This window comes from Silene latifolia, chromosome X (assembly GCF_048544455.1).
Source record: "Silene latifolia isolate original U9 population chromosome X, ASM4854445v1, whole genome shotgun sequence".
NCBI lineage: Eukaryota > Viridiplantae > Streptophyta > Magnoliopsida > Caryophyllales > Caryophyllaceae > Silene > Silene latifolia.
The window spans coordinates 40,082,147-40,154,235 of record NC_133537.1 but is presented as its reverse complement, the minus strand read 5'-3'; the positions used below and the strand labels follow the sequence as shown (position 1 = coordinate 40,154,235).

The 72,089-nt window shown below is 37.4% G+C and overlaps 4 protein-coding genes across 5 annotated transcripts; 3 read left to right on the top strand and 1 right to left on the bottom strand.

Moving 5' to 3' along the window:
• The first annotated feature begins 49,552 nt into the window (after nt 1-49,552).
• LOC141617230 (uncharacterized) lies at nt 49,553-50,494 on the top strand. The gene has a single exon (XM_074434413.1). The coding sequence runs from the start codon at nt 49,553-49,555 to the stop codon at nt 50,492-50,494; it is 942 nt and encodes a 313-aa protein (XP_074290514.1).
• Nucleotides 50,495-50,546: 52 nt separating this feature from the next.
• LOC141617229 (uncharacterized) lies at nt 50,547-51,089 on the top strand. The gene has a single exon (XM_074434411.1). The coding sequence runs from the start codon at nt 50,547-50,549 to the stop codon at nt 51,087-51,089; it is 543 nt and encodes a 180-aa protein (XP_074290512.1).
• A 546-nt stretch (nt 51,090-51,635) lies between these two features.
• LOC141623254 (inositol-3-phosphate synthase) lies at nt 51,636-56,586 on the top strand. 2 transcript variants are annotated; one of them, XM_074439341.1, is made up of 9 exons: nt 51,636-52,034; nt 52,374-52,442; nt 52,734-52,869; nt 53,690-53,937; nt 54,403-54,745; nt 54,831-55,007; nt 55,125-55,313; nt 55,424-55,486; nt 56,186-56,586. In XM_074439341.1, exons 1-9 carry the CDS (start codon nt 51,844-51,846, stop codon nt 56,303-56,305), a joined length of 1,536 nt encoding a protein of 511 aa, XP_074295442.1. In that variant the 5' UTR covers nt 51,636-51,843; the 3' UTR covers nt 56,306-56,586. The 2 variants fall into 2 exon arrangements, with proteins under 2 accessions (XP_074295442.1, XP_074295443.1); XM_074439342.1 differs by having other exon boundaries at nt 51,639-52,034; nt 55,125-55,320; nt 55,430-55,486; nt 56,186-56,551.
• Nucleotides 56,587-58,532: 1,946 nt separating this feature from the next.
• On the bottom strand, nt 58,533-64,540 carry LOC141623252 (acyl-coenzyme A oxidase 2, peroxisomal). Its single transcript, XM_074439340.1, has 7 exons — nt 63,888-64,540; nt 63,103-63,218; nt 61,484-62,364; nt 60,838-61,017; nt 60,430-60,596; nt 60,202-60,325; nt 58,533-59,266 (listed from the first exon to the last, which is right to left on the bottom strand). Exons 1-7 carry the CDS (start codon nt 64,334-64,336, stop codon nt 59,105-59,107), a joined length of 2,079 nt encoding a protein of 692 aa, XP_074295441.1. The 5' UTR covers nt 64,337-64,540; the 3' UTR covers nt 58,533-59,104.
• Between the last annotated feature and the right edge of the window lie 7,549 nt (nt 64,541-72,089).

Here is a 72,089-nt window from a genome sequence, read left to right as displayed (position 1 = left end):
ATTTGACCACAAATCATTTGAGATCAGAAGGTATACATGCAAAATATTTCATGCAAAAATCCTCACTTTAGCACCATTTTTATTTTAAAATTATCTCATAATTAGATTAAAATGCTTAAAATTAACATGCATAATACAAGCCAAAGCTCATGATACCACTTGAAAGACCATAACCCCAAATTAGACCTCTCTAATTAGGTTATTAAAAATCCTCAATTTATCAAGGGACTAATTTAAACTGTATCTCATACAATTAATTAGCTTTCGTGTTGGGGCTCGTTCCTTTAGGTGTGACCGAAAGGGATCAGCTGAACACCGCCGTCTCACGACAGTAATGTCAAACCGTAGTTGGCCAACTGTTACTGATATACGTTGATCAGTAGACTAGTATTGCCAATGAATATTCCATGCATATTCCTTAATGAGATTTAATAATATTATCATGCACTATTGTTGAGGACAAATACTCTAACTGTCCCAACTCTCATCTTCCCACGATACCCCATCCAACCCCACATTCAAACTAAAAGGATCCTATGCTTTCCCTATCAACCGGTCACCAGAAACCGTTCATGAACCACAACCCTTACAAATAATTCCAAACCCGACTCCAACCTCCTCCTTGACGAGGAAACGGACCAGATATGGGTCAAAGAAAACATCCTCTGCGGGAAAAGAGGAGTTTTTATCTGCTAAGGATGTCATCACCTTGTCCGGCAAATGGGATCCGATTGTTGTCAAACAACAAATTGATGATAACCCCTTACTCACTCCTGAGATTAAGAAGAAATATGGGAAACTGATACATAAGGAAGCCCTTCACACTCCACGGGTTTACCCGTCGTCTTGGCTTACATCCAACTCGGCTTTCTCGGGTTTTAAGGAAGCTATTGTGGCTCAAAGTTGAAAAGATCTCATTCAATTAGAGGAACCCGTCTTTGCAAGTGAAGAGATCCAATTATTTTCCACGGTCCATGTTCTCTAAAGTCTGAAAACTTTGACCGCTAAAATTAATGGTAAGTCCTTCACCCTTTCGCAAATTCAATTTGCCAAAATCCTCAACATTGACCATCACGGGTACGACCTTACTCCTGCCGGAAAAACATGGCCTGCTCTCGAGTATGCCTCTCCCTATATCATTACCAAAACCGTGACCCCCTTTCATCCCAAATGTAACCCAGTTAACCCAAATGAACTCCCTGCCCTACCCAAAGTTCTCTTCAACTTACTTTGTCGCACAATTTACCCGTCAAATGATCGTACAAAGTTAACCGTTGCTCAATATTACCTCATCTATCACTTAATGACCCACCGAAAAATCAATCTCCCTAGCCTATTTTTTAAACGAATTGCAATGATTGAATCAAAAATCCAAGACCCTAACTATACCACTCCGATTCGCTTACCATATGCAATGTGGATTTCCGTGATTCTTCGGTCCAAAGGGCTACTCGTAAAGGGTAGTGTAGGCTCTCAAGGGATGTTTGATACTATGTCGGTTAGAAATTTGGGTAAAATGTTGTTGAAAACAGAGAAGGGTCAATTGGAGGTTATCAAATCGAAAAAGGGAAAGGAGGCTGCCGGTAAGTCCTCGGGAAAAGGTAGGGACGTGACGGGTATTGTGGATAACCCTACGGTTCTTGATACATTGGCTCGGCTTAAGGAGGACGCACGTGGCATGTCTTCTGGGTTTGAAAGAGGATGTGGACCTTATCAAGACTACTCTTGATTACCTCAAAGGTGAGGTAGCCATCATTTCCGCCTTGCTTCAAGAGAAACCCGACAATGGTGATGCGGAGAATGTCGATGCCTTGGATGATGATAATGATGACTTGGATGGCATCCAAGATTCGACTCCCTAGACCCGTTCCCTCTCCTAAAAAATTTGCCTAACCTTTTGCTTGTCACCCTGATATGGGTGATGTCGTCACTCATCCAATCAAACACATTTATAATACTCAACATACAACTAGCTAGTGGTAAGTCTTGGTCGATCCATGGGACGGTGGTTACTCAAATTATTCAATCTAATTATGGTTATGCTTGGGGTTGTCACAATTATAATGGGTTGATGATTCTAATCTAATAAAGGCAATAAACAAGCAACAAAAGGAAAGATGTAAACAATTGATTAAAAAGCACTAGGATATCATGGGGTCATAGGGGAAGCATGGGAATTGATCATACAAACATGTTCTCAAATTATAAGCAAGCAATTATTGTTGTGATGGATTGAGTTGGGTTATATCTTACAATCCTAGGAAAGTTTGGGTCCCGGAGCTGAATCGATTAGATTGTACAACACCTACAAGTCGACTTAATCTTCCCTACTCAACAACATGCATGGTCTAATGAGACTCGAGTTGGTTTATGTCTTACAAGTCTCATTGAAAAGATAAGAGATGGTAGTAAATGCAAGGATTCATAGGCTTAGCATTTCATCAAACATAACATGTGCATGAGTTGAGATCAAAACAAGCAAGCAAATAAACCATGAAAGCATATTAATTTAAGCATGAATCATTCCCCATGTTGGTTTCCCCTAATTACCCATTAATCCTAGCTAAGAGACTACTCACTCATGATCAAGTTTAACATGTTAATAAGGTTGTCAATCATACTAACAAAGCTAAACATGATGAACAAGTAAGAAATATTAACAATAATTAAAACAAGGATTAAGAGAATTATACCTATGGAGATTCCAAAATAATAATGCAAAGAATAATAGAAGAACTTGATGATTGATGGAAGGTTGTCAATCTCCCAATAAACCCAATAATCTTCTAATTACCCAATAATAAACTTGAATTACTCAATAATAAACTTGAACAATGATTAAAGGAAAGATTAATGTATAATTTGTGGAAAGATTAAATGATAATCTATTCTAATCTACTACTAATCTAATCTAAGGAAGGATTGATTTAACCTAATGAAAACTTGATTCTAATCTAATAAAACTTGATGGTTTGATTATTACAAATGGGGTATTTATAGTGGAAATTAGGTGGATGCATTAGGGTTAACTAAGGGCTAAACTAGTAATTACACTTTTGAGTTTAGAGCAGGGAGGAGCCGGTATTTTTCGGAGGAAGGGAGTCTTTCTTGAAAGCTTGAAGAACGAATTTGCGCTGGACTGGAATCCGGGCGGATTGGTGTCGGGACGGGCGGATTGTAGCAAGGGAATCCGAGCGGATTTGGAGCAAGACGCTCGGATTGTAGCAAGGGAGGAATCCGAGCGGATTTGGAGCAATCCGAACGGATTTGGGACAATCCGAGCGTCTTCAGCGCGGGACGCGCGGATTCCTGTACAGCTTCATTGTTTGAGCTCGGATTGTAAAACGGACGTCATTTTCTCATCCGGACTCCTATTGGAGTGATTCAAAAGCCTAGATCACTTGTTTTTTCGACGCCGTTCCATCTAGCATATTTTCAGAGCCAAAGGAGCAGCCCTTGATTTGCGTTCGAGCAATTTTCTTCATGAATGGCTTCCTTGCTTTTCCTCCTTGCTTTAAACCTTATGACCCTTCTATATAATCTTTATTCTTACGTCATTGGTCATCATTCTTGCCTCCTCTTCATACTAGTCCATCTAATATCATCAATAAGCTTCCAAATATGCACGAAAGACGGGAATTTCCGCCTTATTATCTCCTTTTCTACAAAACATATGAAATTCGATAGGAAAGCAAATAGGAAGGTTTTGACGGATAAAATGGCCATGAAATGCTATAATAGTATGCAAAATAGGCTCAATTAGGGGACTAAATGTGCGCAAATAATGTTCACATCAAATATCCTCAAACCGAACCTTTACTCGTCCCGAGTAAAGAGGTGACAAAAACTAGTCCTTTATTTAAACTATCCTACTAATATAACCGATGTGAGACAATTAGCGGGTCTCACTCCGCCCCTTCAACTCACAACAAGACAACCATGAGGTAGGATGCCTTCTTGCAAGGCAAGGTGGGGCTTGCCAAAATGGCGATACATCCAAACATTAAAGCACACAAAACAAGTAATGAATGCATCTACAAAAGAATAGCCACTTTCCTCATCTAAGTGGCGGAAATTACCTACAAGGGAAGCAATTCAAGGGTACACAATCCTTCATAGATACAATTTGTTCAAACTACTAAGCCTAGAAGGATACCAATAAATCACCTCCAAAATGTGTCAAGCTAGGGTACCTTTGTCCTCAATCGTTAAATGCTTTTGTCAAGAGTAGACTCCCTATGGTGTTAGAAACACTGGAGGATCGCGGAATTCCCCCTCTTGCCTAGACAAGAAGAAGGGTCGTCCCCTCTCTACCATGCACAAAAATGGATACGGTGGATAAAGGGATCGATAGAATTTGAGTTTCATTTTGGGAGTTTGCTTTTGTTTTTTTTGTTTTCCCCCCAATTTCTTGTGGCATATAACATTTGAGAACACTTTCTTTGCCATTTCTTTTGTTTTTTGGCATTTTCAACACTTGACAACTTTTTGCATTTTCTTTTGAACATTTTCAAAGTCACCCCAATTAGTAATGAGGGTGCCTTGTATTTGAAGCTTAGGAGTTCTATTTTTGCTCCTCTTTTCTTTTGATGCATTTTGCAAACTTTCTTTCACTTTTCATTTCATTGAACTCAAATTGATTTCTTTTTGTGCCCATTCCCTTTGATGACAAAATGTGGTAGAACATGGATGGATGAATGGATGAATGCATGGTTTCAAGGGTCACCTTGGAATAAATGGTAGCCAAGGAGTTATCACACCACAAGGTACTCTTGACTAGGCCTTAATCCATGGGTCAAAGGATACTAGCATGGCACATCTTAGGGTGTTTTACAAGTATTCTAACAAGCAAAGTCTTGAGAAGAAAAAGCATCTACTAGGGCCTATATACACTTGTCAAGCTTCCCAAGTAGACGGTTTCGCAAAATTTTTCTAACATGCAAACTACATGCCATGATGCAACTACCATATAAACATCCTAATGCATATGATTCTACCAACTAATATGACAAACAATCTAAATGCAAGTCCTAGGTTCACATTGTTATACCGCATCAATCAAAATAAAGCCACATAGTCATTAACATAAAGAGGAAAAAGGAGATTGGAAAGATCATACCATGCGGTCTTCAATATCCTCATGTCTCGGATGTGGCGTAGTCAATCAATGTGAAAAAGGATGGACAAACACAATATATACATGACTATACTACAAAGGAAATGAACAAGTTTTTGATTTTTTCAATTTTTCAAATTTTTATGGTTTTTGATTTTATGAAATAAGAAAACATATTTTTGGGATTTTTCGAAATTTTTCAATTTTTATGCATTTTTGAATATAAATTCCCATCCCCCACTTTATTTTGGACATTGTCCTCAATGTACATGTAGGATGTTTTTGGATTTTTGAATAAATGCAATGATATGATATGAATGAATGCATGCTCTAACTAAATGCAATTCTATATGACATATGTAACAAATGAATGCAATCTAAACTATACTATATGATGCATGATTTCTAGTAAATTATGGTCACCTATGATCAAACCTCCCCAAACCGATTTAAACACTATTCCTAGTGTAGAAAAGAATAGAATTGGTCATTAGTGATTATGCATGAATTCTAGTCTATATGCAACTAACTACATGAATCATGTGAGATATAATACAATGCAAACTACACTAAATGCATATATACAAATTAATGGTTATTAAGGAACTCCATCAAACCAAGGATTATCTTTAAACAATTTCATGGAAGATTATCATTAGCACTCAAAGCACGTAGAAGTCGGTCAAATTCTTGGGAGTGGGACATGAATAGGCATGCATAGCAATACAAGATTATGCAATTTAAGAATGCCCAAGTAAAAGACCGAACAAGCATGTCAAGAATATTATGACAAAAATCATAAGAGAAATGATGGATGGAAGGAACATGAAATGGGTAGTTGGTTGGCGATTCTCTCAACTCGTCCTCCAAATAGTCAAAATCACCACATTCAATGCAAGTACTCTCATTATCATCCAAGGTGATTTTAAGGGTGTCTATTTGGGGTTCCCAAATGTCCTCATCATATTCCTCATCCCAACAAGGTTCATTATCAAAGGGGTTGTCGTAACAAGGCTCACCAAGTTCAACACAATTGTCTCCCTCAAATATGTCATCCTCAAAGGGTGAGTTTTCTCTCAAGCTCTCATCCATATCATTCTCACTTTGCCCATTAACATCAAATTCCATGGAGGTTGATTTCATTGAATCACAAGAAAAGTAGGATGACGGCATCCGAGCATTAGTTTCACAATCAAGAATGTACTCCTCCTCATCATCACTCTCCTCATCTAGCACTCCATCTTCCCAAGGTGGGGTAATTTTGTGGACAAAGTGGGTTGACTCAAGGTTATAGGAAGGTTTCTCATCCTCACAAATCTCATTTTCATCATAGTTTTCCTCAATGAATTTTTGAAATGTGGCCTTTATCACTTTCATACCTTCCTTGGCACTCTCAAAGATGTCATGTATAATTTGCTTAAGACAATGAATGGTCATGAACTCAACAAATTCCCAAAATTCCTCACAACTCATCTCACATATCCTACCACCACTCAAGTGAAATGCCAAGTTGCGGGTTTCAAGGTTCATGCCATTATAAACAACACAACATGCTTCATAATTTGAAATAGTAAAACCATGATGCCAAGCATGAGTCATATAATCTTCAAATCTTGCAACATATTTATCAAATGACTCATTTTCATATTGCCAAAAATTCAATGTAGACATGTTGAGCATGTGAAATAGAACAAGTACAATAAAACTCAAGAAAAAGAAGCACAACTAAAACTAGACAAAAGAACAATTCAAATAAACAACACCGTCCCTGGCAACGGCGCCATTTTGATGTGGGTGATGTCGTCACTCATCCAATCAAACACATTTATAATACTCAACATACAACTAGCTAGTGGTAAGTCGAGGTCGATCCATGGGACGGTGGTTACTCAAATTATTCAATCTAATTATGGTTATGCTTGGGGTTGTCACAATTATAATGGGTTGATGATTCTAATCTAATAAAGGCAATAAACAAGCAACAAAAGGAAAGATGTAAACAATTGATTAAAAAGCACTAGGATATCATGGGGTCATAGGGGAAGCATGGGAATTGATCATACAAACATGTTCTCAAATTATAAGCAAGCAATTATTGTTGTGATGGATTGAGTTGGGTTATATCTTACAATCCTAGGAAAGTTTGGGTCCTAGAGCTGAATCGATTAGATTGTACAACACCTACAAGTCGACTTAATCTTCCCTACTCAACAACATGCATGGTCTAATGAGACTCGAGTTGGTTTATGTCTTACAAGTCTCATTGAAAAGATAAGAGATGGTAGTAAATGCAAGGATTCATAGGCTTAGCATTTCATCAAACATAACATGTGCATGAGTTGAGATCAAAACAAGCAAGCAAATAAACCATGAAAGCATATTAATTTAAGCATGAATCATTCCCCATGTTGGTTTCCCCTAATTACCCATTAATCCTAGCTAAGAGACTACTCACTCATGATCAAGTTTAACATGTTAATAAGGTTGTCAATCATACTAACAAAGCTAAACATGATGAACAAGTAAGAAATATTAACAATAATTAAAACAAGGATTAAGAGAATTATACCTATGGAGATTCCAAAATAATAATGCAAAGAATAATAGAAGAACTTGATGATTGATGGAAGGTTGTCAATCTCCCAATAAACCCAATAATCTTCTAATTACCCAATAATAAACTTGAATTACTCAATAATAAACTTGAACAATGATTAAAGGAAAGATTAATGTATAATTTGTGGAAAGATTAAATGATAATCTATTCTAATCTACTACTAATCTAATCTAAGGAAGGATTGATTTAACCTAATGAAAACTTGATTCTAATCTAATAAAACTTGATGGTTTGATTATTACAAATGGGGTATTTATAGTGGAAATTAGGTGGATGCATTAGGGTTAACTAAGGGCTAAACTAGTAATTACACTTTTGAGTTTAGAGCAGGGAGGAGCCGGTATTTTTCGGAGGAAGGGAGTCTTTCTTGAAAGCTTGAAGAACGAATTTGCGCTGGACTGGAATCCGGGCGGATTGGTGTCGGGACGGGCGGATTGTAGCAAGGGAATCCGAGCGGATTTGGAGCAAGACGCTCGGATTGTAGCAAGGGAGGAATCCGAGCGGATTTGGAGCAATCCGAACGGATTTGGGACAATCCGAGCGTCTTCAGCGCGGGACGCGCGGATTCCTGTACAGCTTCTTTGTTTGAGCTCGGATTGTAAAACGGACGTCATTTTCTCATCCGGACTCCTATTGGAGTGATTCAAAAGCCTAGATCACTTGTTTTTTCGACGCCGTTCCATCTAGCATATTTTCAGAGCCAAAGGAGCAACTCTTGGTTTGCGTTCCGAGCAATTTTCTTCATGAATGGCTTCCTTGCTTTTCCTCCTTGCTTTAAACCTTATGACCCTTCTATATAATCTTTATTCTTACGTCATTGGTCATCATTCTTGCCTCCTCTTCATACTAGTCCATCTAATATCATCAATAAGCTTCCAAATATGCACGAAAGACGGGAATTTCCGCCTTATTATCTCCTTTTCTACAAAACATATGAAATTCGATAGGAAAGCAAATAGGAAGGTTTTGACGGATAAAATGGCCATGAAATGCTATAATAGTATGCAAAATAGGCTCAATTAGGGGACTAAATGTGCGCAAATAATGTTCACATCAAATATCCTCAAACCGAACCTTTACTCGTCCCGAGTAAAGAGGTGACAAAAACTAGTCCTTTATTTAAACTATCCTACTAATATAACCGATGTGAGACAATTAGCGGGTCTCACTCCGCCCTTCAACTCACAACAAGACAACCATGAGGTAGGATGCCTTCTTGCAAGGCAAGGTGGGGCTTGCCAAAATGGCGATACATCCAAACATTAAAGCACACAAAACAAGTAATGAATGCATCTACAAAAGAATAGCCACTTTCCTCATCTAAGTGGCGGAAATTACCTACAAGGGAAGCAATTCAAGGGTACACAATCCTTCATAGATACAATTTGTTCAAACTACTAAGCCTAGAAGGATACCAATAAATCACCTCCAAAATGTGTCAAGCTAGGGTACCTTTGTCCTCAATCGTTAAATGCTTTTGTCAAGAGTAGACTCCCTATGGTGTTAGAAACACTGGAGGATCGCGGAATTCCCCCTCTTGCCTAGACAAGAAGAAGGGTCGTCCCCTCTCTACCATGCACAAAAATGGATACGGTGGATAAAGGGATCGATAGAATTTGAGTTTCATTTTGGGAGTTTGCTTTTGTTTTTTTTGTTTTCCCCCCAATTTCTTGTGGCATATAACATTTGAGAACACTTTCTTTGCCATTTCTTTTGTTTTTTGGCATTTTCAACACTTGACAACTTTTTGCATTTTCTTTTGAACATTTTCAAAGTCACCCCAATTAGTAATGAGGGTGCCTTGTATTTGAAGCTTAGGAGTTCTATTTTTGCTCCTCTTTTCTTTTGATGCATTTTGCAAACTTTCTTTCACTTTTCATTTCATTGAACTCAAATTGATTTCTTTTTGTGCCCATTCCCTTTGATGACAAAATGTGGTAGAACATGGATGGATGAATGGATGAATGCATGGTTTCAAGGGTCACCTTGGAATAAATGGTAGCCAAGGAGTTATCACACCACAAGGTACTCTTGACTAGGCCTTAATCCATGGGTCAAAGGATACTAGCATGGCACATCTTAGGGTGTTTTACAAGTATTCTAACAAGCAAAGTCTTGAGAAGAAAAAGCATCTACTAGGGCCTATATACACTTGTCAAGCTTCCCAAGTAGACGGTTTCGCAAAATTTTTCTAACATGCAAACTACATGCCATGATGCAACTACCATATAAACATCCTAATGCATATGATTCTACCAACTAATATGACAAACAATCTAAATGCAAGTCCTAGGTTCACATTGTTATACCGCATCAATCAAAATAAAGCCACATAGTCATTAACATAAAGAGGAAAAAGGAGATTGGAAAGATCATACCATGCGGTCTTCAATATCCTCATGTCTCGGATGTGGCGTAGTCAATCAATGTGAAAAAGGATGGACAAACACAATATATACATGACTATACTACAAAGGAAATGAACAAGTTTTTGATTTTTTCAATTTTTCAAATTTTTATGGTTTTTGATTTTATGAAATAAGAAAACATATTTTTGGGATTTTTCGAAATTTTTCAATTTTTATGCATTTTTGGAATATAAATTCCCATCCCCCACTTTATTTTGGACATTGTCCTCAATGTACATGTAGGATGTTTTTGGATTTTTGAATAAATGCAATGATATGATATGAATGAATGCATGCTCTAACTAAATGCAATTCTATATGACATATGTAACAAATGAATGCAATCTAAACTATACTATATGATGCATGATTTCTAGTAAATTATGGTCACCTATGATCAAACCTCCCCAAACCGATTTAAACACTATTCCTAGTGTAGAAAAGAATAGAATTGGTCATTAGTGATTATGCATGAATTCTAGTCTATATGCAACTAACTACATGAATCATGTGAGATATAATACAATGCAAACTACACTAAATGCATATATACAAATTAATGGTTATTAAAGAACTCCATCAAACCAAGGATTATCTTTAAACAATTTCATGGAAGATTATCATTAGCACTCAAAGCACGTAGAAGTCGGTCAAATTCTTGGGAGTGGGACATGAATAGGCATGCATAGCAATACAAGATTATGCAATTTAAGAATGCCCAAGTAAAAGACCGAACAAGCATGTCAAGAATATTATGACAAAAATCATAAGAGAAATGATGGATGGAAGGAACATGAAATGGGTAGTTGGTTGGCGATTCTCTCAACTCGTCCTCCAAATAGTCAAAATCACCACATTCAATGCAAGTACTCTCATTATCATCCAAGGTGATTTTAAGGGTGTCTATTTGGGGTTCCCAAATGTCCTCATCATATTCCTCATCCCAACAAGGTTCATTATCAAAGGGGTTGTCGTAACAAGGCTCACCAAGTTCAACACAATTGTCTCCCTCAAATATGTCATCCTCAAAGGGTGAGTTTTCTCTCAAGCTCTCATCCATATCATTCTCACTTTGCCCATTAACATCAAATTCCATGGAGGTTGATTTCATTGAATCACAAGAAAAGTAGGATGACGGCATCCGAGCATTAGTTTCACAATCAAGAATGTACTCTTCCTCATCATCACTCTCCTCATCTAGCACTCCATCTTCCCAAGGTGGGGTAATTTTGTGGACAAAGTGGGTTGACTCAAGGTTATAGGAAGGTTTCTCATCCTCACAAATCTCATTTTCATCATAGTTTTCCTCAATGAATTTTTGAAATGTGGCCTTTATCACTTTCATACCTTCCTTGGCACTCTCAAAGATGTCATGTATAATTTGCTTAAGACAATGAATGGTCATGAACTCAACAAATTCCCAAAATTCCTCACAACTCATCTCACATATCCTACCACCACTCAAGTGAAATGCCAAGTTGCGGGTTTCAAGGTTCATGCCATTATAAACAACACAACATGCTTCATAATTTGAAATAGTAAAACCATGATGCCAAGCATGAGTCATATAATCTTCAAATCTTGCAACATATTTATCAAATGACTCATTTTCATATTGCCAAAAATTCAATGTAGACATGTTGAGCATGTGAAATAGAACAAGTACAATAAAACTCAAGAAAAAGAAGCACAACTAAAACTAGACAAAAGAACAATTCAAATAAACAACACCGTCCCCGGCAACGGCGCCATTTTGATGTGGGTGATGTCGTCACTCATCCAATCAAACACATTTATAATACTCAACATACAACTAGCTAGTGGTAAGTCGAGGTCGATCCATGGGACGGTGGTTACTCAAATTATTCAATCTAATTATGGTTATGCTTGGGGTTGTCACAATTATAATGGGTTGATGATTCTAATCTAATAAAGGCAATAAACAAGCAACAAAAGGAAAGATGTAAACAATTGATTAAAAAGCACTAGGATATCATGGGGTCATAGGGGAAGCATGGGAATTGATCATACAAACATGTTCTCAAATTATAAGCAAGCAATTATTGTTGTGATGGATTGAGTTGGGTTATATCTTACAATCCTAGGAAAGTTTGGGTCCCGGAGCTGAATCGATTAGATTGTACAACACCTACAAGTCGACTTAATCTTCCCTACTCAACAACATGCATGGTCTAATGAGACTCGAGTTGGTTTATGTCTTACAAGTCTCATTGAAAAGATAAGAGATGGTAGTAAATGCAAGGATTCATAGGCTTAGCATTTCATCAAACATAACATGTGCATGAGTTGAGATCAAAACAAGCAAGCAAATAAACCATGAAAGCATATTAATTTAAGCATGAATCATTCCCCATGTTGGTTTCCCCTAATTACCCATTAATCCTAGCTAAGAGACTACTCACTCATGATCAAGTTTAACATGTTAATAAGGTTGTCAATCATACTAACAAAGCTAAACATGATGAACAAGTAAGAAATATTAACAATAATTAAAACAAGGATTAAGAGAATTATACCTATGGAGATTCCAAAATAATAATGCAAAGAATAATAGAAGAACTTGATGATTGATGGAAGGTTGTCAATCTCCCAATAAACCCAATAATCTTCTAATTACCCAATAATAAACTTGAATTACTCAATAATAAACTTGAACAATGATTAAAGGAAAGATTAATGTATAATTTGTGGAAAGATTAAATGATAATCTATTCTAATCTACTACTAATCTAATCTAAGGAAGGATTGATTTAACCTAATGAAAACTTGATTCTAATCTAATAAAACTTGATGGTTTGATTATTACAAATGGGGTATTTATAGTGGAAATTAGGTGGATGCATTAGGGTTAACTAAGGGCTAAACTAGTAATTACACTTTTGAGTTTAGAGCAGGGAGGAGCCGGTATTTTTCGGAGGAAGGGAGTCTTTCTTGAAAGCTTGAAGAACGAATTTGCGCTGGGATGGAATCCGGGCGGATTGGTGTCGGGACGGGCGGATTGTAGCAAGGGAATCCGAGCGGATTTGGAGCAAGACGCTCGGATTGTAGCAAGGGAGGAATCCGAGCGGATTTGGAGCAATCCGAACGGATTTGGGACAATCCGAGCGTCTTCAGCGCGGGACGCGCGGATTCCTGTACAGCTTCTTTGTTTGAGCTCGGATTGTAAAACGGACGTCATTTTCTCATCCGGACTCCTATTGGAGTGATTCAAAAGCCTAGATCACTTGTTTTTTCGACGCCGTTCCATCTAGCATATTTTCAGAGCCAAAGGAGCAACTCTTGGTTTGCGTTCCGAGCAATTTTCTTCATGAATGGCTTCCTTGCTTTTCCTCCTTGCTTTAAACCTTATGACCCTTCTATATAATCTTTATTCTTACGTCATTGGTCATCATTCTTGCCTCCTCTTCATACTAGTCCATCTAATATCATCAATAAGCTTCCAAATATGCACGAAAGACGGGAATTTCCGCCTTATTATCTCCTTTTCTACAAAACATATGAAATTCGATAGGAAAGCAAATAGGAAGGTTTTGACGGATAAAATGGCCATGAAATGCTATAATAGTATGCAAAATAGGCTCAATTAGGGGACTAAATGTGCGCAAATAATGTTCACATCACACCCGTTGCCCTCATCCCACTTATATCTATTTTGGTGGTGTACTAATTAAACTAAGCATTAGCCGTACTGAACTTGTTGTTTAAACTATGTTTGAACCTTGTTAAATGTTGACCTTGTCATTTTGTTACAAATTTGATTGTCTTTTGTGTGACGTAATATGCATGTTTACTCTGTGTCCGGGGTTAGCCTCTTATCGGTTTGATGATGTCAAGAGGGGGAAAAGGGAAATTCATGTTCTTATTACTTGTTAACTGATTAATCTTTTGTTTTGTGGTAGACTAAGTATGATAGTGATCTTGCTCTAGGATTTGTGACCTCATAAGTTTAACTCACCTTCTACCTTCATGATTATTTTTGGACTAACCATTTGAGGGAGAACTTTTTGAAACATTTATTTTATAAGGCTTGTCATCATCAAAGGGGAAATTTGTTAGAACACTTTTGTTGATGATGACATGCCTACTTTAACCATGCTTTAAGATGTTCCATTTCAGGATTTAGCCCACTTCCCCAATCAAGAATTAATCAATGTTCAAGGTCAAGAAGTGTTGATGAAGCTACCCAAGAATTGTGTTGTAATAAGAGTCACTTATGTAAGGGTAAGAGAGTATGGCAGGACTATTGTTTAACAACGGTCTGCTTTCTAAGGCAACAGCAAGCAAGACTGTTGCTTTAGCTCGTGTTACTTGAAGGAAGTCCTCAATTTCAAAAATACTCATATTTCCAAATACAAACTTCTACTTTTGAAATACTCATTTCTGATATTTGAATTTTATGAAAGGTTGTTTTTTAAGAAAAAAATATTCCAATGTCATCTTTCAAAAGGTTTTATCTCAAAATGGCAATATATTTTATCATGGGTTTTGGAAAGAGGAACTTGTTTCTTTCCAAAATTGTTTCTCTAAAAATGTCCTCACTTGGTTGTCAACCTTGCCTTGACTGATTTTCAAAGACCTTTTAAAGATAATAACAAAGCTTCTTTTCTTCTTCAACCTTTGGAAGAATGCCCCCTTTTGTGCAAACTTGGCTAAGTCAAAATTAAAATATTTGTTTTCTATCATATGTCTTGACCTCTAAACCCTAGTTTGCCTCCCTATAAAAGGAGCACTCTTCTCCTTCATTTTCTTAAGACTTTCCTGAGAATTTCAAAGTGTTTTGCAAAATTGTTTTCTAAAGAACTCAAAGCTTTTCTTTCGTTTGCAAAATATTTCTAAGTCTTCCAGTGACAACAGTCTTCACTACCGTTGCCTTAAGTATTGCATTATCTTACCTAGAATCGTTTGATCAATAAATTGTCCTTATCAGTTCTTTCATAGAATCAGTTTGAGGAAACTTTATCTTGTAAACATTCTAGTTAGAGTCTTGAGTTTCTAGACGGAGTAGTCTTAGAACTCGTGTCGCAACCGGAGTAGGTTGTTGGTCCTTTTATTGTAAGTGTTTAAGTAGTCGGAGTAGATCACTTCACTTATTAATAAAAGAAGATTGGACGTAGGCCCTTAAAGTGTTGGCCGAACCAATTCAAAAATATCGTGTTGATCTCTCGCTACTTTTATTTCCGCTGCATTTATCTTATTCGAACTTTATTTACGTTTTCTTTAACAACGATTCCTGATACTGTTGTTTTTGGTCAGCAGCCTTAATCTCTTGTGCTAAGACAAACAAGCAACAGTCAGATCAACCGTTCCCTAACAATTCAGCAATCATTCTTAAACAACGTGATACACTCTTAACGAATCGATTTATTTGATGTATCCACTTGTCCCTCCTATCATTAATCAACTTGCTTTAATTCAATAAAGATCAAGTTGAATTTTTTAAAATAGTACCTAATTCACCCCTCCCCCTCTTAGGTACTTGGAATCCTAAACTCTTCACCTTCCCACTTAATGTTTGTAGATGACTTATTATTATTCAGCAAGGGTAATGTGGGGTCCATAATGGTGTTGTTGAGAGCCTTTGTTACTTTCTTAGGAGCTTCTGGCCTTCATATGAGCCCTGCAAAAACCAGGGCTTACTTCAATGGGGTACCTGGGTGGGTTTAGGAGGATATTTTACAAGTAGCGGGATTTAAGGAAGGGGAGTTACCATTTAAATACTTGGGTATTCCCATATCAGCTGGAAGACTTACAAAGGCTCAATGTCAAATTATTGTTGAGAAAGTTACCTCTAAAATTGCAAGTTTTGGGACAAGGCACTTGTCTTATTCCGGGAGGCTTACCCTTGTCAATTTTGTGCTAACTACGTTATATACTTACTGGATGAATATATTCATTATTCCAAAAGGTGTGATGAGTATATTGAATGCCATTTCCAGGAACTATCTGTGGGATGGCACTGTTGACTACATAAGGGTTCCCAATGTTAGCTGGGAGAAGAGATGCCCACCAAAATAGGAAGGAGGATTAGGTGTCAAAGATAGCTTTGGTTTCAATAGTGTTGTAGTTGGAAAGATGGTTTGGTGGATCTATTGTTGTCCTGATAAGCTATGGGTCAAATGGGTCAATTAAATCTACTTAAAAGCCAAGAACCTGGATGATTATACACCTACTGGGGATTTGAGCTGGGGGTAGAATAATGTCTGCAGAGTTAGGGAGAAGTTGAGTCCAGGTTACTGTCAGGGTCAATGGGTGTTGGACCCAAGAGGTTATACTGTGAGTAATGGGTATGAGTTATTGAGAAGGAAGTTTCAGCCTGTGCAGTGGCACAAATATATCTGGCACTCATGGCCTGTTCCCAAACACAGATTCATTGGGTGGCTCATTGCAAGGGATACTCTACATGTGAAGGACAAATTGTTTCTTATGGGAATTAGTCCAGATGATACTTGTTTACTATGTGGGAGAGAATCAGAAACTCATCATCATTATCTATTCCAATAGTGTGTGTATAGCAGGCGCATCCTTGAAGGGATGGCAAAACTATGCAAGATTTCTCTTCCAGCTGATGACATTCTATAGTGGATTTGGAATCAACATTGGTCCAAGGTGAAGAAGGGTGTTCTACTTTGTTCCTTTATGGCATGATTTTATCAGATTTGGCTGCAAAGGAATCAAGTTAGATTTGAATGTTGTCTGTTACTGCCTGCTGTGTTGCTGGAGCAGATCAGAAGGGTGGTCAAGATGCGTATTAGTGCTCGTTGTAACCAAATTCTAAGCTTTGATAAAATATGGTTAAGGAGTATTGACTTGTGTAAGTAGAGCTTAGGCTCATTAAATAGATTGTACTAAAAAATGGATAGGTTGTATTAAACCTTGTTTGTGCTTAATGGAAACATACATTTCACCAAAAAAAAATTATATTTAATTATTATATTTAGGTGACGGTTTTTGTGGAAGATTATTATTATTTGGTTTGCTTACGGAGTATGTTAAAAGGTAGGTTTATCTTAATCAGTTTTAATATATATATCTGAATGGTCATGTGAGTCGTAATTTTATGGTCATTGCATATAACATGACATTGGTTAGTTGCATTGTATGATTCGGTAACTGGCATGTTATACGGTATCTTGCATTTATTGTATTGTCTTGTATGTTGAGGACTTGGTGTTTTACTTGTTGTTATGGAGACGTAAGGCGGTTGGGAGACCGTCTTACGCTTGAGTCGCCTCTTGGAGCTTCCCACTCCAAGAGGGATGTGCACATTAATGGCTTGAGTTACGGAGGGACTCGTGTGGTTGAGACATGACGTCTGGCAGGGGATCCGGTTGGCTTCCAGATCCGGTACATCTGGGCGTGTCCCGGTACCTGTTTGTGGTTGTTGGTATGTCTGGGCGTGTCCCGGTACCAGTGTGGCTGTCGGTATGTCTGGGCGTGTCTCGGTACCGTGGTGGTGGTTGTTTGATAGCATGTCATTCATATCATAGTCATGTTGCATTTTCACACACACTCGTGTCGTGTCATATTATCATTAAAACTGGCGTTTGTGTGTCTGTGTAATTGTCCCCTATTTTCGGGGTGGCCTGTGTCGATCCATATGATATTTCCGATCATATGGGGAGCAGGTTAAGTACAGATTTTGCTTGTTGACGTGATCGGGATTTGGGCCGCGCCTTGGACTCGGAGTCGAGTAGTGTGGCATAGATGACATAGTCATAGACGAGTTGTATTTCATTTATTCATTAGTCTATGTTTGTAATAACTTAACTTGTTATTTACTTAATGATGTTTCTTAATTGTAATTTCGATTTCACTGACTCGAGAAACCGAGATGGTAACATTTCCTAATTACCTTGGCTGGGTAAGAAGGGGATGTTACATTGTTTGTTTAAGTTCCTAATTTAATTTGTAACCCTAATTTGTAAACCCCTATTCCCCAAATCGATTTTGTTTGTGTAAATCCCTATTTCAGTATTCTTAATTTGATTTCTTTGTAAATCCCCAATTTATGGATCCCTAATTTTGAGTATTCATTTACTTTATAAATCCCAAGTTAAAATCCCTAATTTTTTGTACTAGTTGTCTAGTTAGTATAAGATGGAGGGATGTTAATTTAGTATTAGTACTTAATAGTGTAACCACGGAATATGTTGGTCATGTGGAAGAATATAGCAGACACTTTCAACTTTGTAGTGCCCTCTACCCTCTTTGTGTCCTCTTTCACAGTTTCACTGTGTAAGGTGGAGTGTTGCTTATTGGTTTGTTGTTGAATTTTGATTGTAGCCATTAGTACAAGATGAAGAATAAAACCATTCTAGAGTTTTGGATTAAGGGGAAAAAGTCCTAAAAATCTACTTCATCATCTTCACCATTGTCAAGTGAACCTCAAGAAGTCAATCAAAGTGAGCAAATTGATGAACACCCCTCTTTTACACTAATTGAAGAAGCTAACCAGAGTGAGCAACTTGTTCCATCTCAAGTAAACAACCAAAGTGAGCAATGTGAGGAAGAGTCTCCTTTCATTCCTTTTAAAAATGAAGATGTCCAAGATGACCTTCATCTTTTGCCACATGATCCGGGAAAACGAAAGCCAATTTCATCTTACTCGGCCAATGATCAAGATATTGTAAGAAGAAGATTTATCGACATGAAGGTTTGTAGACCAAAACCAAAAGAAGATTTTCCTCAAACACTACAAGGTACCAAAATGCGTCGATTTAAAGCTTATTGGTATAATAATTATGATTGGCTCGAGTATAATGAGCAAAAAGATGCGGCCTTTTGTTTTGTTTGTTATTTATTTAAGGATACTACAAGTTCTTCCGATAATGATGCATTTGTGGATGAAGGGTTTAAAAATTGGAAAAAGGCATTAGAAATGTTTGAGCTACATGTTGGTGGAGTTGGTAGTTTTCACAATGAAGCTAATAAAAAAATATAACCTTTTTGTAAATAAAAAAAAAACATCAATTCTGGAAAAGATTGACAAAGTAAGTAGCAAAACCAAAACTCATTACAAGGCTCGCTTGGTATATTTTCATCAATGTTTAAGATTTCTTTTAAAACAAGTGTAATACCCCGTATTTTATAATTATATATTTTATGTTGTTTATATGAGTTATGCATGAGATGGAATGATGATAATAATAATAATAATAATAATAATAATAATAATAATAATAATAATAATAATAATAATAATAATAATAATAATAATAATAATAATAATAATAATAATAATAATAATAATAATAATAATAATAATAATAATAATAATAATAATAATAATAATAATGATAATGATAATGATAATGATAATAATAATAATAATAATAATAATAATAATAATAATAATAATAATAATAATAATAATAATAATAATAATAATAATAATAATAATAATAATAATAATAATAATAATAATAATAATAATAATAATAATAATAATAATAATAATAATAATAATAATAATAATAATAATAATAATAATAATAATAATAATAATAATAATAATAATAATAATAATAATAATAATAATAATAATAATAATAATAATAATAATAATAATAATAATAATAATAATAATAATAATACGTATTAGGATACACACACACACACACACACACACACACACACACACACACACACACACACACACACACACACACACACACACACACACACACACACACACACACACACACACACACACACACACACGATACTAACTACCCATATACATACACGGATACACCTACCCCTTATCCACTCACCCTCACCTTATCCTAACACAATCTGAACACAATTCCACCCACACCACTCATCCTTATCTCATTTCATTTTTCCACCACAGAACTTTAGAGAGAAAAGAGAGAAAGAGAGATTAGAAGATGGAGATTTTGTTCCTCCGCCTCGAGATCGTAAGGTAAAACCGTCTTAAACTTATTTATATATTATTTAATTTATACCATTGACCCGCCTTGACCCCGACTCACCTCTGACCGTCATTGACCACCCCGTTGACCACCAAAAACCAAGTTTGACCGACTTGTTATATGGTTATTTGTTGTTGTTGTGTGACTATCTTAAGATGGATTTTTTACCCCTATTTCGTGGCCTAATTAGGAGGATCTTGGGTGGTCCTTGTCATGGGTTGAGAGGGGGTTGTAGTGGTGTTCATGGGTGGCGGAATGGGTGGCGTTTGAGTGGTGGAAAATGGGGTTGAAAAGGGTTACATGGGTTGGGTCATTGTTGTCGTATTGTTGTTGTTGTTGCGGTTGTGGTTGCTTTTGCTGGTGTTGGTGGGCTCGGCTGGTGGTGGATCAGCCGCGGGGTCAAGCCGTGACCACCGTGGTGGTGGTGGCCCATGGTGGCAGCTCTTTTGGTGGGGTTTTGTCGGTGTTTGTGGGTGTGTATGTAGGGTGTTGTTGTTGGGCTGCTTTACTACTGTTTTGCTGCGGTTTTAGGTGGTTGCCGTGGACCACCTGTTGGATGTGTCCTCCGACAATAATGCGATCACAACTGTTGATCATGATGATCACATGTTTAAGTCTCATTATATAGAATACAATTGGGGAGTAATATTGTTACTGTCAACTGGTCAACATATATCGGTAATGATTGGGTCGACTAGAGTTTGACATTACTGTGTGTGACGGTGGTGATCGATTGACCCTAGGTCATACCTAAAGGGCAATACTCTTAATTGATTATTTAATTAATCGTATAATGTTGCGAGTTAATTAAATTACTTGAAAATTGACGGACGATTTTGGAAGTAAAATTTACGTATCATATTGAAATGTGATTAAATAAGATACGGTCTGAGTAATTGAATTGTATCATTACTCGGATGAAATAATTGTTTAATGTAACAATTAAATTGAATGAATTGTTATAAATACAATCAGTTGTAATTTATAAATGGTAAACTATTTTGGCACAAGTAATTATAAAATTACTAAGTCGATTTTTGTATGTGACGTATTTTTATTAATACGTTGATTTTTAATATGTTAAAAATACATAACAAATTTATATCACATATGAATGTGACATATTGACAATTGACAAAAATAATATGGAATCCATATTATTAAGTGGGCCGAAAATTAGAGGGTTGTTGAGCTAATTATATGTTGATTGTAATTAGTGGAAGGCATGATGATTGCACTAGTCACTAGCCATGCAAGCCTATTGTTCATTGTGAAGAACAATTTTTCCATGCATTGGCTCCCCTAAAGCTCTCCTCTTACACGGTTTTGGGGAAGAAAAACCATCATTGTTTTTCTATAATTTTACCTAATAATATACTAAGTGTAGTGTATTATTCATTCATTCTATCTATCATCCAAAATACAATTTTTAGAGAGAATAAAAATCCTCCTCTCTTTCTCTCTAAAACCGAAATATTCAAAGTGTTAAAAATATTTTTGGTTCAATTTTCTACTTGATTAATATTATACTAGTATTTGTAATATTAATTAAATTAAGAGAAAGCCTTGGGTATTAAGCTTAGGGAGAGATCTTATACTTAGATCTTGTTCATCCATAAGGGAAAGCTCAAGATCAAAAGAGAAAGGTGATCTCTTTTGTGCCCTAATAACCGAAAATCACCAATGTAAGGACATGATTTCTCCTCTATTTTATTATTGTTTGCATGCATAAAATCCGCATTTAATTTTATGACAAATTAATTATGACATATATGAGTATGTTAGTATGTATATGAATCTACATTTCCCTCAATCGGTATCAAGAGCCACGGTTGTTTGCATGCAAATTGGTTAAAAGTTTTTCCGAGTTATAAGAATAACAAATAAAACTTGTAAAATTTGTGTTATTATGATATATCACGAAATTATTACATGCATGTTAATATTTCTGGTCCTAAAATGTTTTAGGATATTTTGGTCAATTTTTCGGATTTTTATTGTTCATAATTTACAATAATGGCATTTAAATATGATTTTATGAGTAAAAATGTCATTTTTGGTCTAAAATTAGCTATACTTCGAATTTTCACTTGGTTTTTGGATATGTTGTCACATATATTATTTTGAGATAACCTGTAAATTTTCATAATTTTTGGACTTGTTATGCTCAAAAAATGAATTTTTCATTATTAAATTCGGATTTAGGTGAAAAATAGGTTAATATGAGTTAAATTTCGAATCTGGTCATAGAAAATTAATATGTTGTCACATGAAATTTTACAAGATGTGTGTAAAATAATTGGCTATAAAGAAGTCTTTTTGCATGATTTATGAATTTTTGAAGAAAAATAGCATAAATAGTGACATTATTAGTGGAAAATTAATAAAACATAATCTATGACTTAGGAAAAACGTGTAATGTTGCATTTTATTATCTTTTTCAGATCTAAAATTGAAAAGTTAGTAAAAATAATTTTTCCATGTTTTTATGATTATTTTATTAAAAATCGATAAACCGCAACATTGTTTTTCCGGAAAAATTTCGAAATTTTTAACCTAAGATTTTGAACATTATGAGTGTCATGAAATTTTTCCAGAATGTTCATGAGTTTAAATTTCAAATTTCAAATTTATTTGAAATTTTGTGACTTATTTGAAGTTTAATAGCTTATTTTGTAATTTTTAATCCATTTATGAACAATTTTATAAAATATGGGTTAATTATGGTCAAATTATTAGTGAAGACTATATTTTGAGTCCTAAGAGGTTAGGGTAATTAACTTATGCATAAATATGAGTTTATGTATTTTTGTGATTATAAAAATGTTGAAATCACGCAAATCCGTAAAAACCGAGTAATATACGATATTGGCTAATTAAAAGGCGATTTAGCATAAAATTGAGCATGTTCATACATATTATAGTGCTGCATTTTCTTTATGATTGTCATAATTTTTATTTATGTAATTTTTGAATTATGTAATTTTGCTTAGTATGGCCTTAGATTTAATTGGTATTTCCCGAAATGTATGGGAATATCGATTCGGTTGTAATTTTTATTGTGATCTCGTATCACCGTTTTGTAATTTAATAGATTTATTTTATTTTAGTTACAAATGTATAATAGGAAATTATGTAATTTTTATGTAATTTTATTCATTCCGGAGTTCCCAAAGACGGATTTCTTCAAGAATGGCGATACATAAAGACGGTGTTACCTCGAGATGCGTGCCACAAATCAAGTTCAAGGGACCAATGGAGTTGGTTTCCGAATATGTAATAGTTAAATAGTTTTTCTATTTTAGGAAGGCCATACTAGGATTTATTTACTTTTATGCTTGCATTTTATTTTATGTCACATGCATCGCTAAATCGCCATAACTAAACATGCATTGTCTTATCGAGTTTATCGACCGTGTCAAATATAATTATCGTAGTTCACCGCTTTAGTTCACTTAAAACGTGATAGATAATAATTTGACATGACCTCTCGCTAAAACAATTAATTGAGACATAGCCTTACCAAAGAGTAGAAACCATGAAAACCTATTTCGTGAGGGAGTGCACTCCGCCACACCGGGGTACAAACCTTGTTACGTAGGGGAAGTGGGTGATAAATGTCTATCCACCGAATTCATGTTGATGAGGGTTTCATCGGCCACACCGTGCCCAAGTTAATGTGGGTTTGGATCATGGACACATTTATTCGAAATTTGGATTGAACTCAACAAAAGTTTTTCGATAAGGGTTTTATCGGCCACATCGTCCCCTTGTTGAATGTGTTTTGGGCTATAGATAAATGTTAATGTAATATTATCGACCAAGAGTTCTAAAAGTAGAATCGATTAAAACGTTAATCCACCGAGTTATATTGATGAGGGTTTCATCGGCCACACCGTGCCCAAATTGATATGAATTTGGGTCTTGGAATCATTTATCTAGTTGGGTAGAGGTCACTAGAAAAATGCATAAAACTTGTTTAAATCATACATTTTTACGAGTATTATTAAAACGACAATTGTTTTACTCCTTATATTTTGTTTTGTAGACCACTTCTTTTTCATAACAAATGGCAACATCAACACCAACTCCTAATGCTACACCACTCGCTAGTTCGTCTTGGCTCCGATCCTTTATGGATCGATGTAAACTTGAAAAGAATGGGTCAAATTTCTCCGAATGGGATGCCCAACTCAAATTAGCCGCCGAAGGTGACGACAAGCTTCGTTACCTTACCGAGGCCTCTCCACCCGAACCCTCCACTAGGTCCACCGTAGCCACTAGGGAAGCCTATGAGACTTACCAAAAGGAGTCCGCCGCAATGAAAAATGTCTTGATATTTGCGATGGAGGCGGACCTCCAAAGGAGAGCCTTCAAAATGGGCAATGCTAATGAGATTTACTCCAAACTTGTGACCATGTTTTCACAAACTCCGCGGATCGTCCAATATGAGGCGGCATGCGCATTCTTTGATCTCGACTTCAAAGAGGGCCAAAAGGTTAGCCCTCATGTGCTCAAACTCATGGAGCTTGTCGAGACCTTGAAAATTCAAAAGGTTGAGATCCCCAAAGAACTCATCGTAGATAGGATCTACACTCCTTGTCCAAAGTCAAGGCATATGTGCAATTCAGGGTGAATTTCAACATGCAAGACAAGGATGTGTCTCTTGAGGAGTTGCACAAGTTACTTGTGCAAGCCGAGAGGGACATGGGGTTAAATGTGAACCCTCCCAAGGATGTGCTTAACATGAGCACAAAGAGTAAGGGGAAGTTCAAGAAGAGTGGAAGAAAGGGTAAAAAGCAAGCTCCCACATTCACCAAAGCTAAGTCTTGTGAAGCTAGCACCTCCAAAGTCAAGAAGGGTCCTCTTGATAAATGCCATTATTGTAATGGCATGGGTCATTGGAAAAGAAATTGTTCCAAATACCTTGGTGATATCAAAGCTGGAAAGATCACTCCAGTAGGTAAATGACTAACCTTCTTTTATGTTTCTAAATTCAACTATGGTATTATGATGCAAAGTTATGATAATGTATCTCCCTTTTTATTGTAAATAGTGTTGGGGTTGGTGTCCTTAACAGTTAGTGCAAGGACTTATAAACCTCTAAAAGGATCAAAGGGCATACCTTTGGTATTATTATCAGTTGATCCACGTTTATCAATAACGGTTGGCTTGCTAGATAAGTTTGACGTTATTGTCATACAGATGGCGGTGATCAACTGGTCCCTAAAAGTCACACCTATAGGATACGTTCGAGAGATGTGACGGTATGAAAATACAGTCATGTAGATGCCAAATCTGACTAACCAGTTAGTCTGAGTTATTTGACTAGTAATTAGTCAAATATGTGATGTTGAGATATTATATTTAATACGGATTAAATATCATGGGCTAAGGCGAATTAACCAAGAATTCGTAAAATTAAATATAAGCGTTTTATATTTAATTAAATGTATATTGAATATAATTATACAATACTGTTTTGTCGGACACGTATTAATAATTCAGCTAACCCGTATTATTAGCTGATGCCTTAATTTCCGATAACCGATAACAGTTTATAATAAACCGCGTCATATACATTTAGCAATTTATGAGCCGGACCACGAGGTAAAATTAAGAGGAAGTGGAAGCCCACTTCCCCATGCAAACCCACGGCTGGCCGAGGTTAACAAAAGGAGAGACTCCCTCTCCTTTTGACCTAGACATTTCATTTTACAGAAAACTAGGGTTTTGGAGACACTTTCTCTCTGAAACTCAGATCTCACATCTCGAAAACCTCACAACAAGTTCTCCCAATATTGCAAGGCAATCGGAGAACACGTTCTAGCACAAGGGCATATCTCGGACAAGTCTTGGGTGCAACAATTAGGAGGGAATCTCGTTTGATTTCTGTTCTTTACGCCGTGCATCAAAGGACCCGAGGTTATTTCTTGTTCCTTATCGTTTCTATTGTATTTATGTTTTATGACCATAATCACATGTTTAAATTTACGTTATAGTCCTAAATTTAAAGGGTATTATACGGATGTATACCCTCAAGTGGTATCAGAGCGAGGCCACGTAAATTTTCCATGTGTTTTTCATAAAACGATTTTGAAACGATTGTTTTTGTCTTAAAAACCGTGCGGCATCAGCCAATTTTTCTCACGGCGAAATTTTTTTATTTGGTCATTGCGTTTTTATGAAACCGTGACATGTTTTACACGGTTATTTCATGTTGTTTTCGTTGATTTTTGCATATTGGTGTTTTATACGGAGATTATAACAATATGTCATGTTTTTGTCAATTGTTAAAATTGATTTTATGCGTTTTTGATCAAAATTGTTGTGGTTTTGTATCATAAAACATGTTTCACGAGGGTTTGGAGTTTTTCAGAAAGTTTTGTACTCGATCGAACAAGTTTTTAATCGATCGAGTGTTTTTTCTGTCTTGTTTTTGCTCGATCGAGTCCCCTGTTGTATTCGATCGACCCCGCTTCAAAAACCTTTTGCTCGATCGAGTCCCCGTGTACTCGATCGACCCCTTTCTAAACCCTACCGCTCGATCGAGTTGTCCTCGTACTCGATCGAGTAGATTTGTCGATAAAGGTACTCGATCGACCACCACCCTTTAGTCGATCGAGCACTTCTGTTTAGCAACCCTCTCGATCGACTTGCAGATTCATCGATCGAGTTCTTTTGTCCCTCGATCGAGCACTTATGTCCCCGGATCGAAGGATTTCCGTTTAACACTTTGAAAATTTGTTTCTTTTGATTTAAATTTTCTTTTGGCTTCAATATGTACTTTATACGGATATTGTACACTCGCTATGATTGTGACACGGTTCACACACGTACCATTAAGTTATTTTAAAGCGCATTTAAAGTAACGGATTGTAATGGATTAAAATTAAATGATAGAAGCGGTTTTATCACATGAATTTTAATCATTAAAAGGTGGTTTGGATAAATTTAACATAATTACGGAATTATGTCACGAATGAATTTGTTTTTAGTTGATGCATTTTTATTTATCGTTTATCTTGAATGCCGAATGTTTTTTTTTTTTTTTTTTTTTTATTACGTATTTAATTTTTGCAAACGGTTGTAACTTAGTGTGGCCTTAGTAGAACGTGTTACCGTAATGATGGAACACGGTCTTGGTTGTATTTTGAGATCTCGTATCTCCGTTTTGGATTTTTCACTTGTAATTACAGTTTTTAATTAGAATGTAAATAGGTTTATATTTGTAATTTTAAATTGTAATTTTTGAGAAGACCAAAGATGGAGACCGGATGCTCACTCCCGCTACTTGGATCAAGATGGTGTTGGAGCTTGTGTCCTCCAGTTAGTGCGGATAACGTCATTGCACATGCACTTGTACGGACAAGTGGGAGCTTGTTGGGGTTGGTGTCCTTAACAGTTAGTGCAAGGACTTATAAACCTCTAAAAGGATCAAAGGGCATACTTTGGTATTATTATCAGTTGATCCACGTTTATCAATAACGGTTGGCTTGCTAGATAAGTTTGACGTTATTGTCATACAGATGGCGGTGATCAACTGGTCCCTAAAAGTCACACCTATAGGATACGTTCGAGAGACGTGACGGTGATGGAAATACTTGTCATGTAGATGCCAAAATTGACTAACCAGTTAGTCCGAGTTATTTGACTAGTAATTAGTCAAATATGTGATGTTGAGATATTATATTTAATACGGATTAAATATCATGGGCTAAGGCGAATTAACCAGTTAATTCGTAAAATTAAATATAAACGATTTATATTTAATTAAATGTATATTGAATATAATTATACAATACTGCTTTGTCGGACACGAATTAATAATTCAGCTAACCCGTATTATTAGCTGATGCCTTAATTTCCGATAACCGATAACAGTTTATAATATAAACCCGTCATATACATTTTAGCATTTGGCGAACTGGACCTCGAGCTAAAATTAAGAGGAAGTGGAAGCCCACTTCCCCATGCATGCACTCGGTCCGGCCGAACCAAACAAAAGGAGAGACTCCCTCTCCTTTTGACCTAGACAATTTCATTTACAGAAAAACTAGGGTTTTGAAGAGTATTCTTCTCTGAAAAACCTGAGATCTCTCATCTCGACAAAACATACATCAGTTCTCCCTATATTGCAAGGCAATCGGAGAACACTGTTCTAGCACAAGGGCATATCTCCCACTTGTGGGTTAATATCCGTATACTACCCCTTTAATTGTAGGACTATAACGTAAAATTTACATGTGAATATAGTCATAAAACATAAAAACGATAAGAAATTAGAATCAACCTCGGGTCCTTATAGTGCGGCGTAGAGAACAGAAATCAAACCAGATTCCCTCCTAATTGTTACACCCAAGACTTTGTCCGAGATATGCCCTTGTGCTAGAACAGTGTTCTCCGATTGCCTTGCAATATAGGGAGAACTGATGTATGTTTTGTCGAGATGAGAGATCTCAGGTTTTTCAGAGAAGAATACTCTTCAAAACCCTAGTTTTTCTGTAAATGAAATTGTCTAGGTCAAAAGGAGAGGGAGTCTCTCCTTTTGTTTGGTTCGGCCGGACCGAGTGCATGCATGGGGAAGTGGGCTTCCACTTCCTCTTAATTTTAGCTCGAGGTCCAGTTCGCCAAATGCTAAAATGTATATGACGGGTTTATATTATAAACTGTTATCGGTTATCGGAAATTAAGGCATCAGCTAATAATACGGGTTAGCTGAATTATTAATTCGTGTCCGACAAAGCAGTATTGTATAATTATATTCAATATACATTTAATTAAATATAAATCGTTTATATTTAATTTTACGAATTAACTGGTTAATTCGCCTTAGCCCATGATATTTAATCCGTATTAAATATAATATCTCAACATCACATATTTGACTAATTACTAGTCAAATAACTCTACTAATCGGTTAGTCAATTTTGGCATCTACATGACAGATTTCCATACTTCACGTCTCTCGAACGTATCCTATAGGTGTGACTTTTAGGGACCAGATTGATCACCGCTATCCGTATGACAATAACGCCAAACTTATCTAGCAAGCCAACCGTTATTGATAAACGTGGATCAACTGATAATAATACCAAAGTATGCCCTTTGATCCTTTTAGAGGTTTATAAGTCCTTGCACTAATCATTAAGGACACCAACCCCAACAAGCTCCCACTTGTCCGTACAAGTGTATGTGCAATGACGTTATCCGCACTAACGGAGGACACAAGCTCCAACAAACTCCCACTTGTCCGTACAAGTGTATGTGCGATAACCGATTCTCATATTCATTTAAAATTTCTCCCACTCAATGTAAAACAATTTGCAGATCCGGATCCGCAAAGGTCGTATTTTACAATCGATCCGTATCTAGAGTGGTTTCCCCGACTAGAGAGTAACTTAACCGATAAAACGAATCCGTATCCGAGCATGGCCATGCATTTCGATTCTGACTCCTCGAGTGGCCCTGAGAAATATCGAGTACCCGATAAAGGCTGAATATTTCCTTCAACTCGACTCCTTCCGATCTAAGCACAGCATGAAATGACCCGGAAAAAATCTACTTGGCCCCCTGTTACGGATGACCGTGAGAAAGAAACCAAAGTCACCCAAAAACTGCCGTAGTCTCAAGAGACAACGATAGTCAAGAGATTCGACTCTAAGGATCACCATGGAAGTCCTATCCACGACCGGGCAACGAATGTTATAAAACATTTAGGACTCCACGTCGATGTCACAATGGTGTCCTACGAAATATCCGTATAAATCGCCTCTGTGATTGGTCAGCCAACCGGTTGACTTATGGCTCGTTGAACCCACCATCAACCAACGTCACAAAATAATTGCCGAGTTATCAGCTCATGTGGGCAATTAAGGACTAACAAGATATGATGTTTGTTCGATTCACTTTGTGGTGTTCAAAATCGTCGTACAATTCCACATGAAAAACAAAATATATATATAAAATATCAAAACGATGATGTCGTATAGAGTACAAGAGAGAATGAATCCGATCCATAAAAGAGTACTACAACTTAGGAACACGTTTAATTCCCATGGAATTAACGTGCCCTTCATGCTTATCTTGTCGTAATGCTTTAGTGAGAGGATCTGCTATGTTGTCATCTGTAGCAATCTTTTCTATCACTCCTGTCTTTTGCTCCACGTAATCCCGGATTAGATGAGCTTTCCGTTGTACATGTCTAGACTTGTTGCTAGACTTAGGCTCCTTAGCTTGGAAGATGGCACCACTATTGTCGCAATAGATGGTGATCGGGTCATTCGAACTAGGCACTACGGATAGCCCATGTAAGAATTGACGCATCCATATCGCTTCCTTTGTAGCTTCGCACGCGGCATAGTACTCGGACTCGATCGTAGAATCTGCTTTGTAACATTTGTTTCGAACTCTTCCAGTGATCTGCAGCGCCATTAAGAGTAAAAACGAATCCAGACCGAGATTTCGAGTCATCTCGATCCGTTTGGAAGCTAGCATCTGCGAATCGGTTGCGCATAGCGTTTGAGAGCCTCCATAAGTCAATGCCCAATCTTTAGTCCTCCGGAGGTACTTAAGAATGTTCTTGACAGCCCACCAATGTGGTTCACCTGGTTGCTGTTGGAATCGACTTGTCATACTCAATGCATATGCCACGCCCGGACGTGTGCATATCATGGCATACATGATTGATCCTATAGCCGAAGCATAAGGAATCCGTGTCATGCGCTCTTTCTCTTCCGGTGTCTCCGGTGCCTCGAGACTTGCTCAAATGCACCCCTGGAGCCATGGGAAGGAACCCTTCTTGGAGTTAGTCATGCTGAATCTCTCTAGGACTTTGTCTATGTAAGACTCCTGATTGAGAGATAACATCCGTCGTGATCTATCTCGATAGATGCGGATGCCTAGAATTCTTTTGTGCCTCTCCCGGATCTTTCATCCGGAAATGGTTCTTCAACCATACTTTCACCGGTTAAGAGAGGTATGTCATTCCCAATCGAGGAGTATGTCGTCAACATACAATATTAGGAAGACAATCTTGCTCCCACTCGACTTGATATATAGACATGGTTCCTCGACCGATCGAGTAAATCCATTTTCTTTTATCACTTGGTCGAAGCGATGATTCCAACTCCGTGATGCTTGCTTAAGTCCATAAATGGAACGCTTAAGTTTGCATACTTTCTTAGGATGTTTTGGATCGATGAAACCTTCGGGTTGTACCATGTACAACTCTTCCTCCAAAAAGCCGTTTAAGAAGGCGGTTTTCACGTCCATTTGCCAAATTTCATAATCATGAAAAGCGGCGATCGCTAAGATAATCCGAATGGAACGCAACATAACTACGGGTGCAAAAATCTCATCGTAGTGCAAACCTGGCACTTGGGTGAAACCTTTAGCAACTAGTCGTGCTTTGTAGATATCTTGTTGACCTTCCAACGAATGCTTTATCTTGTAAAGCCATTTGCATTGAAGGGGACGAACCTTAGCGAGTAAGTCAACAAGATCCCACACGTTGTTCTCATACATAGAGTCCATCTCGGATTTCATGGCCTCAAGCCATAGTTTCGAGTCGAATCGGTCACGGCACCTTTATAGGTTGCGGGTTCACTACTCGTTAAGAGTAGAACATCATCTATATCATGTTCCTCGACCATACCAATGTATCTGTCTGGAGGAATAGAGACTCTTCCCGACCTCCTAGGTTCCTCAGGAATATTCACCGCAGCCGGGATTGAAGGAACAGTTTCCTCCAATGGTTGCTCGGTGTTTGGTTCTGGAATCTCCGACAGGTCGAAGGTTCTATCACTCTTTGCATTCTCGAGAAATTCCTTCTCTAAGAATGTCGCACTAGCCGCAACAAAAACACGTTGTTCGGTTGGCGAATAGAAGTAATGACCACGTGTTCCTTTAGGATAACCTATAAAGTATGTCTTGACCGATCGCGGGCCGAGCTTATCTTCAGGTCTCCACTTGACATAAGCCTCGCAGCCCCAAACCCGTATAAAGGACAAGTTAGGGACCGTTCCTTCCATAGTTCATATGGAGTCTTGTCAACAGCTTTAGACGGACTTGATTTAAGTATTAGAGCGGCTGACAAAAGAGCATAACCCCATAATGAATCAGGTAAAACCGTGTGACTCATCATGGATCGAACCATATCAAGTAGTGTTCGATTTCTCCGTTCGGACACACCATTCAATTGAGGTGTTCCAGGTGGAGTTAACTGTAGGGCAATCCCACAGTCCTTTAGGTGTTGATCAAACTCGTGAGAAAGATACTCGCCACCACGATCCGAACGCAGTGTTTTTATCTTTCTACCCAATAGGTTCTGTACCCTATTCTGGTATTCCTTGAATTTCTCAAAGGATTCACTTTTGTGCTTCATTAAGTAGACATAGCCATATCTACTCAAATCGTCCGTGAAAGTGATGAAATACCTATAGCCTTCTCGTGCGGTGATTGACATAGGGCCACATACATCCGTGTGTATGAGTCCTAATAGGTCAGCAGCGCGCATTCCAACACCTTTGAAGGAAATACGAGTCATCTTGCCGATGAGACATGATTCACACGTGCCAAATGATTGAAAATCAAAGGCCGAGATAGCTCCATGTTTGATGAGCTGTTTTACGCGTTTCTCATTAATGTGTCCCATACGGCAGTTCCATAGATACGTTTGATCTTTGTCACCAACCTTTAACTTTTTATTCATTATGTGTAATATTTCCGAGGTCGATCTAAAACATAAATTCCGTTCATGGAAACCGCCTTGCAGAATCATATCGTGTAATGAGAAAATGCAAGAATTATTTTCTATTACAAATGAAAAACCAAGTTTATCAAGCGCAGAAACAGAAATAATGTTTTTGGAAAGACTAGGTACATAATAGCAGTCATATAATGACAACTCAAATCCGCTTGGAAGCTGGATCACATATGTCCCCTTGAGATGGCAAAATACTCTTGCTCCATTTCCAACACGCAGTCCACCTCACCCTTTACGAGGGGTTCGATGTTTCGGAGCCCCTGCACATGATTACACAGATGAGAACCACAACCAGTATCAAGTACCCAAGTTCCGTAACTTGCGTGGTTAATCTCAATCATATGAATAAAAGTAGAAGAGAGAGAAGACATACCAACAGTTTAACACGACCGCCTTTAAGTCCTCATGATAAACAGGACATGTGCGTCTCCAATGCCCAATCTTGTGGCAATGATGGCATTCCATGTTTTCACTCTTGCTCTTTGTCATGCCTGATGAGTTACTCGCCTCACCAGGACCACTCTTCCCCGAACCCGACTTCTTGAACTTCGCCTTACCTCACGTTAGGTTTGCCGGAGCTTTGCCCTTACCTTTCCCTTTGTTTGACACAACGAGAACATCCTGTTTCGAACTCCCACTGAACTTCATGTCCTTCTCGGTCTGTACGAGGAGGGAGTGCAATTCATGGGGAGTTTTCTTCAAATCATTCATATAGTAATTCGCTCTGAATTGCGAATAACCATCGTGGAGTGAGTGAAGAATACGGTCGATAACAATATTCTCGCCGATGTTACGCTTAAAGGTCTCCGGTTTCTCGACATTCTCAATCATGCTGAGAATGTGTGGGCTAACCGGTTGGCCCTTCTGGAGTCTCGCATCAAAGAAGCGAGTGGTATGCTCATAGGTCACGATTCTCGGTGCTTTCGAGAATTCCTTAGTGAGCGTGGTGAAAATCTTGTTTGCACCTTGGGCTATGAAGCGTTTCTGCAAATTGGGTTCCATTGCAAAAATAAGTACGTTCTTTACCGCACCCGCTTCTAAAGCGAAATCGTTATACTCGTTGATTTCGTTAATTCCAGCCGTGGGGCCTGGGTTTAACGGCATGGGCTCAAGCAGATATCCGAGCTTCCCGTCGGCGGCAGATTCCGTAATCTTTGCCGCCTCCCGATCCGCGAAGTTGGATCCGTCATTCTTCGATCGAGTAGACTCGATTCATCCGACTCATGAAGATCCTAAGCCGTGGACTCACGGTCCAATGTGGCACTTGGCATTGGGTTATCACTTGAACCAGCCATTTGATGTTTAGCGATTTAAAATCGTGATCTACACCGAAAAAGAAAGAAAAACAAAACGAAATAAGCAACTCATCGAGGTGATTTAAGTCTATTTTAAAATTCATTTTAAACATGTAGACTCTCGCACTTGCATAATTGATCTCCCTCAAGAAAGATACAAGTGATCCCAAGACTCAATTTCTGTAAATTGATAAGCCAACTGCTTAGCTAATTCTTCCGTAAGAACTCTTGGTCGATAGATTTCCGTAAATCCTATCTATAGTCCACCATGATCACAGGATCGCATTTAGTGACCATAGTGTTGAGATAAAATAGGTCAATCGGTTCCAACTTACCCGACGTAGAAGGGGTCATAGTATGCCTACCGACGAAGAAGGGACTCATTTGAGTTTGACCTATAAAGACCGTTCTCAATTTTAGTTTATACGAGGAAGATCCCATCAACAAAATTATAATTCATTTTAAGTGAACGAATAACTAGCGTTTGTCGTGAATGAATTTATTTGGATGATGGCTTAAAACGTGTGACATGAGAATGTCAATGAAAACTAACTCGTGACCTCTATATGTGTCAGTTTTCATGCAATAAATTATAGGTGGTTTGGTTTTTAGGCGGAATATGATGCAAATAATCGTTGCGAAAAATAAATAAAGGAATGCAATACGTAAATAAAAATTTCCTAGTGTGGCCTATCCTAGTATAAGAACAAAATACAACTTTGGAATCCACCGTTGGACCCGAAAAGCTTGTCTTGATGTTCCATCTTGATCCAAGTAGCGGGAGTGAGCATCTGGTCTCCATCTTTGGTCTTCTCAAAAATTACAATTTAAAATTACAAATATAAACCTATTTACATTCTAATTAAAGCTGTAATTACAAGTGAAAAATCCAAAACGGAGATGCGAGATCTCAAAATACAACCAAGACCGTGTTCCATCATTACGGTAACACGTTCTACTAAGGCCACACTAAGTTACAACCGTTTGTAAAAAAGATAAATACGTAATAAAAAGGCATTCACGACATTCATAAATATACGATAAATAAAATGCATCAACTAAAAAAAAAATTCATTCGTGACATAATTCCGTAATTATGTTAAATTTATCCAAACCACCTTTTAATGATTAAAATTCATGTGATAAAACCGCTTCTATCATTTAATCTTAATCCATTACAATCCGTCATTTTAAAGACGCTTTAAAACAACTATATGGTACGTGAGTGAACTGATTCACTATTAAGCGAGTGTACTATATCCGTATAAAGTACATATTGAAGCCAAAAGAAAATTTAAATCAAAAGAAACAAATTTTCAAAGCTTTTAAAGATTAAAATCCCTCGATCCAGGGACATGAGTGCTCGATCGAGGGACAAAGGGCTCGATCGATCAACTGCAAGTCGATCGAGAGGTATGCTAACCAGGAGGTGCTCGATCGACAACACCGGTGGTCGATCGAGTACCTATATCAAAAATCTGCTCGATCGAGTACGAGGACAACTCGATCGAGCGGAGGGGTTTTGAAAGGTCGATCGATCGAGTACAAAGAAGGACTCGATCGAGCAAAAGGTTTTTGAAACGGGGTCGATCGAGTACAACAGGGACTCGATCGAACAAAACAAGACAGAAAAAAGCACTCGATCGAGTAGAAATACGCTCGATCGAATGCTTATATGGCTGAAACTTCAAAACCCTCGTGAAAACAGTTTGTCGAGACAAAATCAATTGCAATTTTGATCGAAAACGCATCAAAACAAATTTAACAATTGACAAAAACTTGACATGTTGCTATAATCTCCGTATAAAATAACAACATGTAAAAACAACATGAAAATTGAAACAAAACAGCCGTGTAAAACATGAAACGGCATGGATTTCGAGACAAAACAACAACTAGAGCAACCGTGTAAACAGGACACGGTTCCCAAAGCAACCAAAGACGCAGTAATTAAAAAAAAATTTCTGCCGAGTAAAAAAAAATTATGGCTGCCGAGTAAAAAAATGTGAGCCGTGACAATTTTTTAACCATAATTCATCGTTTCAACAATCGTTTGATGAAAAACACATATAAAATTTTACGTGGCCTCGCTCTGATACCACTTGTGGGTTAATATCCGTATACTACCCCTTTAATTGTAGGACTATAACGTAAAATTTACATGTGAATATAGTCATAAAACATAAAAACGATAAGAAATTAGAATCAACCTCGGGTCCTTATAGTGCGGCGTAGAGAACAGAAATCAAACCAGATTCCCTCCTAATTGTTACACCCAAGACTTTGTCCGAGATATGCCCTTGTGCTAGAACAGTGTTCTCCGATTGCCTTGCAATATAGGGAGAACTGATGTATGTTTTGTCGAGATGAGAGATCTCAGGTTTTTCAGAGAAGAATACTCTTCAAAACCCTAGTTTTTCTGTAAATGAAATTGTCTAGGTCAAAAGGAGAGGGAGTCTCTCCTTTTGTTTGGTTCGGCCGGACCGAGTGCATGCATGGGGAAGTGGGCTTCCACTTCCTCTTAATTTTAGCTCGAGGTCCGGTTAGCCAAATGCTAAAATGTATATGACGGGTTTATATTATAAATCACATTATCGGTTATCGGAAATTAAGGCATCAGCTAATAATACGGGTTAGCTGAATTATTAATTCGTGTCCGACAAAGCAGTATTGTATAATTATATTCAATATACATTTAATTAAATATAAATCGTTTATATTTAATTTTACGAATTAATCAGTTAATTCGCCTTAGCCCATGATATTTAATCCGTATTAAATATAATATCTCAACATCACATATTTGACTAATTACTAGTCAAATAACCTCGGACTAACTCGGTTAGTCAATTTTGGCATCTACATGACAAGATTTCCATATCTTTATCACGTCTCTCGAACGTATCCTATAGGTGTGACTTTTAGGGACCAGTTGATCACCGCCATCTGTATGACAATAACGTCAAACTTATCTAGCAAGCCAACCGTTATTGATAAACGTGGATCAACTGATAATAATACCAAAGTATGCCCTTTGATCCTTTTAGAGGTTTATAAGTCCTTGCACTAACTGTTAAGGACACCAACCCCAACAGATGGAACATCAAGACAAGCTTCTCGGGTCCAACGGTGGATTCCAAAGTTGTTTTATGTTTTGTTTTACTAGGATAGGCCACACTAGGAATTTTTATTTACGTATTGCATTCAATTATTTATTTTTCCGTAACGATTATATGCATCATATTCCGCCTAAAAACCAAACCACCTAATAATTGCATGAAAACTGACACATATAGAGGTCACGAGTTAGTTTTCTTTGACATTCGTATGTCACACGATTTTTATAAGCCATCACCCAAATTAATTCATTCACACAAACGCTAGTTATTCGTTCACTTAAAATGAATTATAATTTTGTTGATGGGATCTTCCTCGTATAAACAAAAATTGAGAACGGTCTTTATAGGTCAAACTCCAATGAGTCCCTTCTTCGTCGGTAGGCATAATATGACCCCTTCTACGTCGGGTAAGTTGGAACCGATTGACCTATTTTATCTCAACACTATGGTCACTCGTACGATCCTGTGATCATGGTGGACTATAGATAGGATTTACGGAAATCTATCGACCAAGAGTTCTTCCGGAAGAATTAGCTAAACAGTTGGCTTATCAATTTACAGAAATTGAGTCTTGGGATCACTTGTATCATTCTTGAGGGAGATCAATTATGCAAGTGCAAGAGTCTACATGTTTAAAATGAATTTTAAAATAGACTTAAATCACCTCGATGAGTTGCTTATTTCGTTTTGTTTTTCTTTCTTTTTCGAGTGTAGATCACGTTTTTAAACCTGCTAAACAACAAATGGTCTGGTTCTACGATAACCCAATGCCAAGTGCCACATTGGACCGTGAGTCCTGGCTTAGGATCTTCATGAATCGGATGAATCGCCTACTCGATCAAGAATGATGGATCCAACTTCGCGGATGGGGAGGCGGCATTACGGAATCTGTCTGCTGGCTGACGGGAAGCTCAAATATCTATTAGAGCCTATCCCGGCAAACCCAGGTCCCACGGCTAGAGCTGCTGAAATCACCAAGTTTAATGATTTACGTATGGAAGCGGTGCGATTAAAAACGTACTCATTTTTGCAATGGAACCCAATTTGCAAAAACGCTTCATAGCCCATGGTGCAAACAAGATTTTCACCACGCTCACTAAGGAATTCTCGAAAGCACCGAGAATCGTGACCTATGAGCATACCACTCGCTTCTTTGATGCGAGACTCGAGAAGGGCCAACCGGTTAGCCCACACATTCTCGGCATGATTGATTGAGAATGTCGAGAAACCGAGACCTTTAATCGTAACATCGGCGAGAACATTGTTATCGACCGCATACTTCACTCACTCCACGATGGTTATTCGCAATTTAGAGCGAATTACTATATGAATGATTTGAAGAAAACTCCCCATGAACTGCACTCCCTTCTCGTACAGACCGAGAAGGACATGAAGTCCAGTGGGAGCATGAAACAGGATGTTCTCGTTGTGTCAAATAAAGGAAAGGGTAAGGGCAAAGCTCGGGCAAACCTAGCGAGGGTAAGGCGAAGTTCAAGAAGTCGGGCTCAGGTAAGAGTGGTCCTGGTGAGTCGAGTAACTCATCGGGCGCGACAAAGAGCAAGAAAGATAACATGGAATGCCATCATTGCCACAAGACCGGGCATTGGAGACGCACATGTCCTGTTTATCATGAGGACTTAAAGGCAGGTCGTGTTAAACCCGTTGGTATGTCTTCTTCTTCTACTTTTATTCATATGATTGAGATTAACCACGCAAGTTACGGAACTTGGGTACTTGATACTGGTTGTGGTTCTCATCTGTGTAATCATGTGCAGGGGCTCCGAAACATCGAACCCCTCGTAAAGGGTGAGGTGGACCTGCGTGTTGGGAATGGAGCAAGAGTAGCTGCCATCTCCAAGGGGACATATGTGATCCAGCTTCCTAGCGGATTTGAGTTGTCATTATATGACTGCTATTATGTACCTAGTCTTTCCAAAAACATTATTTCAGTTTCTGCGCTTGATAAACTTGGTTTTTCATTTGTAATAGAAAATAATGCTTGCATTTTCTCATTACACGATATGATTTACTGGCAAGGCGCCTCTCCATGAACGGAATTTATGTTTTAGATCAGACCACGGAAATATTACACGTAATGAATAAAAGGTTAAAGGTTGGTGACAAAGATCAAACGTATCTATGGCACTGCCGTATGGGACACATTAATGAGAAACGCGTAAAACAGCTCATCAAACATGGAGCTATCTCGGCCTTTGATTTTCAATCATATGGCACGTGTGAATCATGTCTCATCGGTAAGATGACTCGGATTTCCTTCAAAGGTGTTGGAATGCGCGCTGCTGACCTATTAGGGCTCATACACACGGATGTATGTGGTCCTATGTCAATCACCGCACGAGAAGGCTATAGGTATTTCATCACTTTCACGGACGATTTGAGTAGATATGGCTATGTCTACTTAATGAAGCACAAAAGTGAATCCTTTGAGAAATTCAAGGAATACCAAAATAGGGTACAGAACCTATTGGGTAGAAAGATAAAAACACTGCGTTCGGATCGTGGTGGCGAGTATCTTTCTCACGAGTTTGATCAACACCTAAAGGACTGGGGATTGCCCTACGCTTAACTCCACCGGAACACCTCGGTTGAATGGTGTGTCCGAACGGAGAAATCGAACACTACTTGATATGGTTCGATCCATGATGAGTCACACGGTTTTACCTGATTCATTATGGGGTTATGCTCTTTGTCACCGCTCTAATACTTAACCAAGTCCGTCTAAAGTCATTGACAAGACTCCATATGAACTATGGAAGGGAACGGTCCCTAACTTGTCCTTTATACGGGTTTGGGGCTGCGAAGCTTATGTCAAGTGGAGACACGAGGATAAGCTCGGCCCGCGATCGGTCAAGACATACTTTATAGGTTATCCTAAAGGAACGCTTGGTCATTACTTTTATTCGCCAACCGAACAACGTGTTTTTGTTGCGGCTAGTGCGACATTCTTAGAGAAGGAATTTCTCGAGAATGCAAAGAGTGATAGAACCTTCGACTGTCGGAGGTTCCCAACCAAATACCGAGCAACCATTGGAGGAACCTATTCCTTCAATCCCTTGCTGCGTTAACATTCCCGAGGAACCTAGGAGGTCGGGAAGAGTCTCTATTCCTCCTGACGACATATTGGTATGGTCGAGGAACATGACATAGATGACGTTCTACTCTTAACGAGTAGTGAACCCGCAACCTATAAAGGTGCCATGACAAGTTCTGACTCAAAGCTATGGCTTGAGGCCATGCAATCCGAGATGGACTCCATGTATGAGAACAACGTGTGGGATCTTGTTGACTTACCTGCTAAGGTTCGTCCCCTTCAATGCAAATGGCTTTACAAGATAAAGCATTCTGTGGAAGGTCAACAAGATATCTACAAAGCACGACTAGTTGCTAAAGGTTTCACCCAAGTGCCAGGTTTGCACTACGATGAGATTTTTGCACCCGTAGTTATGCTGCGTTCCATTCGGATTATCTTAGCGATTGCCGCTTTCATGACTATGAAATTTGGCAAATGGACGTGAAGACCGCCTTCTTAAACGGCTTTTTGGAGGAAGAGTTGTACATGGTACAACCCGAAGGTTTCATCGATCCAGTACATCCTAAGAAAGTGTGCAAGCTTAAGTGTTCCATTTATGGACTTAAGCAAGCATCAAGGAGTTGGAATCATCGCTTCGACCAAGTGATAAAAGAAAATGGATTTACTCGATCGGTCGAGGAACCATGTTTATATATCAAGTCGAGTGGGAGCAAGATTGTCTTCCTAATATTGTATGTTGACGACATACTCCTGATTGGGAATGACATACCTCTCTTAACTTCGGTGAAAGTATGGTTGAAAAACCATTTCCAGATGAAAGATCTGGGAGAGGCACAAAGAATTCTAGGCATCCGTATCTATCGAGATAGATCACGACGGATGCTATCTCTCGATCAGAGTCTTACATAGACAAAGTCCTAGAGAGATTCAGCATGACTAACTCCAAGAAGGGGTTCCTTCCTATGGCTCCAGGGGTGCATTTGAGCAACTCTCAGGCACCAGAGACACCGGAAGAGAAAGAGCGCATGACACGGATTCCATATGCTTCGGCAATAGGATCAATCATGTATGCCATGATATGCACACGTCCGGACGTGGCATATGCATTGAGTATAACAAGTCGATTCCAACAAAGATCCGGTGAACCACATTGGTTAGTCAAGAACATTCTTAAGTACCTACGGAGGACTAAAGATTGGGCATTGACTTATGGAGGCTCTCAAAAGCTATGCGAACCGATTCTGCAGATGCTAGCTTCCAAACGGATCGAGATGACTCGAAATCTCGATCTGGATTCGTTTTTACTCTTAATGGCGCTATGATCACCGGAAGAGTTCAAACAAACTCACATAAAGAGATTCTACGACTGAGTCCGAGTACTATGCCGCGTCTGAGGCTACAAAGGAAGCGATATGGATGCGTCAATTCTTACATGGGCTATCTCGAGTGCCCGGTTCGAATGACCCGATCACCATCTATTGCGACAATAGTGGTGCCATCTTCCAAGCTAAGGAGCCAAAGTCTAGCAACAAATCTAGACATGTACAACGGAAAGCTCATCTAATCCGGGATTACGTGGAGCAAAAGGAAGTAGTGATAGAAAAGATTGCTCTGAGATGATAACATAGCAGATCCTCTCACTAAAGCATTACGACAAGATAAGCATGAAGGGCACGTTAATTCCATGGGAATTAAACGTGTTCCTAAGTTGTAGTACTCTTTTATGGATCAGATTCATTCTCTCTTGTACTCTATACGGCATCATCGTTTTGATATTTTATATATATATTTTGTTTGTCATGTGGATTTGTACGACAAATTTTGAACACCACAAAGTGAACTGAACGAACATTATATCTTTTCAGTCCTTAATTGCCCACATGAGCTGATAACTCTGGAAATTATTTTGTGACGTTGGTTGATGGTGGGTTCAACGAGCCATAAGTCAACCGGTTGACTGACCAATCACAGAGGCGATTTATACGGATATTTCGTAGGACACACAATTGTGACATCGACGTGGAGTCCTAAATGTTTTATAACATTCGTTGCCCGGTCGTGGATAGGACTTCCATGGTGATCCTAAGAGTCGATTCTTTTGACTATCGACTGTCTCTTGAGACTAAGGCAGATTTTGGGTGACTTTGGTTTCTTTCTCACGGTCATCCGTAACAGGGGGCCAAGTAGATTTTTTCTGGGTCATTTCATGCCGTGCTTAGATCGGAAGGAGTCGAGTTGAAGGAAATATTCAGCCTTTATCGTGTACTCGATATTTCTCGGGGCCACTCGAGGAGTCAGAATCAAATGCATGGCCATGCTCGGATACGGATTCGTTTTATCGGTTGAGTTACTCTCTAGTCGGGGAAACCACTCTAGATACAGATCGATTGTAAAATACGACCTTTGTGGATCCGGATCCGCAAATTGTTTTACATTGAGTGGGAGAAATTTTAAATGAATATGAGAATCGGTTATCGCACATACACTTGTACGGACAAGTGGGAGTTTGTTGGAGCTTGTGTCCTCCAGTTAGTGCGGATAACGTCATTGCACATGCACTTGTACGGACAAGTGGGAGCTTGTTGGGGTTGGTGTCCTTAACGCTTAGTGCAAGGACTTATAAACCTCTAAAAGGATCAAAGGGCATACTTTGGTATTATTATCCGTTGATCCACGTTTATCAATAACGGTTGGCTTGCTAGATAAGTTTGACGTTATTGTCATACTGATGGCGGTGATCAACTTGTCCCTAAAAGTCACACCTATAGGATACGTTCGAGAGATGTGACGGTATGAAAATACAATCATGTAGATACCAAATCGACTAACCGATTAGTCCGAGTTATTTGACTAGTAATTAGTCAAATATGTGATGTTGAGATATTATATTTAATACGGATTAAATATCATGGGCTAAGGCGAATTAACTATTAATTCGTAAAATTAAATATAAGCGTTTTATATTTAATTAAATGTATATTGAATATAATTATACAATATTGTTTTGTCGGACACGTATTAATAATTCACTAACCCGTATTATTAGTCGATGCCTTAATTTCCGATAACCGATAACGATTTATAATAAACCGCGTCATATACATTTAGCAATTTATGAGCCGGACCACGAGGTAAAATTAAGAGGAAGTGGAAGCCCACTTCCCATGCAAACCCACGGCTGGCCGAGGTTAACAAAAGGAGAGACTCCCTCTCCTTTTGACCTAGACATTTTCATTTTACGTAAAAACTAGGGTTTTGGAGACACTTTCTCTCCGAAACTCGATCTCACATCTCGAAAACCTCACAACAAGTTCTCCCAATATTGCAAGGCAATCGGAGAACACGTTCTAGCACAAGGGCATATCTCGGACAAGTCTTGGGTGCAACAATTAGGAGGGAATCTCGTTTGATTTCTGTTCTTTACGCCGTGCATCAAAGGACCCGAGGTTATTTCTTGTTCCTTATCGTTTCTATTGTATTTATGTTTTATGACCATAATCACATGTTTAAATTTACGTTATAGTCCTAAATTTAAAGGGTATTATACGGATGTATACCCACAAATAGGGCCTCCACCAAGCAAAGACAAAGGAAAAGAAAAGCAAGCATAAGAAACCATGGAGAAGCTAAGGATAGCTTTTATGGAGCTTTGTTTTTCATTGTCTTATTTTAAGTTATGTTTTGGATTTTAGAACTTTAAGTTTCCGTGTTCGACATGGAAAAGTATTTTGGATAATGGTTTGTATTTTGGATGATGGTGACTTGGTTTGCAACCCAAGTCACCCGTTTTTATCATTTATCCTTTATGTTCTAAAATTTCATCTATAAATGCTTGCGTTTTGAAACATAAGATCATTCACTCAAAGTGATCTAATAGACAAATATAATGACGGGTTTCATTATATGTCCACATGCTTAAGGCATGTGTATGATCATTTATAAAGTGATTTTGAGTCTATGAACTCTCTTAAAGGAATGTCAATCACCAAGAACTCATATGAAATCAATAACAATTAGTCAACCTATGAGGAAGTTCTCCTTATACTTCAACATCATTAATTTGTGTCTCATATGCTATCTTTGAATGATTAGTGTATTTATTCTAAAGATAGAGTGGGAGAAAAATGAGGACACAACACACAAGGCAAGATAAAATTGTGTACTTGTGTAAATGAAGATCTACGCAAGAGAAAATGATTTGAATGAAGGTATATCTATTTACATAGTATGCCGAATAGATGAGATCTATGGTCTCAAGTTAATTCTATATGACTAAAGAGACCAAGTGTAGTTAACATAAGAGTATATTCTCAAGATAACTACACGAGGAGACCAAAAGAAAGTTTTGGAAGAAAATGACTAATGTAAAGTCTCAACAAGTTTTTGACTAAGTTTATGAAACATTTGACCAATAGTTTCAACCTTGAGATTTACTTAAGAGCCTAAATAAATCATAGTAACATACTAGTTATGATCGAGTTGCAAGGATTGATATACCGATATCTTCAATAGCCAAAGTTTTAACCACGTAGATGTCATGCTTAACCTCACTATGAATGGTTAAACCTCCTTCCAAAAGGGTATTTGCGAAGGATGTATTCTAAATATTGTTTATATTTGAAAATGACATTACTACACATCATTATGACATGAGTGTGTTGGAGATTTAAAATCTCTTTCCGTAAGGTTAAGATGAGACCACTTCAAATAGGCATTTTGAAAGGATATGATGGGAACATATATGGTTTTATCCTAATAACTTGGCAATGCAATTTATATTACAATTCTTGATAAATTTCGATTGAGAAGTCAATTTCGAAATGTGTAGAATTGAGTGGGAGTTAAGAAAATCTCATGTGAAGACATGGAATTTAGTGGGAGCTATCATCCTTTGAATGTTTACAACTCATCACTCATTAAAGAATGACGAGCTAATACCTTCTTACATAAAGAAGCTTTTGAGTTTTCAATTCTGGATGAAAATGGACAATGATGGATCCAATTACATCAAGGGATGTTGGATTAGTATTAAGAGATACACATCACATCAACATACACATAGGTTATTCATATGAATGAAAATGGAATTACCATTAGCAGTCATGGTCATCCATAGAACCCACGAACGGTTGATCTCATGATTATTAGTAACTAATGTTTCCGCCATTAGAATAATCATGTATATGTCTAATTATGAATCATATGCATAAGAGCATGATGATAGAATTGGTGAGCCATAATGGAAACGTCATGTATTCTCAAGAAGAATCCGATGAGCGATTTCGGTGTTTGACGGAATACTCCATTATGTGATAAGAGGTTGCACATATTGTAGAAAATCCGATCACATATGAGGATTTATGAGAATCCCAATTCTTTCAAGCCTTGAAAGAGAAATGAGAAGTTTTGAAAGATGCTTGGTTGAATAAGAGGTTATTCAAAATCTTTCCTAGTAAAGCTAGGACTTGTGAGAAGTACTAAGCTAATAATCTTGTCAATTGTTACAAGATTCTACAAAACGTATACCTAGTGCATTATGTGTGGATGGAATACTTGATCGGTACAAGTTATGTCATTCATCACAAATTGCCTATATGTGATAGTCGATTAGAAAGTTCTTTCAAGTTAAAGAACCGAAACCAAGGTCGGGAACCTTGATGTGTACTTGGTAAGATTCATGCTATGAGAGAGAACATGAATGTGAAGGAGATTGCAAGTGTAAGAAGTTTGAACACATGGACACATGGGATGTTAAACTTCTATTGCAATCAATAAGTGTTTACACTGACGATATACATCACAAGGTTGTAATATGATATTGACTACCCGAGTGTGATGTCGACATTTGTCGTTTGAGTTATTATTAACTCACCTTGTACATTGTTATATCCAAACGGGTTGTAGAGACAATTGAACCCCGTTAAAGTGAACATGGATTAACATTGTTTTTGCCCATAGTTACTTATATGAGGTGACGTCTCGAAGTGACTAGAGTGTGATGCGATTGATGGCAAGTTCAAGTGCCATAGAGTCATGTGAGACGACTAGTCGATCACATAGGCATCACAGGAACATTTTGTCGGGCCTAATGACCGCTTATAGAGTTCTCGCAAATTTATATAGCCTGGTCGTGGCGAGAGCTACTATAGTATTCAAATGAGTCGATTCTTTTGACTAAAGACTATTCTCCTAAGATGGCACGATTTGATTAACTTTGATTTGTGTTACTACGACCTTCGTAAATGGGGTCAAATGGGCATATTTTGGGTTATGATGGCTCTGGCTAGTCGAAGGGAATGAGTGCGATAGGAATTGTCCACCCCTAGTCGGGGTTATAACAATATCTCGGGGCCACTCGAGGAGTAATGAATCGAAATGCGTGGCCACGCTCGGATGGCATCCAGAGTGGATAAATCCGGTCAATCGCTTATTCTCCGATCGAGGAAACCACTCTCGATATGATCACTTGCAAGTACGACCTGAAAGACACCTTGCATTGAGTGGGAGATAGTAATAGGACAAGAGAATTGGTGACGCACACTTGTCGAGGACAAGTGGGAGATTGTTGGAATATGTGTCCTCCGACAATAATGCGATCACAATTGATCATGATGATCACATGTTTAAGTCTCATTATATAGAATACAATTGGGGAGTAATATTGTTACTGTCAACTGGTCAACATATATCGGTAATGATTGGCTGACTAGAGTTTGACATTACTGTCGTGTGACGGTGGTGATCAGTTGACCCCCTAGGTCATACCTAAAGGGCAATACTCTTAATTGATTATTTAATTAATCGTATAATGTTGCGAGTTAATTAAATTACTTGAAAATTGACGGACGATTTTGGAAGTAAAATTTACGTATCATATTGAAATGTGATTAAATAAGATACGGTCTGAGTAATTGAATTGTATCATTACTCGGATGAAATAATTGTTTAATGTAACAATTAAATTGAATGAATTGTTATAAATACAATCAGTTGTAATTTATAAATGGTAAAATATTTTGGCACAAGTAATTATAAAATTACTAAGTCGATTTTTGTATGTGACGTATTTTTATTAATACGTTGATTTTTAATATGTTAAAAATACATAACAAATTTATATCACATATGACATGTGACATATTGACAATTGACAAAAATAATATGGAATCCATATTATTAAGTGGGCCGAAAATTAGAGGGTTGTTGAGCTAATTATATGTTGATTGTAATTAGTGGAAGGCATGATGATTGCACTAGTCACTAGCCATGCAAGCCTATTGTTCATTGTGAAGAACAATTTTTCCATGCATTGGCTCCCCTAAAGCTCTCCTCTTACACGGTTTTGGGGAAGAAAAACCATCATTGTTTTTCTATAATTTTACTTAATAATATACTAAGTGTAGTGTATTATTCATTCATTCTATCTATCATCCAAAATACAATTTTTAGAGAGAATAAAAATCCTCCTCTCTTTCTCTCTAAAACCGAAATATTCAAAGTGTTAAAAATATTTTTGGTTCAATTTTCTACTTGATTAATATTATACTAGTATTTGTAATATTAATTAAATTAAGAGAAAGCCTTGGGTATTAAGCTTAGGGAGAGATCTTATACTTAGATCTTGTTCATCCATAAGGGAAAGCTCAAGATCAAAAGAGAAAGGTGATCTCTTTTGTGCCCTAATAACCGAAAATCACCAATATAAGGACATGATTTCTCCTCTATTTTATTATTGTTTGCATGCATAAAATCCGCATTTAATTTTATGACAAATTAATTATGACATATATGAGTATGTTAGTATGTATATGAATCTACATTTCCCTCACCACCATGGCTGCTGGTGGTGGCCCACGGTGGCAGCGGTATGGGGTGGTGGTTGACCATTGTTTTGGGGTTGTTTGGTGGTTCAAGCACGAGGTTCAAACCGTGTGTTTGTGTGGGGGATATAACGGGTTTTGGGTAGAGTTTGAGACGGTATTTAAATAGCTTAAGGCGGGTTTTTATTTAATTAATTGAACTCGTATTTCATTTAATTAGTTTAGTTAGTAACTAAATATATTTAATTATTATATTTAGGTGACGGTTTTTGTGGAAGATTATTATTACCCGGATTGCTTACGGAGTATGCTAAAAGGTAGGTTAATCCTACTCAGTTTTAATATATGTTTAAATGGTCATGTGAGTCGTATTTTAATGGTCATTGTATTATAACATGATATTGGTTAATTGCATTGAATGAGTCGGTAACTGGCATGTTATACGGTATCTTGCATTTATTGTATTGTCTTGTATGTCGGAGGACATGGTGGATTACCCGTCTTACGTTTGAGTCGCCTCTTGGAGCTTCCCACTCCAAGAGGGATGTGCACATTAATGGCTTGAGTTACGGAGGAACTCGTGTGGTTGAGACACGACGTCTGGCAGGGATCCGGTTGGCTTCCGGACCCGGTACGTCTCGGCGTGTCCCGGTACCTGTTTGTGGTTGTTGGTATGTCTGGGCGTGTCCCGATACCAGTGTGGTTGTCGGAACGTCTGGGCGTGCCCCGGTACCGTGGTGGTGGTTATTTGATAGCATGTCATTCATATCATAGTCATGTTGCATATTCACACGCTTGTGTCGTGTCACACTTTATTTATTGAAACTGAAGTTTGTGTGTCTGTGTAATTGTCACCTATTTCCGGGGCGGCCTGTGTCGATCCATATGATATTTCTGATCATATGGGGAGCAGGTTAAGTACAGGTTTTGCTTGTTGACGTGATCGGGATTTGGGTCGCGCTACGGACTTTGGAGTTGAGTACTTAGCCATTAGGTGGATAATATAGTCATAGTCGAGTTGTATTTCATTTACCATTTAATTACGTTTATGGTTTGTAATCACTAAACTTATTTATTTATAATATATGTTTCTTGATTATATCTCCGATTTACCGCCTCGGGATACCGAGATGGTAACATCTCCCAATTACCTTGGTCGGGTAAAAAGGGGGTGTTACAACAAGGCTTAGCATTTCGTGGTCATAAAGAAAATGAGTCTTCAAATAATAAGGGAAATTTTTTCGAACTTTTGGAATGGCTTGCCGGAAGAAGTGAACGTGTTGCCAAAATTGTCCTCACTAATGCTCCGGATAACCACCGATTGACCGCCTCAAAAATCCAAAAAAATCTTATCAAATGTTGTGCAAAAGAAACTACTAGGCTCATTGTTGAAGATCTCGATAATGATTTTTTTTTCAATATTAGCCGATGAGTCTAGTGATGTTTCTCATAAGGAGCAACTAGCCCTTTGTTTACGCTACGTTAATAAAGAAGGAAAAACATGTGAAAGATTTCTTGGTATTGTGAAAGTAAATGATACAACTAGTGTGACACTTATGGCATCGATGAAGGAATTACTTGATGAATATTCATTGAGTATGTCCAACATTCGGGGTCAAGGTTATGATGGAACAAGTAATAAGAGAGGTGAGTTGAATGGTCTTAGAATCTTGGTAATGAAGAATAACCCACATGCCTACTATGTTCATTGTTTTGCTCACCAACTTCAACTAACTCTTGTAGCGGTTGCTAAGGAAAATTGTGAACGTGCTAAATTTTTTATGCATCTTGGAATTGTACTCAATACAATTGCATCCTCTTGTAAGCAAATGGAGATGCTCAAAGATGTTCAAGCTACAAAATTGTTAGAAGCTTTAGAATTGGGTGAAATTGCAACCGGAAAAGGGTTGAATCAAGAGCTTGGTTTAGCTAGGCCGGGAGATACTCAATGGGGTTCTCATTTCAAATCAATCTTGAATCTTATTGTTTTGTTTTCTACAACCATTGAAGTTCTTGAGAAAATTGGTTTATCTTCAAAGTGTGTGGATGATTGTGCAAAAGCACAAATTGCAGTTGATCATCTTGAGTCATTTGACTTTATTTTCATAATGCATCTAATGAAAGTCATTTTTGGATATAATAATGATTTATGTCAAGCTTTACAAAGAAGAGACCAAGATATTGTTAATGCGACGACACTTGTGGATTTGACTAAGGATTGTTTACAAATTATGAGGGATGATGGATGGAGCAACTACTTTGACACCATAAGTGATTTTTGTGTAAAACATAATATTGAAGTGCCGAACATGGATGATTTTATATGCTCCTCCCGGAAGATCTAGACGTTTCCTTGATAAAATCATTAACCTTCATCGATATCGAGTTTATAGGTTTATGAGTGTGATTGATAAGCAACATCAAGAATTTGAAAACCGCTTTGATGAAAAAAGCGCGGAGTTGCTGAAGTGTATAGCGTGTTTGAGTCCGATCAATTTATTTGTTTATTTTGACAAGAAAAAATTGTTGGAACTTGCAGATTTTTATCCTAAGGAGTTCTCTGGTGTTGAAAAAATTGGACTTGGATTTCAACTTGATCTTTTTATCAAGGATATGCGGAATGATCCAAGATTTCATCATTTGAAAAATATTGGTGAGGTGTTGGTGAAGCTTATTGAAACAAATAAACATTTTTCATATTTACATGTTTGTTTGTTATTTAAGCTTGTCTTGATTCTTCCGGTTTCAACGACAAGTGTGGAAAGAGTGTTCTTCTCAATGACATTTGTGAAGAATAAGTCGAGAAATAAATTAGGCGACAAATTATTGAACTATTGTTTGATTCCATTTATTGAGCGAGATTTTTTTGTACAAGTTAGTGATGATGATATCATTAATCGTTTCCAAAACATGAAATCTCGTCGAATGATATTAGATTGACTCTTAATGATTATTAATCGTCATGAAAGCTATAAGAATATCAAATTTTTATAATTTTTAATAATGTGTAACTAAAGATATTCACGTTGGAAAACGTGCCTCGACAAGTATGATAAAGCAACTGTTACCTTTGTTTTGAATGAGAAGTAGTACTAGGATTTACACTAGAAAATGCAATGCTAACACGTTTTCTCACATATACTAAGCAACTTTTTAACCACAAATTCGTATTGAAGACGGACATTGTCCGTCACAAGCTAAAGACGGATAGTGTCCCTCCCACAAAATGCAAATGAATAGTGCAAGTGGGGGGAAATGAATACCCCACTTGCACTATTCATTTGCATTTTGTGAGAGGACCACTATTCATCTTCAGCTTGTGACGGATAGTGACCGTCTTCAATTAGACAAATTGCTTTTTAACTCACAATAAAAACAGTGAACTGTAATTAAAGTACAAATAAGCAAAGCCACTAAATAAGTGCCAAGTGGAAGGCCATAACACAAGATTCAAGTCTATAAATACACTGCCAAGGAAGCCAAAACAATAAGCAGTAAGCAAGTTTCATAATTTCCCAAGTGTTCAAAAAAAGAGAGTTTGAGAGAAGTGTTTGGAAGTGAGTAGGAGTTTCCAATTTTTCATCTCTATTTTTTTGTTCGCTAAAGTTGGCCTTTTCTTTCTCCTTTTCTAAAGGGGGGAAGATCCTTGTTTAACGGCTGTAAATTAAAGAGAATCAAACCAATTCAAACAAAAATGTTTATTGATAACTTTAAGGTTGAGAGCCCTAATGTTGAGTACACTGATGGTGAAATCCATTCAGTGTATGATTACCAAACTACTGAGTTGGTTCATGAGAACCGTAAGGGTTCCGGTTATCAGTGGACCGTCAAGCCTAAGTCCGTCAAGTATCAGTTTAAGACTGATACTCGTGTCCCCAAACTTGGGTATTGTCCTACTTTCCTTTTTACATCTCATCATAAATATTGTACTCCGTATTGTTTGCTGTTGTTTGTGACGTAAAAGTAGTACAAGAGTACAAGTAACTGATAATTATTTTTGTGATCCGTAACACGTGACTGATTAAAACTGGAAAAAACAAACGAGATTAAACAAATTGATCGGGACAAAAGGAGTACACGATATACTTTTGTATTGATACAAATGTTAGGGTTAGCCTAAGTAAAATTGGACTGGACAGTGACACGGTGGTTACTAATTAACTTATGATCTGAATTTAAAATCCGTCAGTTTGTGTTTTGATTATAAAAGGATGTTATATGCAGGGTGATGCTAGTAGGCTGGGGTGGCAACAACGGGTGCACTTTAACCGGTGGTGTGATCGCTAACCGTGAGTAAGTACCTCCTTTTTTAATGGTTATCACGTGGTTATGAACCTTGTGTTGCATGTCGGTTTAAAAAGAAATGATATAGCGTCATCCCGTGGTATTAACGTTGTTAAAGCGACACATTAAGCCATCTCTGTTATATTTATGAACCCTTAATCGAGTTTAGGAGGGTATAAAAATGAATTCGGAAAAGACGATACATCTCCGAAAGAATTAAAATTTAAAAATAGTTTAGAGGACATTGAGAATGATTATATATGAGAAATTGATTTGGGCAATGGTTTAAAATGGGGGCAGGGGAATATCATGGGCAACAAAGGACAAGATACAGCAAGCCAACTATTTTGGATCACTTACTCAAGCTTCCTCAATTCGTGTTGGTTCTTTCAATGGTGAAGAAATCTATGCTCCTTTTAAGAGCCTCCTTCCTATGGTATAACTACTTCCTCTACTTCATTTTACTTGTTAAACTTGCAATTTAATTTGTACACTTTTGGCCTAATATGTCAATATCGACCGAACTTAATTTTAGTTGCAAGTGGCTACCCTTCCGTTCTTGTCAATTGTTTACCTTCACGTTTTGGCTTTGTTTTTAGATGTCTAATGAGGAGTTCATTTTCAATGTATTTTCATGCAAGTGGACACATGTAAAGTTTAATTTACACCATTTATGACATTAAAAGAGTTTCAAACCCAAATGACTACTTCCTCCGTTCCATTGAATTGTTTACGTTTGCTTTTTGGGCACTCTTCATAAGTGAGAAGAATTTTCAATACAATTTCTAATGTATAACATAAAAGATAGTCATGTGAGATCTTGTTTAAATCGTCTTACCGAGTGCATTATGAAAATCAATTTTTTATAATTTTTAATGATATGTAACTAAAGATATGAACAAAATAAAACAAGTATTGACATACGTGCATAAAGCAAACGTAAACTATCATATGGAACAGAGGAAGTATAACACACCATAGAGGACGAAAATAGAACGGAATTGAATAAATTAGGTAAACGATTATGATTGACCGGAGTCCAGGACAGTGTGAGTTTAAAATTATAAAACTGAAAGTGATATGCAACATAAATTACCAATATGCCTCTCTATGGCAGGCGGGTCTAATGTACGCAGTCTTTCCCTATATTTGCCGTTTAGGACTGTGGGAATATTAGTGAACTGGTTATTAAGCTAAGATTATGATTAGGAGTTGTGATCAATTAATGAGCTAAAGATGAAATATGAATGAAACAGGTGAACCCGGATGACATAGTATTTGGGGGATGGGACATAAGCAACTTGAACCTAGCAGATGCAATGACCAGGGCTAAAGTCCTCGACATTGATCTTCAGAAGCAATTACGACCTTACATGGAGCATATGGTTCCTCTCCCCGGTATCTATGACCCTGATTTCATCGCAGCCAATCAAGATTCTCGTGCCAATAACATCATTAAGGGCACTAAGAAAGAGCAAGTTGATCAAGTCATTAAGGATATCCGGTATCATTTCTTTCTTTACAACTTGTACAATATTCTTACTTTGAAACAAATAGTATAATATTCGGACTTTCATCATAAGCTAACTTTTACCTGTGTCGGACAAACAACACTTAAACGCAATGTGGACAATGAGCATTTCATTTTTTTGCCAAAAAAACCAAGTTTTGCTGATTAATAGCTAGGAGTGGTGGAGTAAAAGTAAAACAGAGAACATGAGTTAAAAAATGACCAATTGTTGGACACTTGATCTTCGGTCATGAGTATTGTACTTGGACGCTTCATATGAAACCAAGGCATAAAGACTTTCATAACAGTTAAGTGCGATTGTCCGACACTCTAACACGCTTCATTTTTTAGGATACTGTTCACCATGCCTGAGTAACATAATTTGTAGCCAAGTCCTAGTAACATTAAGTTTCACTTGTTACTGACTAGATTTTATAAATAATGTAATGGGAAATGAAGGGAGTTTAAGGAGAAGAACAAAGTGGACAAGGTGGTGGTGTTATGGACAGGAAACACAGAGAGGTACAGCAATGTGGTGGTGGGTCTGAATGACACCACGGAGAACTTTTTGGCGTCTGTCGAGAAGAATGAGTCCGAAATTTCTCCTTCGACATTGTATGCTTTGGCTTGTATTCTTGAAAATGTGCCATTCATCAATGGAAGTCCTCAGAACACTTTCGTCCCCGGACTCATTGATCTGGCCATCAAGAATAACAGCTTGATTGGAGGTGATGACTTCAAAAGTGGTCAAACCAAGATGAAGTCTGTGCTCGTTGACTTCCTCGTTGGAGCCGGTATCAAGGTAAACTTGATAACCGCTACAAAATTAGCAATATTTGAACATACTTTTTACATAATTGACGCCTAATTTAAATGTGGAACTGCAGCCAACATCAATAGTGAGCTACAACCACTTGGGTAACAATGACGGTATGAATCTTTCGGCACCTCAGACTTTTAGGTCTAAAGAGATCTCTAAAAGTAATGTCGTGGACGACATGGTTGCAAGCAATGGCATTCTCTTTGAGCCGGGTGAACACCCTGATCACGTTGTTGTCATTAAGGTATACATTTCCCCAACTGATTGAATTGTCCCTTGATGCCTTGAACAAATTACGGTTATTTAAGAGTAAATCGCTAGATATGTATGCTGATGTTAGTGTAACTTTTGAAAATGTTAGTATGTCCCATATGTGGGGGATAGCAAGAGAGCCATGGATGAGTACACATCGGAGATCTTCATGGGTGGAAAGAACACCATAGTGATGCACAACACCTGTGAGGACTCTCTGTTGGCTGCTCCGATCATCCTGGACTTAGTCCTCCTTGCGGAACTCAGCACTCGCATCCAGCTTAAGGCCGAGAACGAGGTAATTAGTCATTAATGTTGTTTTTAACTGTAGTCATGGTATCGACAACTAGAATCGTTTTGTCGACAAATTGAAGTTTGTTTAATTAATTAGCTCTATATATTTTGCAGGAGAAGTTCCACTCCTTCCATCCTGTTGCTACCATACTCAGTTACCTTACCAAAGCCCCTCTTGTAAGACCCTCCTCCTCTTGTACTAACAGTTGATTATATTAAATGCATAAGAAGTTTGGTACAACAGTCTCAGTTTGAAAATTAGGCGCTCCATATCATGTCTATTTCGTCTATAAAAATCCCACTTCATCAGTTCTTGTGACGTAGGTTATGTTACTAAAACTCGATTATTTATATGGAAAGTGTTAAACTCAGGTTCTTTATGAATAGCGGTGTTTTTTTCTAAATGTAGTTTTGGGATCAGTTCTATGTTTAAATGATGAGCGACACGAAGAGTGGGAGGATCCGAGTCTAGGGTGGTGCACGGAAAAAGACACACTTGACATGAATTAGACATTAAATGAAACAGATGGGGACATGTTTAATACGACATAATGCTTTTCCTTTGATGTTTTTGTCGTTGATGTCCCACCGCAAGTCATTTTTCGTCCTTGGCTTTAGTTATTTCAGTTACCCAAGTGGCATCCTTTAGTAACGCAACTTCCATTACCCGTCGGCCTTTACCCCACAGCAATTATTTGTTTCCTTCTTTTGAGTTCTCTAGGAGGGACTAGGGAGTAGTATTTTTTGTATTGACAGCTGGGTCAGTCTCCTATGTGGACGTTGCCAATTTCGGTATCTTCCATTCACAAGGTCATGAATTGACCCTTCCAGTTTTGTATTGATAATTGAATTGGGTTACTGTTTAAAAAATGACAGGTTCCACCAGGCACACCAGTGGTGAATGCACTATCCAAGCAGAGGGCAATGCTGGAGAACATAATGAGGGCTTGTGTGGGGTTGGCCCCGGAAAACAACATGATTCTCGAGTATAAGTGATGATCGTAGGCGTAGCCGTAGCAGCAGCAACCGCCCTTGATCCTGAGCTTCGGCAATAAAACTTATGTGACCTGAAAGCTCTTTCTTTAGGTGTTAGTTGTTGTTGTATTAGGCATATCCCCCATTAATCCAACTCTACCTTTTCCTGCGGTTTTTAAGTCTTGTTTCTCTGAATCGTTCATCATTCATCAATTTATGGTGTATCCTCCCCCGTTCTCTAATTAATCTAAATATGTAATTATCCAATCGTTAGTATTGTTCTTATGTAACGTCTTGTTTCATCTGCTCGCTTTTAGCCATACTATAAAGACCAATCTCAAACTCTAGAATCGCCTTAACAACTGAACAAGTATCGCTTCAGTGAATTGAATTTATCAGCTAAGTTAGTTGACATTGGCTAGTCTCGCAATAGCATTGACAGCGATTAGAAGAAAGGACATGGGAAGGCCCATTTGGTGAGAAGCTGCCATGTGCATGGCGCAACTCCCTCCCAAATACTCACAGAAGGACACTTCTCTAGTAGTTACGATTGCTTTCATGGCAGAGTACTCAGAAAAATGGACCCCGCAATGCGCACTACACTATACAGACACGTTCGAGTTCGAATTAAATTGGCTTATTCATACGTGTCATGTCATAGTGGTCCTCATCCTTCTTGGCTCTATCTATATTTGGCTTATTAATCAATTCATGTAGGGTAAAATGTTAAATGGTTGACACAAATTCTCATTGAAGACGGACACTATCTGTCATAAGCTGAAGACGGATAGTGTCCCTCTCATAAAATGCAAATGGATAGTGCAAGTGGGGTATACATTTCCCCCACTTGCACTATTCATTTGCATTTTGTGGGAGGGCCACTATCCGTCTTCAGCTTGTGACGGATAGTGGCCGTCTTCAATGAGACGGAATGAATGGTTGAAATGTCAATGCCCAACTTAAACTTGAAGGGTGTGTTTGGATTGAAGGATTTGGAGGGAAAGAAAAGGGAGGGAGAATAGGTGATTTAAATTCTTTTGTTTGGATAGGAAGTAAGGGTGGAGGGGGAGAGATTTGGAGGTATCCAATTTCTCTTCTTCAAGACTAATCAAAATCTCTCTACAATAGGCAAGATTTGGAGAGAATTTGTATCCAAACAACCACACTTCATTCTCACTCCCCTTCCCTTCTATCCTTTTCCCTTTCCTCATTCCCCCTCCCCTCCCTTTCCTTCCACTTTTGCTATCCAAATTTAAATAAGTGAATTAACTCCTTAGTCCTTGCATAAGAGTACTGAGTACACTGCATAATTTAGCTTTAAGATTAATACTTCGTATTACTATTTACTACCTATTTTACCTCCGATTTTTTGAAAATGCTCCATTTATTTTAGTACAAAGATTAAGCTTGTAAGCAGGTGGTGAGTGTCACTAGTAAAGTAGGTTGGTCTTTACCAACAAAGACATTTTATACGGAAGAAAATGGAAATGAGGTAATTTTAGTGAATAGTTCTAGAAAGGAATATGGGGAAATTCCTTAGAATCAGAGGGAAGTAATTTCTCCCTTGGCTGCATTTCACTATAGAAACCACGCCTGGACGGTTGTGGAAGAGAAATATGCATCAGATATAAGTTTTTCAGCAACTCTCTTTATTATACGGAAGTTGGTGTGAATCCTCAAAAATCGGATTATCAAACTAGCAAAAGCCCAGAACAACGAGCACACCTGGGCTGAGGGGTATTAAAAAATATGACTGCAGATTTGCAGAATGTAGAAAAAGGTCCTACCGGGAGATTCAAAGTCCAGAGTGCTAACCACTACACCATAGAACCTTTTATAAGAAAAAATGGATATTAGAGGATAAGCTATATATAACTCAAGAAGAATTTATTCCGTCAACAGTTCACGAACTAGAATTGTATTGTATTCTACTTGAATACCGTATTAGTTTAATCACAAATTGGCCAAAATATATCCGTAGCTGTGGGTATACCTATGAGGAAAAAGTTGAAGAGAAGATGCAACAAAATAAACTATGCATCTTTTGTCAAATTGTACAATGTCGTAATGCATTAATAGGCCCTAACAATTGATGAATTATAATCACACAAAAGCGACCCGATTAATCCATTTGCCACCTCTGCTTGCTTTCGTTTGCTGTGATAACACATTTCGTCTTACATTCACTTGCAGGTGAGAGTTAAACCAAACAATCGACTCAAATATTAGCACCAAGGCCAGTTTGAAGTGCAGGACAATAAATAATTGAAACTTAATTTATTATTATACGGTTTATACAATTATTTGAATCCAACGCTATAGAAGTGGTACATCATAATCCTAAGCTATTCCATTGACAACACAGTCTATTATTGTTTTTGGACAATAACTTGTATAATCTACTTCCTCCGTTCAACTCCACTCTATCTATTTCACTTTTGTACACTATTCACAATTGTGTATTCCATTTCGATTTTCTCTCGATACGTAAGTGGAAATATATTCATGTGGGATCTTGTTTGACTCGTATTTACGAGTACATTAAAAATATCCAACTTTTATAATTTTTGCAAATATGTAACTAACGATATTTAGCTCGTAAAATACGCATTGACAAACGTGAAAAAGAAAAGTGGTAGAGTGGAGTTGAATGGAGGAATTATATCTTACATACATTTGGTGATTTTGGTCATATAGAACATTAGAAGGGATCTCGATCCCGTCTCAGAGAATATGAAACTGAAATGGGTTTAGAATCTAGAATTATATTGTCTGCATTCTCCATTTCCCGGCCTGGCAACAATTATACAGCTACAGTTCTTATGTCTCGAATCCAACATGTTGTGTATACTGTGAATAAGCTTGTGATTGCATTGCTATGGGAGCTCGTGTTACATAATCGGGAAGATCAAATGCATCAACTAGCTCCTTTGCCACATTCCTTACCTGAAAGCTAAGATAGTCTACTAGCTTGTGAATCGCCTGAAAACCCACAACCAATTTCAACGTTAGTACACTCCTGCTCTGCCATGATTTCGGTTTGGATCCCTCTTTAACATTAAAATTATCCTAATAATTTACACCGAAAAAACAACTAAGAGATGTGCCTATAGCCCCTATATTACATTCCTATGATAAGTAATGAAAGTGTGTACCTAAAAAGATGTTTTAAAAACGAAGAGGTCTAAAAGATACATAATTACTTTAGACATTGTAGAATCGTACTATGCAGCTGTGTGATCGAGCTTTTACAAGCTTGAATGAAAAAGATGTTATTGTTAGTCCAATGGGAAGGAGCCAAATTTCCTTCCAATTCATCCGGCTGAGAAGAATAGGTGTCTCATTTCCTCTAGCTCCTTAACGAAAGAGAAAGTGTGCCCCATTCCTTATCACGGGCGTGCATTTAGGTCGCACAAAGTGCGTATTTGGCTAATACTGAGTCCTTAAGTGAATACTTACGATGCTTAGTTCAACCAAGGAAATCTCACTTTCCACCCATTCTAAATTCCTATGAGATACAGATCGTGGAGATTTTAATTTCTCATGTGTAAACCAAACAGGTAAGATTGATTCGAGGTTCAGAGCACACATTTATTATTAGCATAGATACGGGTAAAGACTAAAGGTCATATATCAGTATATCACCATTCCTCTTAAAGCAAAATTGGAACATGGAACTATGTTACTCCGACACTTCACTCAACTGCCGTGTCGAGTGTCCGACACCTACCTGTCCGACACCGACACGACACTTCGACACTTCATTTTAGACCAAAAAACTGAAAAATTCTCACAAAATAGTCAGACACGGCAGTAACGGGATTTGGCTGATTGAGGTAAGTGTCTGGGTAACACGTGTCAGACACGACACCCGTGTCGGAACTACTTTTTCAAATAACCCTTTTGCAAAATAATACCTTAGCTTTGTTAGGGGCAACGTAATCCACATTGCGGTATGTTCCTATGTCATTCCAGATGCGATCTAATGCATATAGATCACAAGCAAGCTTTAAAGCAGAGCGGCTACTCTCATCAGGACAGCTGGAAAAGAATAGATGAAAATGATTACTTGTAAACTAAGAAACATACCAAAATCCAGAACAATAGAACTTGACAGCAATTAAGATCAAAAGGGAAATTTAAACCTTTTCACAGCCTCAATGAATTTGGCCAAAATGACGGATTCAATATGGGACTCTGCCATAGTTAGAAGGTGATTCAAGCATCTATTCCAAGCTCCAAAGCCACCAAGCGTTTTGGAGTGTTTATTAAGTCGTGCAGCAGCACTTTGAAGAAGCCTTGATGTTCGGTACTGCAAAATCAAATACAAATATTAAAGTCCGCCAACATTTCACAAGAACCGCCAATCACAACTTATGTTACTCAGGTACGGGTGTTGGACACAAGTACATATCCAATGTCAAACTCAGCATAACTCAAATTAACGCACGACCGCACCCTAAAATGAAGATACAGGTGCAGGGCACAACTACAAAACCAAAAAAAAGTAATAAGGTTGAAATATTTGGAGTTTCTAAAGTCAAGTATGTTACCCTGAACGCATCCAGCTGAAACTGCGGATCTCTAAGATGGTCTACACCTTCCCACCGAGCAGTAACAGGATTTGGCTGATTGAGGTAAGTGTTCATTGACTCCCTCAAGTAGTTCCACGTCACTGTGAAAGTACCTCCTCGAAACTTCTCCTGGTACCTCTTCAAAAGGTCGCCAGCAACCTAATTTGAAGCACACATCCATTATAGTTTACGTTAATGCAAGTATGACAGAACATAAATTGATGGTCAAAGTTAATCTCTTGACCAACAAAGTCACATGCAACCTAATTTAATTATCAAACATGACCAATTTTACATTGTATCTGTAAATAAACTTGGGAAAATGGAGGTTAAAAGGTAACGTCGCTTGACCAACAAAGTCAACTACAGACAATATTAATGGGATGGAGATAAGCCAACAAAGTTCATCACACATGATGGAAGAATCAGGATTACAGCAAAAATCAGGATACTCAACATCATGTGTACTCTCTTTAAGTATGTCACATAAAAGTATATGCAAGCAATTCTTTCAGCTATTTACTCTTTCATCAATATCAGCAAGACAACGCAGCTTTGTCATTTCATAAGAAAAGTGTAGCACCTAAAATCAAGACATAATTAATGACTAGGATTTAGAACAAACCTGTTGCAAGAGCACTGTGTTATCACCTTCAAATGTTTGAAAAATGTCGTGATCATTCCTCAAACTACCAAACCTGTTGACAGCAGCATAACCGTGGCCTCCGCATGATTCCCTGCAGATACTTATAGCTTTTGCTGTATATGATGTCACATACGCCTTAAGACCAGCTGAAAGAGCATGTACATCACCCACAAGTTCATCATCATGAGACTTCTTCATTTCAGAATATTTGTCTACCAAATCAACTGTTGCAAAGTGGAAGGCATAGGTTGATGCCAACATAGGCATCAACTTGTGCTGCTGAGATTGATAATCAAGAATACTGATTTCTGGTTGCCTTGGAGGTCCAAATTGGTGTCTTAGAAGTGAGTATCTAATGGCAATCGTAGATACAAGCTTAAGCACGCCAACTGAAGAGTAAGCAAGGCCAACTCTGCCTCCAACGAGTTCTCCTAGAGTTGCCGCAAATCGCTTGTTAATGGTGGGTAGACTACTTGTATATTTGCCATCTCGGGAAACATCTCCAAATCGATTTAGGAGATTATCGCGGGGAATTCTGACTAAGCGAAATCTTAAAGCTCCATTATCAACTCCATTCAAGCCAATCTTGTAACCACAATCATGTATTTCAACACCAGGGAGAACTTGATGGGTCTTCAAATCCCTTATTGGTACGATAAAAGCATGAACGCCCATATCGGTAACACCTTTGGCGTCATGACTTGGCAACATTAGCTTTGCAAATACAGAAGCAAACTTGCCATGGACTGCAGCATTTCCAATCCACCACTTAATGGCACCATCATTGGGTGTATCAATAATGAATTCATCTGTGATGGGATCAAATGTAGCAGTAGTTTGCAGGCCTTGGACATTTGAGCCTTCCAAACACAAACATAGAAAGAGTGCTCGGTCATGTGAATACAAAAATAATCCAGAATATAAGAACACACAAGAAAGAGAAAACAATAGTGGACAGAAGAGATTAGTCTTGGGACAAGATATAGCAATATACCGCAGCTATACAAGAGAAATGTACATCAACGAATTAATGTGTAAATACAAGATGGAAGCATTTCAAGAAAACAAAGAAGCTAGTTATGTAGTAAATCTCAAGACTAGTACTATTGGCTAATTGAGTGATGAAGCTCTGCAGATCATGATTGATGCAAAGGAGATCACTCGGTACTTGTCGATTAGAAATAACTCCTAAAGGCATCAAATATAAAATGACAACTAAAGGGTTACTTGGAACAAGAGTAATTGTTACCATGATAAAAGAGCTCAAAACAAAGGGAAAGAGGGAGAAAGTGGTGGCTGTAGAGTATAAAAAATGGGAGTGATGTGTACTACTATTACTTCCATATGGGAGTAATAAATTACCCTAGCAGGGAGGCGAAAACTAATTACCCTTTATTGTTTTGAACTTTATTACTCCCGTAAAATTAGACCAGTCCAAACAAACGATTCGCCATAAAAAAAATTGTATCTTAAGTTTATAAAAAAGAAGCATCAACTTCAACAGATAACAGGAGATATTGCAGTCTTGCAGGATCAAAATCAGAAAAACTGAAACATGTTAATAACTTGATGTATGAACAGAGATCTGTAGTCATTACCATGATGAAGTTCAGTCATAGCGAAACAACCCATATAATCAAGGTTATCAATTCCATCAAAATACTTGTCTCTATGCTTCTTTGTTCCAAGATTCAGCACAGAACCTCCCCACAAACTGCATCACATTTTACACAACCAAAACAATTAAAACAAGCTACTGCTAGTACAAGCAAATATAATACTCCTACCATTACCAAAATTGGAAATAAACACGAATTCAAATCCCACTCCCTACGTTAAAATTATCAATATCTCAATGAAACTCATCTAATTACTACAAAACAACCTAATAGCATCATACTCCAATCCAGTGGTGGAACAAGGAGATAGCCAGGGGGGTCGCTTCCCCCGAGCAATGAAAAAATTGAATCTTCTGTTGTAAATTTCCGATATTTCTATAGTCTACTACGGAGTATATTTATAATCACCTAGTTGGCATACTAACAACAAATCCTGGTTCCAGTACTAAAAGACGAGTACAATGGATAACAATAGCACACTGCGTTAAGTGTGTACCGTTTCCGGATGACCTAAAATGAAAATTGCATTGAACGTGTTATGGCGGGATCAGTGGCTGGCGGAGACAGGATTTACTGTTTAAGAGGGTGAAAAATTTCAGCGGCGCCAACAAGTAAGGGCATAACGTAAACTTGAAAAAAATTCGGAAATGTTAATTAAAATCTTTCGAATTTTCTACTGGCCATCAGGGGCGAGCGCCCTAAATACGCCACTTGCGGGATCAACAAAACCATAAAAGTGAGCTAAAATAAAAAGGAGAACATGCCTATATTGAACACCCAATTTAATACCAAGAGACATATCAACACCACCAACAGCTTCAAGAATGGCGAAATACTTAGAAGGATCCTCAACAACATATCGAAACGGTCTAATTCCAGCTTCCCTAACCAAACCAAGAAGCTGCTTAACACAAAGCTCCCTGTGATCATCTTTCAAGATTTCAATGGGGGTTTGTAAATCAGGTCTTGAATTGAAATAATCGTAAATTTGCTCCTGAACATCCCTGTATTTACCCCTCATGTATTCCGATAACGCCGCGGTGTTGACCTCCACTTTCTTCACTTTTCCCGCGCATTTTAAGGGTTGTAGTAGTGGTTGTTGTGGGGTGATGGTGGGGTTGAGGTGGATGCTCAGCCGTTGGATACGCCGGTGGATGGCGGAGAGTTGGTCTGATGATTGGTGGTGATTGTTGTCGGCCGTGGGATTTGACATTGAAAAGGTTGATTAAAAGGAAAGGAAATAATGGGAAGGAGATTGAATTGATGACTAATTATTTGTAACGAGAAATTGCGTGCGGGTTTTTGGTTAAATTGATTACGTGATGGTTGACTATGGCATTTTGTAATTTGTATGGGGATTTTATCCGTTATTACTCACCGTTATCATCTTGCCATCTTCGAGCACAAATTATTGCACACAATATTGTTAAAATCGGGATTTTACTTTGGGTTAATGGGGATGTAAAATTGAAACGGTAAAATTGAATCATAGAATCGAATCGGTAAAATCAGGATCGTAGAATTGTAAGATCCTACAAATTTACTAAATATAGTTTTTTATTTAGTAAAAGGGACGTACTTTTTCACATACGAATTTTACTCTTTCACATACATTTTTTTTATTATTTTTCCATCTAATACCCTTTTTACCTAAAACTAGGCAAATTTCTTAAAACCTAATGTAATTACTCCAATTAGATGACCGATACAATTAATCAAACTTGCCCATACAAATACTCAATTAACTGAATAAATTATTTCATGTTCATCACCAAATTTAATATTAACCATAAAAATTAAACGACGAAGCAACATAAGTATGCAGATACTTCTCAAATTTTTGGTCATAGGATCATTTTCCCACGTTAAAGCCGTGCAATGGTGACCCACCTGTGCCATACATGTCATGGTATGTGCCATTCAAATGGTTTGATCTTCTTCTGATATAAATGGGCATGTGTATATTTGGGTCAAGTTGGGTTCTCATTTATGAATCGGAGTCGGTGAATGGAGAGGGGAGAGAGGAGTGCAGGCAAGGGAGGGAGAGTGCGGGACAGAAGGAGGTCGGCCTGAACGTGGTCAGTCAGAGCGAAGTGCGGTGCAAGAGGTGGTGGCCTGTGGTGGTGAAAGGAAGTGGTGATGAGAGATGAGAGAAGAGAGGAAAAAATAAATGGGTGAGGGGATGAAAAAATGACAAGGGTAATAGGGTTAAAGCCGTATGTGAAAGAGTAAATCCGTATGTGAAAAAGTAATTCCGTAGTAAAAATATGTAATTGAAGATAAAAAAACACTTATTTATTACATTTATCCATAAAATATTGAAAATTAATTATTTTAATATTATTGTATAAACATGTTTCTACAACTTAAACGAAATTTGGATTTTACGATGTCATAATATAAAAATATATATTAATATTTTTATTATGGAATCGGATCTTGAGATCGTGAGATCATGTTATGATCTTATCTCTAGAAATTTTCAAATATAAAGGATCGTAAGATTCTACCACCAGGATAGAATCGTAAGATCCTGGATCTACTAAGCATTTTTAGATCGTAAAATCGTAGAATCGTAGGATCGAATCAGAATTCTGATAACAATGATTGCACGATCTCTACTTTCTCATTAGAAAGTTTTTCTTTTCTTCCCATTGTAAGTTCTTTATCTTAATATGCAAGTTTAATTACTCAATAAATATGGATTCCTAATCAGTTTTAATAAAACCCTATCTCGAAAACCCGTCGTTGTAAAGTGTAAATTGACTTCGGTTCCAAATCCTCACACTCACTAATTTTGATGGTGTGTGTATTGATGCTTAAGAGAGAGTAGATTTGGTGGACCTTTATCAATGAAATTGTTTTTCTTATATATTGTCCTTGTCATCAAAGAGCATTAAACGTGATAATGTGAGGAGTGGTTATTGTTAATGGAGAGTGAATAAAGAGCAGTTGTATTCCATGGTATGACTATCAAAACAATGGGCATAAAATAGGATTTTCACAAAACTGAAATTAATATTATGGTTAATAATATTTATTCGTTGATCGAGTAAGTGGTGATTGACCCCATAACTCTTTGCAATTGTGAAATTAGCCTCCATAACTTTCAAAACAATTGAAATAATTTAGCCCCATAACTATATATAAAGTGCAATTTAAACCCAATTCAAATTGTATCTAATATCTCTCTTGAAATCAATATCTCCTCAAATTCTGAATAAAAAAATAAGGAAAAAAAAAACTTATACACTCTATATAAGTATTACAAATACACATTTTACATACACAATTGTTTCTTAGTAAACGATACACATTCTTCAAACTTTTGTTAAAAAAAAAAAATCAAAGCAGCAATCATAAGCAAAGTAAACACTCTAATGTCGTCAAGTCTTAGCAAAGATAATCCAATTAAGTTTTTGTCTTGTAAACACGAGGGGAAAAAAATTATAAAACTTTAAGAGCTAAGCTATCCATGCTTGTGAAATACTCTAACATTCTTTTGTAAGATGTGGCTCACTTCTTTGAGCCACTTCATTTATGCTAAGTGGTTTACAAACTGTCAAGAAGCTCAAAATCCTAGCTAAGAGTTTGAGAAGGCGAAAGAAAAGTAAATCATTCACATAGGATTGCATTGGAAATTGCTATTTGTAAACGAGGATTAATAACCCTATTCTTTTCAATTGAGATTATTATCACATAAACAACAATACAAGAGCCTTAATCCAAAATTATATTGGGAACTACGCCAACAAATGATGATATAAAAAAATATAAGTTAGTAACTTAATATGTCACATATCTAATATCATAGGTAATTATCTCACATTACAAGGCAATGGCTTTGGACAACATTCATCAACCTCCACTTGCAAGGACCACTACACTTATTTGCATCTTTCCTCTTTCGTTGGACTTTGTAGATACTCTACTAAAATTGCAAATCATACAAATGATGATCGAATCATACTTGACCAGATTGAGTTACCTTCTTCTGACTTGCCTCCCTTTTCAGTTGAATCGTCTGGCACACTGCAACGGGCAACGATATATATAGTACCTTACAATTTGCCGCTCAAAGCGCATGGAGAATCGAGGTGGCATACTTTGGTGTATCTTCCATATTTTCATGGAAGTTTCAAAGCTTAGCCACATTAACAGCTGTATTAGAGGAATGGACAGTCGCTCCAGGTAAGACAGCAATGAGAAAGCATGCAACTCCTGGTAATAAAATGTTCGCTTTTTTGCTTTATTTATCTTATCGTCCAAGAACTATTTCAAAGAAGTACCTGGAATGACAGAATCATATAGTTTTCAACTATGAACCACTTAAGTTGTTAAACCGTTCTCTAGATAATTAACGTAAGGCCTCTCACACCCTATCCTACCCTCAATTTCAGAGGTCATCAACCCTAAATTATATCAAAAATGATGTGAACCCCAAAGAACCAGTAAATTTAAGGTTAGAGTTAGGGCGGTACCCAAATCAGACAGTATTTTGACCATACACGACTCAAACGGGTAGTATAAAGACTTGTAAAGACCAAACCTAGCCCAACATACCCAACCTGTTTGACATGTTTGGTTGACGTATTCTATTGCCTATAACAGCAGCAATACTTGAAGCAGTAACTTGTGCCACTCAAAGCCCAACAAATGCCCATGCGTACTGTATCGACACATTGCCAAGGCTTAAGAACAGTCCCCCTAGCATCGCCATCAAAACACACGGCCAAGTATCCCGCATATAAACATTACCTCAGTGTCTCAATGGCTCCCGCAGATTACGCAGTAGTAGATATAGTTGAACTGGTTCCATTAATGAGCCAATGTTGTACCGGAATAGTTAGTGTTACCTAAGTTCTTGTGAAGCCAACAATAATCCAGTAAGCGGGCAACCACTACTACAATTTTAGTTTAAGAGGACGTCCCTTAGGGTACGGTTGGAGACGAAACCGTCTTATATTAGTCAATAAATTTGACGCCATTTAGGATTACATACTTAGGACAGTTAACAGTGACACGCGTCCTCGTTGCAAAAGTAACAAGGACGGTTGGTCAATTAAACCGTCTTCTTATTAATATACAAGGCGATTATTGTACTAACCGTCTTCTTATTTTTTAATAGTGACGATGATCCAAATTCTCAGTGCGTTATTCCATCCTCTTATTCAAACACAATACACGAACTCGTTATACCCTAAAGGATAAACCACCATCACCGACTCTCGTTCATCTGTGAAGCGAACCACCAATCACCGCCAGCAGGGCCGTCTCAAGAAAAGTGGAGGCCCGGTGCAAAAAAATAAAAGAGGCCTCAAATTTACAAAATCATAGAAGTTTACCTAAAATAGTAATGCAAATTATTTGAAAAGCGATTCTTTCACGTAATTTATTTTTAAGCAAATTCTTCTATCAAACTTTTATAATAGACTTTCTCCACCAGTTTTTCTTCCTATATCAAACTTTCATAATTATCACCTTCTATCAAACTTTCTATGGATATTATTCCAACAAAAACTAATAAAACAAAGTCCTCTGATGTCCAACTCTTTCTCTTTTCTCCAATAGTTGCAAATAAATTAAATTTTAGTACAAATATTGAAAATTGATAAAACAAATAAACAATAAGTCAATAATATGAAAGAAAAAAAAGACAAGATTCACAAGAAATCGACATTATCACCCATAACAGAACAATTCATTAAAATTAAGAAGAAATATTACCTATTTCGATCTCTTTGAATGACTACTATATTGCAAAATTTTGATTTCAATCTCTCTAATTGTAAATTTAGAATGATTTATAAGTAATTGATTTGGAATAATCATATTTAAAGATTACAAATAAAAGGTTGGATATGTTTATGGGAAAAATGAAGCGCAAATTTAATTATTTCTGGAAGGAAATTAATTACTCTAGATTTGGGGAAGGAGATTGATGAAGAGAATTAGAATAGTCATCGTACTCTTTGCTGATTTTATTGTTTTTAACTTTTTTTTAATTGTATGGGTAATCCCAAGATTTCGGCCCCAAAATTTTGAGGCCCAGTGCCAATGCACATAGAGCGTTAGGGTTTAGACGGGCCTGACCGCCAGTCGTCTCGCAAACCACCGCCACGACAATCTCCTTCATCATTGCCCTAACGCAACGCCGTACCACTGATCACCGCCAGTCGTTCATCTCCTTTCCAAGGTGTGTGTCAATTGTCATATTCTTCATTTAGTACCTGATAAATCGTTTATTTAGTATAAATTGATTTCGTAAATACCATAATTGAACAATGAAATCAATTTTGCATATCATATTTTTCATTTAATTCCTGATAATTCGTTAATCTGCTTGTGCTCATCTGAGTAATTGCTGATTCGTAAAAATATGTACTTATTTCGCTGCTCTATTTTTTTGTTAATTTGCTTGCTTGTGCTTATCCATAATCCCCTTAATCTGTTTGTGCTTATCTGTGTAATTATTGATTTGGATGAATTTATCAAGCTTTCTTACTGCACACTCTTTCGTAAGACGGTTTTATAGTTAGATTATCATGAGACTGACCCTTATAATGTGAAATTGTTAGATTATTCAAGCTCTTGATTGAAATGAATAAAATTCAAATAAAATGATTAACTAAGGCAATTCCCGAAAATTTAGGAGATGGGAGCATAGATCTTTTCCAGGCCTGGGTTCCATTGCTACAGATACATATACAACAGCTTTATTATGCTGCCAATTCTGAGGTGTGTGGGAACATGAGTTTATTCTTTTAATGTAACTAGTTTTATGGCACAACAATTGAACCAATACACAAGTAATTAACGGACCCTTGATCTTATCCTTCTGATAAAAGACCTCTACTTTCAGGGTTATTTCTTTCTCGCCTTTATATGTTTTTGCAGCAATTCTTGTAATCATAGTAATGCAAAAAAGCTCGATAAAAGGAGTAAAAACCATATGAAACGGAACAATCTGTAAAAGACTGCGAATGCCCTTTCGGCTTTGATCACTCTCATCATGGAAAATGAAGTTATCAAGGTCAAAATCGTAATAATAGGTGTGTGAAGGTTGAACTACCAATTCTGATATAGCAGCAACTATTTGTGGGAAATCATCTGTATACTTCCCTTAAACTAGAGGGATTATAACGAATTTAACAATGATGATCAATGGTCATAAACAAAATACATAAACAAAGTATAAAGGATTTAGAATTAATCTTCGGTCCTAGCAAAATTGGCCTAAGAACAAATATCAAAATTGATATTCGTCTATTAGTTGCACCCAAGACGATATGAGATATGCCCCTTGATTATGCTAGAAATCGATCTAAAATTTTCTGTAAAAATTTAGTTGTTTTTGTGTTTTTTTTTTCTGATGAGAGAGAGGAGGCAAGGTCAAGAAAAAGCATTAGGGTAGAAATAATTCTCTCCCTTTCTTTTTATACAGACCGAAACTTGGAGTCAATTAGGAAAGAAAAATCCTTCCTAATTTTCGGCCAAACTGACCGAAATAAGGAGTATCTCCTCCTTATTTTTGGTCTTTCCAAAAATATATAATATGTGTTGAATTGTCATCTAGTGAGGATCGAACCCAAAACCTCTTGGTTTGTGTACCCTCACTATTACCACTATGACACATTCATCTTGTTGATATTAAATATAACTGATTATATTTAATTACGAATTAACAGATTAATTCGTCCAAGCTAACATTATATACATTTAATTAAATATAACTTATTATATTTAATTTACGAATTGACAGTGAATTCGTCTCAACTAATATTATTTAATTTTCATTAAATAATTATCTCATCAACACATTGACTAACTTTTTAGTCATATTGGGCATCAATGTGATTATATTTCTATAACCACATTTCTCAAACACATCCTATAGGTGTGACCTTTAGGGACCAGTTGATCACCGCCATCTGTATGATAATAACGTCAAACTTTCTAGCAAGCCAACCGTTATTAGGTAAACGTTAATCAACTGATTAAATATACGAAGTATACCCTTGTGAACCTGTAAGAGATTTACAAATGTTATCACACTAATTTGTGGAGGACACAAGCTCCAACAAACTCCCACTTGTCCTCACAAGTGTATGTGCGATAACTGATTCTCATATCCTATAAAATTTCTCCCACTCAATGTAAAACAATTTGCAAATCCGAATTCACAAAGGTCGTATTTTACAAGCGATCAATATCAAGAGTGGTTTCCCGACTAGAGAGTAACTTAACCGATAAACGAATCAACATTCGAGCATGGCCATGCATTTCAGCCATTAAACTCCTCGAGTGGCCCCGAGAAATAACTATACCGATAAGGGTTGGATATTTTCCTCAACTCGAATCCTGCGATGTAAGCGCCGTATGAAATGACCCGAAAAATCTACTTAGCCTCCGATTACGGCGGCAGACCGTGAGAAAGAAACCAAAGTCACCCAAAAACGCTTAATCTCAAGACACAATCGATAGTCAAAAGAATCGACTCTAGGAACACAATGGATGTCCTATCCACGACCTGGCACCGAATGTTATTAAACATTTAGGACTCCATTACGTTGTCACAAAAAGTTGTCCTACGAGGTATCGTCATAATCTCGTATCTGTGATCGATCAGTCAACCGTTTGACTTATGGCTCGTTGAACCCACCATCAATCGACTGCACAATATAATAGCCGGAGATATCAGCTCACATTGGCGATTACGGACCAAAACAAATATAATGTAATTCAGTTCACTTTGTGGCGTTCAATGTTGTCAGTACAATCCACATGAAAAACAAAATATTATATATATAAAACGATGAAGTTATAAATAGTATATGAAAAAGATAATGTATCAAATCCATAATCAAGTACTACAACTCAGGAATATGTTTAATTCCCATGGAATTAACATGCCCTACATGCTTATCATAATTCAACGGTTTGGTGAGAGGATCCGCGATGTTATC

What these genes read in the sequence shown, in the direction of transcription:
- LOC141623254 (XM_074439341.1), top strand. Translation starts at nt 51,844, where the DNA reads ATGTTTATTGATAACTTTAAGGTTGAGAGCCCTAATGTTGAGTACACT. An exon ending in GGTGTGATCGCTAACCGTGA is followed by an intron (nt 52,443 to 52,733) that starts GTAAGTACCTCC and finishes AAATGGGGGCAG; the next exon opens with GGGAATATCATGGGCAACAA. An exon ending in TCGTTGGAGCCGGTATCAAG is followed by an intron (nt 54,746 to 54,830) that starts GTAAACTTGATA and finishes GTGGAACTGCAG; the next exon opens with CCAACATCAATAGTGAGCTA.
- LOC141623252 (XM_074439340.1), bottom strand. Translation starts at nt 64,336, where the DNA reads ATGTCAAATCCCACGGCCGACAACAATCACCACCAATCATCAGACCAA. An exon ending in TTCAGCTGGATGCGTTCAGG is followed by an intron (nt 60,597 to 60,837) that starts GTAACATACTTG and finishes TTGATTTTGCAG; the next exon opens with TACCGAACATCAAGGCTTCT. An exon ending in TTGCCCCTAACAAAGCTAAG is followed by an intron (nt 59,267 to 60,201) that starts GTATTATTTTGC and finishes GTGGGTTTTCAG; the next exon opens with GCGATTCACAAGCTAGTAGA.
- LOC141617230 (XM_074434413.1), top strand. Translation starts at nt 49,553, where the DNA reads ATGATTTTTTTTTCAATATTAGCCGATGAGTCTAGTGATGTTTCTCAT.
- LOC141617229 (XM_074434411.1), top strand. Translation starts at nt 50,547, where the DNA reads ATGAGTGTGATTGATAAGCAACATCAAGAATTTGAAAACCGCTTTGAT.